Genomic DNA, 72,089 nt, shown 5'->3' with positions numbered 1-72,089 from the left:
AAATAAAACTCTATCAAAAAAAAAAGTGTTAAAACTATTTTAAATTACCAAATACAGTTAAGATCGCTTAAATTACAAATACTTCAAACATTATCAGCTAATTCATATTTAATGCAAAAACAAATAAATAAAACACTCTCTCAAGTTTTTCTGTGATACTTTATACGTATTACACTATTTATTGAGAGTGTTATATTTATTTGTTTTTGCATTAAATTACAAATCAATTAAAACTAAGTGAGAACTTATGGAAAAACAAACCTTGAAACAAGTGGTGGAAATCAGCTTTTCCTACTGTAGCACTGGTGTGGGATGATCTGATGAAAGTTATAATATTATAAACACAAGATCAAGATGACTTATAAATAAATAAAAAATTGTAAATTAGTTTAATGCATATCAAAAATTGTATCTAACAAGTTTTAACTAAGCAGTACTAATAAAACTAACCAGTTCATGATAGTATGGTGTTGTGACTTTAAATCGAGTGACCATCATGATTGTTGGTTCATGTATTATTTAACTATGTACTGTAGAATAATGTAAAAAATAAAAAAAATTATATGTGATCATATTATTATATTTCATTATTTTATGTTTGTCTTAAAGCTAAGATATAACTTTACACATTCTAAGCGTTCATAACAAAAAATGTATTTTGGGTTAAATATATATATAAATATATAATGTAATAATATATAATAATATATAATAATAATATAAATTATAATTAGTCCAGTATAGTTGAACACTATTCTAGATTTTAGGGACAAGTTAATCCTAACAGGCTTTTTACAAATTTCATCAGAGTTTTATCAAATGGCAAACTTTCTTGTCTCCTTTAACTTAAATACAATTAATAGTACTTTAAATATACTTGACAACAAAATAAATTATTTTGTATTGATATATTTATCAAATGTTACAACTATCTACAACCAAATCTTTATCTGAATTGACTAAGATTCTATGTTTTTACTCAAATTTAAGGGTTAACTTTGGTTTTAATTTCCTAAATCAAGTTTAAAAAGTGGGTCATGAGCTGCAAAGAAGCCATGTAGTGGGAGGAGGCAATAAGGGGCTTCTTGGGCCATATATTGAAATTGGACTTATGTTCGAATTCAATGTTTTCCTACATACAAGGTAATATATACATTACTAAGTTACTCAAAATTAAATAGACAGAGTACCACATAAAAATGTAATTGTAGACAAAAAAAACAATGTGAGCTATTGTTTATGCTTTTCCAGAAGCATTAGTTCAGATTCAACATACACCATATTGTAGGTTACCATAAAAAAAAGTAATGTACAGGACTATCTGATCAGGGCTTTAAGTTTTATTAGTAAAAAAATCTTACTTATGTAAGTATATAATATATATTAAATGTATTTATTGCAAATAAAGAAAATGTTTATTATTAAAAATAAAATTTTAAAAAACTTTTAATTATAAAGTATAAAAATGACTGAAAAACTGCAGTCTAATTTCACAACAATTTTTATTTATTTTCGTTAATTTTTACTGTTATTTAATTAATTTGTTTTCATTATTTCGTTCTTAACTAAAAGGTTCGTTTTTATTATTCCATTCCAGTTTAGATTACAAAAAAGAACTTATTGATTATTAAAATAAAATTGATGTTTTAACTCGAGGTTTAGATTTAATTTTTTTTTTTTTTGCTTTTTAAATAGACAAAAATATATATTCTCACAACCAAGAGTATATCTAAACTAAACATGTTTGAATAAGCTTTGGTAAAACCATAGTCCACTAAATATTTTTGTCATTACAACACCTATAGTTGTATTTTTTCAAAATATTTCTTGTGTAAAATATTTTGTTTACATTAAAACTTTGACTCAATAAAGCAGGTTTTGTCTCGACTATTAATTAGTAACTACTAAAATAATACAGTACATAAATCCTTATTATTTACAAGCAAAACTAAACTGTGGATTTAACATATTGTCGTTGTTGTTGTTTATTTTAGTTACACTCAAACGGTTAAAAATATTTTAAGTAAAAATAAATACTATAAAAGTCGCAATGCACAGAATAATTAAAATTAAATTTATCTGAAAGTTTTTCGAATCCATTTAAAATAATTATTTCTTCTAGCAAAATATATATTTAAGTTATATTGAATAACTTTGTGAACATTATAGTAAAGAGTAAGTCTAATTAGTTTAGAATCTTTTATAAAATATACAAGACATTTTTTTCATTTAAAATATGTGTATCAATTCTGCAGCCACTTTGCTGTATAAAGTAAAGTTTAGGTTTCTTACATTAATTTTTGTATTTATCACAATTTATATTTTATATAAGTCTAAAGTTTGCGAAATTGTATTGTTTTATAACTTAGCAATAAAATAACTTAATACTTTTGATACAAATGTCTTATCTTATATATAAAAATCTTTGTATAACCGTAGTACTATAGATGTAATGTAAGTAACTGAAAGTTTCCAACGAATATAGAAAATTTCTAGGATGTTAAGTAATAACACCTTATACTTCTTAGCTAATATAGTTGTGAAATAAAATCAGACTATTCAAGTCTAGTCAGATTTGTTATACACTATATTTATATTGTAATTTTATAACAAAAATATACTGTAACCGTCTTCACAATATAATAATTTTGGATGGTTGGGTTTTAGTAGGTTAAGCTGCTCTTAAAAAGATTACTATTAACGGTTATTTTAAAATTTAAAAAATTTTAGATAGAATGCAGGCTTAATTTAATATTCTAGTTTATACTACAAAAATAACGTTATCAGATTAGTTATTAGTGCACGGATTTTATATAGAAGATTAGTTAGTACAGTGAGAAGTAAGTAAGAATAAAATAAATTACAATAAAAGTGTTCAAAAAGACTGTTAAAAAGAGCCAAGTATGCACATTTACTAAATAATAGTGATCTACCGAATTGAAGATTCGGACTCGAATTTAGTTAAGTCCTAATTTCAAAATGAGCGTCGGATTCGGATTTGGCTGCATCCTAAATTTCAAAAATATACTCGGATTTGAACTCGGCCAAATCCTAATTTCAAAATAAGATTCGAATTCGGCTGAATTCCATATTTTGGATTCGGAAGACAGATTTATACTTTTTGCATTTTACTTAATTGCTTGTCAAAAATGAAATGTAAAACTAGTTAATGATTTCAAGCTTTAGTGGACGAAAAATGGTTATTCACACTTACAAAAACCTTATTAATTTTGATTTAGAGTTTTGCACACAGTATAAAAACTATGATGCCTCTAAAATGAAATTAAGTACATATCTAAGGCGTATAATCTCAGATTTTTGTTTAACCGCTTTTATTTATTCATCATATGTTTAGTTTATTATGTTTGTTTGTAATGAACTGCTGAACTATTTATACAAAGATAAAAAAATCAACTTAAATATGTATTTTTAAAGCAAGTGTATTTATATTTCTAGCTATATAATTTTTCTTAATTTTTTATTATTTATTTAATTGATAATTGTAATTTATGATTTATATGTTATAACTTTAAATAATTTTTTTCAAACAACGTTCCAAAGAAAAAATAAAACTTTTAAAAGTAAAATCTTATTTAATTTGTGATAAACTGTTTCAACTACTTGCATTATTCATTGTTGAACTCATAATATGAATAGGGTATTTAGAGCTTACTGCAGTTATGAGAAATAAGGCTTAAGTCTGAGGAAAAGTATTGGAAAAAAGGACAGGTTTATAACCTACTCACAAACAGTAAACCAATCCAAGATGAGACTTTATACAGCTTTATATAGTTTTTTCCATAGTTTACAAATTTTTATTAAATTTTTGTTTTATTCGATGTTTTATTTTTAAAGTGAAAGATTGTTATGAAAACAAAATCTTAGAACCTCGCAGTTATATCATTCTCCTTACTGGGTTTCTAAAATCCTGGAATTTGAAGTTTAGACTAAAACATCTGTAAAAAATCTAGAACTTGAGAAATTAATAAAACACTGGAAAAAACTGGAATTTTGAACGAAATTCACTAAAAAACCTAGAACTTTAAAAAAATTTTACATGTTGAGAGTAAAATTTTGATTTGACACAAAAAATCTAGCACAAAATTAAATAAAATTTTGCCATCATCACTTATTATTTTATTAACAAACTTTTATCAGTAGCTCCATTTTTTATAGCTACTTTGTATACAATTTAACACAGTTTTTAACCTTAAACTTAATTTTAAACCAAAAGTATACCCAAAAATGTGTGCTTTTAAATACCTAAAAGAATTTTTGAAAACTTGGAGTAAATTTGCTAAAATCATTTGGAAACCTTGACTTTAGCAATAAGTTGAGACTGGAGACCTTTATTTGTTATATATCATTAAATACAACAGCTTTAAATAAATGATTTCGCTAACTTTATAATGCTTTAGTGCGGAAGTATAGTTTACAAAAGTTAAACATTTTTAAATAATTTGTTTTTTAGCTTTTATTAATTACAGAAATTAAGGATTGCCTAACATTTAGGGTACTTAAGGAAACGAATGGTATTTTAAATTTTAGAAAAGCTAAAATTAAATGATAAAAAGTATATCTGTTTTGAGGCTAGTCAAGGTAGTTATTCTTTTATAATGCCACCAGAGAAACCAAAACCACAACACTCTGTAAATATTGATCCGAAAAAGGTTTCAGTATACTATTATTTTTTAAAATAAAACTAAAAACAGTATACTCAGGATGACAAACAACAGGATTCTATTTACGAAAGAACTAAAGCAGAAATAAAGTGCTTTTTGCTACAGAAAACTGGAATGCAGACACTGAAGAGGATGAAGTAATAAACTGGTGGAACTTAAACAAGACAATTTACCCATATCTTGCCAGTTTTGGAAAAAAATATGCACCATTAGTTTCTGTGAATTATGAAAGATTATTTTCTGAAGCTCGAAGTTCATACGAGCAAAAACGCAATCGATTGCTTCAGAAGAACGGCGAAAACTTTTATTTCTCCATTACAACTTGAGAAAACAGAAGTGTCTTTTGTAGTATAATAGAGACATCTTTTGCGATTGTAGTTCGTTTTATATTTAAGAAAAAGTTGCTTAGATTAATCTATAATTTTTTTCTTAAGGTAAAAGTGTAATCCTAAGTGTAACTTATAAATGCTTTATTACAATTATAATTCCCTTTTTAGGATTTATTTACAATTGGTGTTATATTTCAATTCGTTACCACTCCATGTTTTTTCGATTGCATTTTGTTTTATCCACATTAAAACTTTAAAAAGTTTATTTTCTAATTCGTTTACGGTAACAATAAAAACTAACTTAAACAAAACGTAAAAAGTTTTATTTTTTGTGATTTTTTTTACGCTATAATCATTTATTAAATTCTCTATAATTTAATTTTTATGTATAACAAAAGAACAACTTAATTTTAAATGTTGTACGAATGGACATCCAAATATTGAAACTAAGTTTTGTGTATGTAGCTTTATTTTTCAAGTATGAACTTTGTTTTTTTTTTTTTGCTTTTAATATAAATTATTCTAAAAAAATAATGTGTTCATTTATTAAACATTATAAATTTCTTTAAAATTTATTTTACGAAATAAGTGATAATATCGTCAACATGTCATTCTGTGCGTTGAAAATCGACTTGACGATGTAAGTTTCCTATCCTCGTTTAACTACGAAACGCCTTCAATACGCTTCATTCTCCTTGCCGGCTCCACTCGCCTCTGCGTCGCTGTGCCGTCTACCCTATCTCGCGTCTGCAAGTCAACTTGTAAACTTTTTTTTCTCACAATTAGTTCATGCTTATTTTTTCTAACTTTCTATTCTATATACGAATAGTGACGTCACATAAGGCTTTGAAATTCTCTCATTATGACTCATTTTACTGATTAAGTGAAACAAATTAGAAAGTTTTATGACTGGTTCTACAATCCTAATTTATATCCTAAAAAAAGAACTTTGAGGTGAAAAAAAAAAAAATATTAATTAAAGAAAAATGTATTATTTACTATTTAGTCTGCTTAATAAATAACAGAACTCTGTTTAAACAATCAATGTACTTTTATATATATACATAAATTGTGCTATTCTTTTAACTAAAGGAAAATGAAGTAGTTATAACTTACAACTTATTGTTTTTTAAACAAAAACAGACTTATTTTCGAATTAAATTAGGTAGCATATATTATCTTAAAATAACGTTCAAAGAACAAATTAAAACGTTAAAATTTGTTTTTGAAAAGTATGTTAGTTTATATCACTTAAAAAAAGCATAAATAATTTAAGGCTAGTAATTCGTAGTAGTAACAATTTGCTTACACAACTACTTTACGACTACTTTAGTACTTTTATTTTTAATAACAATGACTATGGTGGTTTATTGTTTACAAAAAAAAACATAATTATTATAGTATTTTAGTATATATTGATTACAAATATATAGTTTAAAGAAAAGCATTTTAAAACTTTCTATAACCATATTCAACAGCCATTAAGCTCTACAAACAAAAAAAAAAACAGATTACATGTTTTATATTATAAATGGTTTCAATTTAAAAAAAATAATGTAAGTTTGTAATATCTTGAACATTATTTCACTAACCTCTAAAATTAGTCTCTTAAAAGTAATAAAGGTTTTAAATTATACTTTTTACTCACATTTAATATCTTGAAATACATCAGTTAACAAAAACATAGCTAAATTTATATGTCTTTAGTCAAACTATTTAAAGTTTTGAGTTTATTATTTTACTTTTTTAGCCTTAATAATGTTTTTAGAAATAAAACAATGATTCTCGAAAAAAAAGTTTATGTACCATACAATAAAGATGATCATTTTAATATATAACAGTTGTTTAAATAACAATTTTCTAAAAAGTTTGTCTAACTAATTAAATAGTAATTTTTTAGTTTTGTATGTGACAGTGATTAAAACTTTTGATGAGTGATTCTTCATTACACCTATACATTTAACTATATAGCTTATAAAATTTAACTAGTAACTTAGAAGATAATATTTGATATTAGGTAGAAATTTGTTTTAAAGGATTAAATATACAATATGTGTATTGTTAACTTAACTTTTAATCGTCTAAATTTTGTAAATTTATATTTCATTTTAGGTCTTTTAACTACGACAACTTTGTCGAATCGCTTGTGTTGACGTAATTTTGGTAAAACTTGATAAATGTATAGAAGCAAATATAAAAACAAATTATACAGTAATCTTCCTTTATTCTACCAACATATGTTTCTGTGTGTCAACGAATCAACACACTTCAACTGGGTTCAGTAAAAAAATAATTACTGTAATGAGAGAATAGAAGCATAGAATAGAATATGTGTATACATGTTTTCATTAAAGTAAGATATTTTCTACAGATAACAGTTACTAATAGGTAAAATACTTAATATTAAATCCGACTGTTATAAAACTATATAATATTTATGATTATTAAGTCTAAAATAAGTAAAGTAAGCTTAATTAAACAACAAATTATAATATAAACAAACAACTCACGTTAATGGTAAAGATAACTGATTCAAAATTTATTGTCGTTAACTAATGAAAGTATATTCATTGCAACTAATAATTACGTCACAATGTAAACGAGGTTATTTAAACTATCTAATTTAGAAGCCAGTTAAAGTGTGTTGATTCGTTGACACACAGAAACATTCGTTGGTAGAATAAAGGAAGATTTTTTTGTAATTTTTTTTTTATTTATATTCTAGTGAAGTTACCTCACTAGGATCTTTTGTTAACAAACGATTAAAACTATATTTTGAACAGTTAGAAGCAAATATACTTTTTTATAACAGAAAGGAACTAACTTATTTTGTTTTTTTTTTGCTTGTGAGTAAAATAACTTGCTATATATTTATTTCATCACAAATAACCTTTTAATTTTTTTTACAGTATATAAGAAAAAAGAATATACAGTACCCTACGATTTACTTTTATATTACAACGTTTTGTTTTTAATGGTTTTACTTTTTAAAAGCATGTTTTGTATTATCATGATTAAGGATAGTAATTTATGTAATTTAGTTTAAACGCATTGAAGACTGGTAGTAAGATATGCCTTGTAATTTTACATAAACTTGTTAATGTCAACCTTAAAATTTTTTAAACATGTGTTTAATTTTTGCAAAAAATAGTTTTAGCAGCCATCAGACTGTAAAAACTAAAATTTAAGTCCGAGAATGTTATTATTAATTTTTTTTTTCATAATAAAATTAGTTATAATCTGTATTATTTACTATTTTTGTCACAAGTGATCTACCAAATCCAAAAATTTTGGATCCGGAAAGACCCAAATCCAAATTTATTTTTTAAATTAGGATTCGGCGATATCCAAATTTGAATCCGAGTCTGAGTTCTAACATTTTTATAACTGGATTCCTAAAAGTTTTAGTTGCTTGTAATGTAAATACAATAAAAGCTAATAAATAATATTTATGCAATATACTAACACTTACTTTCTAAAAAAGTTCGAACAATACTTTTATCGTGTTATTAAACAAATTCGTTTTATTGCGATGATAAGTTATTTAAAAAGCGAACTAAGAAGGAACGTCTTGCTAAAAGAGCAGCAAAATCAAGCTACATGCACTAGAGCTTAGTTTATAAAATTTTCTATACTTGCAAGCAACATTAACAATAAATAGTTTAACTTTATCTTTAAGTAACATGAAAAGATCTTTTCATTAGGAGAAGTAATAAAATTTTTTATTTCCTAAACAAAAAAAAAAAACATAATAATTAAACTAATAAGGTAGATTTTATTACTGCCTAACACGGTCCGTTTCTTAACCACTACGGTCCAGGGAACAACTTTTTTTAAGAAAACCTTTTGAATACAGCTTAGTTCTAATAATTATTTCATTATATTTATAACACTTATCTATAATTATTAAGATAGTACATACTTAATAAACAGTTTATTTAAAAAATATATAAACAGCTGAACTAAGTTTGTTTGAAAACAAACATTTTAACTTTGTACATTTGAGGAGAGGCAAACCTTTTTTTTGAACATTAGCCTGATGTTGTACTTTATTTAAAACTAATAATATCTTTTATTAACACAAACGATTTTCAACAAATGTATATAAGTGTGATACAATTAATGCAAAATAAATTAAAAATTAAAACTTTTGTAACCTTATAAATTTGTTAATCAAGAAAACAACATATTGTAACAATATGTTTTACCTGTTAAAAATTAAAGACATGTACATTTATTTAATATAGAAAAGCAAATATTTTTTGATTATTCATTATCCTTAATTGATTAATTAGTGCTCTCATGTTATATTTAATTTTGTTTAATAACAGTTCTAATTACTTTCTTGTTTTGTTTTTTTAAATATTAATTATAAGGCTATATAAGTTTTAAATACTCCTTATTTTCTAAAAATTTTATCAGACTGATAAAAGTTTGTTAAAATATGCTTGTGTTTATTAATACTTTAATTGTTTATAAAATATTTTTTGTCAATAATTTTTTAGTAATCAAGAAAACAAGAAATTATAACAATATGTTTTACCTGTTAAAAATTAAAGACATGTCATTTATTTAATATAGAAAAGCAAATATTTTTTGATTATTCATTATTCTTGTTTGATTAATTAGTGCTCTCATGTTATATTTAATTGTGTTTAATAACAGTTCTAATTACTTTCTTGTTTTGTTTTTTTTTTTGATTGATAAACTAAACTCTGATGTAATTATAAGGCTATATAAGTTTCAAATATTCTTTATTTTCTAAAAATTTTATAAGACTGATAAAAAATTGTTAAAATATGCTTGTGTATATTAAAAGACTTTAATTGTTTATTAACTATTTTTTGTCTATTACTTACATTAAAAGTTTTATCCAATGTTACAATAAAAGTCACGTTTTACTTAGGTGTTATCAGTTAGGCTTTTGTTATGAGATAGTTTTCATAACCTGTTTTTTTTTATCAATTAATCTACTGTAAGAAGTATAGTTTAAGTAGTTTTTTTTCATTTCAATGTTGAAAAAAAAACTAAGCTTTTAACTTTAAAGATCTATAAAAACATTTATATAATGTACTACATTAACTTTTATTAATGTATAATAACAATAGCTTATCTTATATTAATATCTAGATATTACAAGTCTATATTTTGTTTTACTAAAGTTAGATTTAATTTAGTTAATGTAATATTTAGAATACTATCAAAATATAAATTTAAAATAAACATTCATTTCACAAGTATATTTCCACAGCTAAAACTTAAACAAGAACAAAATGAATAGCCAGAACGGAATTTATTTACGAGGTGTTAAAGGTAGTAGAAAAAATAGGCTAGTAACCAGTTTGGTGCCTGACTGTGAAGAAAGAACTTCAATAATCCAGTATTACAATTTGTTGAACGTTTTACCAGAAGAAGATAAGTATCATGTTGAAGACGTGTACAAGATAACAAGCAATCAAGATACCCCTAATAATGAAGATGAAGACTTTCAGTATGGCTTTCATGGAACCCTACCCAGAAACTTAATTCCAATTCTAAATGATGGATTTAAAAGCAGTGGTAGTGGTTGCTGCGGATACGGCGGAGTATACATTGCGAGCGTCAGTTCCTTGGCAACAAAATATGGGCAATTCAAGAGCACTGCCGGCGAAGATTGCACCTGTGTTGTAGTCACGTGCTTAAGGCACAGCGAGTGTGTTCCGAAGCCATTCGGTGGAAATTCGTGCGAAGATAAACTGGTTGAGAGAAATGCAACAATTGAACTTCACCGAGGCCAAGTAAGCCTTGGAATGAAGCCATATAGAACTTTCAATGCAAACAACTTCCGAAAACATCTGAATAAAAAGAAGAATGTTAACACAAAGGATTGTTGGGCGTTTGACAAGTTTTTTGTCAACCCTGATATTATAAAACCAAAGTATGTGATTTTTGCAAAAAAAAGAGCTTGATTGAATTTTAATAAACCTTATTCCTAAAATAGACTTTTATTTGTTTAACATGTTTTAAGTATTAAAGTATAATTCTTAACTAAAGTGTTTTAGTTTTTAAAACTAACTGACAGGAAATGTAGTTTATTCAGCATGAAAGTTAAGAGAATCAAAACTAGTAAAATAATTACAAACACAAAAATATTTTTCTAACTCAGATATCAAAAAAATTTGCATAAGCAATTGTCTACATATTGAAAAGTTTAGATTGTAATTTTCAAAATGTTTTTCTCTAAGCTGTAATATTTTTAGTCAAAATTAATAAAATATTTAACTTTGAAATATACTGAAACCATTAAAGAAATGGTTAATTTAGTTTAATTTCAGTGTTATGTTCTCAGTAGCCTGTTTGTAAAGATATTTAAATTCTAACTTGGAATATACAACGGTATAAGAAAATAAATTTCAAAACATAAGCTTTCTTGGAATAGTTAAAATAAGTTTTAAAAAAATTTAAGTAATAAAAACTACAAAAAGTTAGCATTCACCTCTAGTATAAAACAAAAATATTTTTTTTCAACTAATCATTATTACAAGAGTATTTTAGATAAATATTTTAACTAAAAGCAGATTATTGTCACTAATGAAACTTAAACTTAAAATGAAACTACAAAGATATAAAGAATATTTTAACATTCAATTACCTTTTGTATCTGTTTCGAATATTTGAAGTTGCTTCCCTTTAAATTTTCAAAACATTTCAGTGAATCTGAAGGAAATGGTTCGTACCAAAACAAATTGTAGTTCAATGCTTCGTCGGCGTCTAATCTTTGTTGAGTTTTGTATAAGTTGTTTATTTTATCAATTTTATTTATATTACAATTCTTATAATAAGATTTTTTTTAAATTAAGTAAATAGGGTTTTGGTATAGAAACGTGATTCAGTACGAAATTTGCATCTAATGTCTATTAATTAGTTGTCAATAGACATATAAAGATTTATTTTAAGTTTACAAGGTTGCAACTCGTTTTTGAGAAGTTTCATCTAGGTTTTCTGAATTTCATCCAGGTTTTTAAAAGTAAACGTTTTTAGGTCTATTTTAGTTAACAGATAAGTTTAAGATTTAAATTGTCTTAAGTATTATAACAATATTGGAAATATACAATAAAGCATCTTTAAATGTGTTTTTTTAATTAAAAAACTTTGATTATGACAAAATATTTGTATCTATATGATAAATTTTTCGTTTTAAATCAAAATTTCACTACTTAAAATGTAAAACTGGTTTTAAGTTTCAGACTTATAATAATTGTTGTTCAAAATTCTAGGCGTTTTTTCAAAAATTTCTTAGATTCCAGTCGTTTCCAGGTTTGAAAAAGTCGAATTCAAGGTCTTTTCAGGATTCCAAGTTTTAAGGCAACCCTGGGTTCAGAACACATCAAATCATGTTCATATTCTTCTTCTGCGTATTTTTTACTAAAAGAAAATTTTAAGTGACACAAAAATTTTAATGTTTATGATGAATTCTTTTGACTTTGTGGAAATTTCGTTACTACCATGTAAAAATAATTTAAAAATCTAGGGTTTCCACGTAATTATTGACTTTTGTTTAAAATTTCTTTTTTTTTTCAGTTATTTTCAATGTTTTTAGGTTCAATTTTTGCCTAAATTGTCGAATTTCATGATTTTCTGCAACTCTGCATACATAATTTAACAAATCTTTTTATTTTACCAAATGAAAACTTATAGATATACTAACCTTTTAAATTTCTCCGAGTGAAAACGTTATATTTTTATTGCAGAGAAGACCTGCCAAATCGTGTTCGCAAAATTCCAACACCAAGTAAACGCTACCGAATCTGAAGGAAAATCGTATTGTTGATAGTAAAAATATAACAGTATAAGTAGTTTGTCACTAAAATTATTTTGTGTATTAGTAAACTCAAAACAGACACACATTTATTTGTAGTCAGTAAAAACATGTATATATATATATAAACATGTAAACATTTATTTATTTTGTGTATTAGTAAACTTAAAACATTTTTTATGACACACATTTATTTGTAAACAGTAGAAACATGTCTATATATAACTAAATATGTAAACAAATATTTTTGGCAAATTCCTTCTAGAATTTTTAATTTTTACTTCTTTGGGTCACATGTTATGTTAAATGTATATATTTAATGTTTAACGACATTAAATGGATAATAAAGCTTCTTTGAATGTGTTTTTAATAAAAGGAATTCTGATTATAACTTTTTTTTATCTTTACGATCGATTATATGTGTCAAATTGAAATTTAACTACTTAAAATTTAAAACTTTCTTATAATTCCAACTTTTTCCAGGTTTTAGTGACTTTTGTTCGGATTTCCAGGTTGTTAGTTTAAAATATTTTAATTTTATGTTTTTCTAGATTTTTTGAGCAAAAACTATCAATTCCAGGCTTTTCTAGGATTCTTTTTTTTTTTTTATTCATTCTTTAATATTTATTTTGGCTTATACTACACACTAATATGTAAATAATACACTAAATTTCTTAAATCGTTACATTTTAGGTTTAAACAAAATATGTTTTTTACAAATTTTGCAGAATCCAAATTTTTTTATATAAGTGACATAGGATAGCTGTCTAATTTGCACAAGCGTACAAAATTGCACAAGGTTACTAAATTGCACGAGGGTATAAAATTACATGAGGAAACAAAATTACACGAGTGCACAAAATTGGACGAAGACTAGTTTGCGTGGGGTACAAATTGCACGAAAATAAAATTTCATGAAGGAAAATCACTTTTGCACAAAAGGAATTTTTATGAAAACACTTTAGTAAGAGCAGACAATTTTGCACGAAGAAATTTTTTGCACGGTTTTTTTTTTCTTAGTTTCTGTATTAAGTTTAATTGTTTTTAGTTAATTTTTTATTCTTTTCTATCACTGTTACCCCTAACCCTCGGTCGTAAGTATTGCTGGTTATATGTGTTAGTTTTAAGGAAAAATATTTGTTTTAGTTGTTTTATGTGCACTACATAGGTGTTAGTAAATTTATATTATTATTTTTTATATCAGAAGAAATGAACTACTAACAGTTTTATACATTATAGGGACTGAGATTGGAGTAACACTATTAAACAAATTAAATTTAAATATCTTTGTTAATAACTGAAGGACAAAATTGAATTAAACTGATTATAAAACGTTTTTTAAGTATAAATAACTAGTTAAAGGTGAATCCATAACTGTATTTATTTTTATCTCTGTTGTTCGTATTAAATATTTTATTTACTTTAAAATTTTAACAGAAGGCCATAGCTATGAAAAATATAACTTTTGTTTAGTCAATTTGGACTGGTTTTTCTTAATTAAAACTACTTCAAAAAGTTTTTAAGTCATCTGCTCGAAATTTATTACTTTTGTGAATATTTTACTTACTTTTACAAACAATATAAATCTAAAATAAAACAAACTGATAAATTTTCTAATTTTACAGAATTTTTTGATTTATTACTTATTAATCATTATAACTGTTATAAAACAAAAATAACAAATATATATTTTTTGTATTTGTTGTATTTATTTGTACTTGCTTTCTCGATGTAAGAAGTTTTTTGAATAATTTCGTGTTTTCTTTTTCACAGATTTGTAGAATTTTCACAAAAAGTTAAAGAAATATCCAGAAAGCACTTTATTTAATTCAATTGATATTAAACATGTCTGATTGTAATAAATATACATAGAAGTTTTAATTAATTGTTTTTTAACTTTTTTATTAGTTTCCATTTTTTTATATAGTTTTAAATATTTAAAAATTGATAAAAAAAAATTCAAGTATTGGATTAGGGTTTAAAATAAACTATAATTTGATTTTTTAAAGTTATTATTACAGCTTTTAATATAAAACAATTAGCTGTTAACAATTTTCAGGTAAATAATAACAATAAACATTTAGCAAGTTGTTTTTAAATAAAATAACTAGTCTGAGTCAGATTTGTTTTTTTAAAAAAATTTAAGTGTAACAAGAACAAAATTCGAAAAAAATAACAGTTTAAAAAACTTCAACACTTACAATAACAACAGAAAAACCTAACAGAAATCAAGCACAGATTTAGGAAACACATCAGAAATTTCCTGAGCTTTGCAAAAAACTTAAAACAAGGCTGAGATGCTACTTAAAATACAGACTAGCCTGAATTAGGCAGTCTTTAAGGCTAATAGATTAATCATATATCAAGTTTTGAAAAGAAACTCTTTTTAATATAGTATCAAGATTTAGAATAAGTTTTTTTGGGGTTTTACTAGATGGCTGATTCAAAATTTAAAAACTATTCTGACGCTAACAACTTGAGTTTATTTTAAGTTTTATATCATAATTATTTTTCATAGCTATACCCTCCTAAAAGAGTAAACTTTATCAACCCTAAAGTTAGGCTGATGAGTATATATTTTAACCTAGGCAACCAAACCTACAATTTTAAAATCAATTTAAATTTATTTTTGTAGCTATAACCTTCTAGAAAATATGTGTTGAGGTATTAATAGTTTAAAATGAAACAAGCTACTCTGCAATATCTTATATTGCAAAATCGACTAATAATAACCTAGCTAATCCAAAATTAGCAAGTTTTATTGAGCCATGTTATGTAAAAATCATCTTATTTGTAAATAAACAACTAATTATAACCTAGCAAGGCCGAAAACAGAAAGTTTGAGCGTTCCGTCTTTTGTAGTTGCCAATAACTCATTTTTTATATTATTAATTTTTTCCTAACCTAGCTAATCAAAATCAGCAAGTTTGAGTGTTCCATCTTTTGTTATGAGAACGTTGGCTGCTTTCATATCTTGATGTATTATATTATTGCGGTGCATGGAGAATAATCCATCAAATAGTTGGTACATTATCTGTTTAAATAACAAAAACTATATGTTTATATCATTCTTTTACCTATAGTTGTTATAATGCAAGTAAAAAACTCCTTCTAGTAATTAGTACATTATTTGTTTATGTAAATTAATTAAGAAGTTTATCTGTATTAAACATTATTCAAATTATTTGTCAACAAGCAATTAGAATAGAATAATCCTTCTAATAGTTTTTACATTACTTGTTTATTTATAAAATAAGGGTTAAGTTTATGATTATTGTACATTTATCTATTAACAATAGAATACTATTATTTTATTTTATTAATCTATTATTTTAGAATACTTAGAATAAGAACTTTGTTACATTATTCATTTTACATATACAAATATTTGATAGTGAATATTATAATTTATTATTATAATACTTTTCTAGAGTTCCTTATTAAACTAGTTAGTTACAACTAAAGTTTTGTAGTGCCAGTAATAAGTGTGTCTACACAAGATATTCAACTAAAATTGATGTGAATTCCTAAATTATTAGCAAACTTGAAACAATTTTAAAAATAAAGTTTTGAACTACTTTATTCTTACTTATTTCTGTTGCTTTAAAAATAATTTTATAAGTCCAAGCTTATCACTGTCATTTTACAAGCTACTAGGTGTATATCAGTTAAAATTATTCATACAATTTATAATACATAATTTAGAAAACCAAATAATGCATGCTTTTTCACATGGGGTGCAAAAGGTTTTTTGATTTACTTACAAGTTTATAAAAAACAAGTTTTTGGTCCATTTTTCTTATAAAGTTATCTCAAGTTAAAAAAGTAGTCATAAATAGTATAACAGTATAGAAAAGATACTGTAAAGCTAATTAAAAGGTATTTTTTAATAAAGGAAAATTTTAAGTGACACAAAATTTTAATGTTTATGACAAATTATTTGAACTTTGTGAAAATTTCGTTACTTAACATGTAAAAATAGTTTAAAAACCTAGGGTTTACACGTATTTTATTGACTTTTGTTCAAAATTTCTTTTTTTTACAGTTATTTTCAATGTTTTTAGGTTCTTAGTTTTTTTAGGAATTTTTGCCTAAATTGTCAAATTTCATGATTTTCTGCAACACTACATACATAATTTAACAAATCTTTTTATTTTACCATATGAAAACTTGTAAATATACTAACCTTTTTAATTTCTCCGAGTGAAAACGTTATATTTTTATTGCAGAGAAGACCTGCCAAATCGTGTTGGCAAAATTCCAACACCAAATAAACGCTTCCGAATCTGAAGGAAAAACGTATTGTTGATGATAAAAATACAACAGTATAAGTAGTTTCTCACTAAAACTATTTTGTGTATTAGTAAACTCAAAACATTTTTTATGACACAAATTTATTTGTAGTCAGTGAAAACATGTATATATATAACTAGACATGTAAACAAATATTTTTGGCAAATTCCTTCTAGGATTTCTATATTTAACGTCTTTGGGTATATTTTTAGTTTAAGGCGAAAAACTATGTTAAATGTATATCTTTAATGCTAAACTACATTAAATGGATATCTTAAAGCTTCTTTAAATGTGTTTTTAATAAATAATTCTGATTATAACGTTTTTAAATCTTTACGATCGATTATATGTGTCAAATTGAAATTTAATTACTTAAAACTTAAAAGTTGCTTATAATTCCAACTTTTTACAGGTTTTAGTGAATTTTGTTCGAATTTCCAGGTTAGTAGTTTAAAATATTTTAATTTTATGTTTTTCTAGGTTTTTTGAGCAAAAACTAACAAATCCAGGTTTTTCTAGCTTTCCATGTTTTTATTTTGCACTATTTGATATTTATTGTGGTTTGTACTACACACAATTATATTAACACTACACTAAATTTCATAAAATCGTTACTTTTCAGGTTTTACAAAAATATTTGTAACAAATTTCGCAGAATCCAACATTTTTTATATAACTGACATAGGTTAGCTGTCTAACTTGCACAAGCATATAAAATTGCACAAAATTTACAAATGTTAACAATTTATTGAAAGTCAACAAAACTACATAAACATACTTGTTTAGGGTTGAAGGTTTAGATCTGACAACTTCAATCAAATCCACCACATTCTTATGATGGAGAGCTTGCAAGATTTTTATCTCCCTCAGAGCAGTAATTGGAAACTTTTGTGTAAAAAGTCATTAAAATATGATTTCTGTATTGATTTATATAAAAAACATAACAAGTTGCTCATTCTTAGAGAAAGATAGACAATTGCATGACATTGATCTTTCTCAGAGCAGTGATTTGGAACTGATAAACAAAAAAAAGTATATAAAATTGTATTTTCTGATATTTTAAACTTTAAGGTTTACTTATTTTTAAAAAGAAATACACTCTTGCAAGATTTAGATCGCTCTTAGCGGAATTATGGGAACTGTAAATTTGATAAAATAAAAGTAAAGTACTAATCTTAGTTGTGTAAATACTAGTTTAAAATCATCACAACATTTATTTACTTTTCATTATTAATAGTTAAATATTAAAATAACCTAATTTAAAATAAAAAAATAATGTATTCATATCAAGTAACAAAAATTATAAAGTTTAAAAGTGTTATGGTCAATTATAACTATTAAACGTTTTTAAACAGGGTCGCTAAATGTTTTTTAGAATTTTCTCTAGGGTTTTCTGAGCTTCTTCCAGGTTTTTAAAAGTACTTGTTTATGGTTCTGGTTTTAGTTTAAAGTTAGGTAAAATTCTGTGTTAAGCAGTATTACAAAATTTTAAAGACACTGTAAAGCTACTTCAAATGTGTTTTGAAAAAATTAAAATTGATGATGATAAAAATTTATTATCTACATGATAGATTTTTCGTGTCAAATCAAAGTTTTACTAATTGATATGTAAACATTGTTTAACGTTTCAAGTTTTATAAAAATTTTGTTAAAATACTAGGTTTTTAAGTGACTTTTGTTTAAAATTTCAGCTTTTTTAGTGATTTTGTTGATAATCCCAGCTTTTTTTTTCGAAATTTTTCAAATTCCAGGTTTTAAGAGGTGTCTTAGCCTAAATTGTTAAATTCAAGGTTTATCCAGGATTCCAAATTTTTTTGGCACCCCGGTTATAATTAAACTAAAACATTTCAACGCGGTTATAGAAACTGATAATTTGATAAATTTATAAAATAATGCTTACATACTTTACATAGCATTTTAACAAAAAGAAAATAAACTAAAACAGAATAGTTTTGACTCACTAACAGCTTTTGTAACTTAATATTATTTTTTTATAGAGTAAAATTAACATCTTTATTTTAATACAGGTGTATTTTTTAATAGAGTTGAATAATCTAAAGTTAGAACACTGACAGCTGAATTATTATATTTTTTTGCTACTTTTAAAGGTTATTTAAATCTAAACTCAAAATTAAAGTTTTCATTTTTTATAAGTAGAACAACATTATAAAACAAATAAAAAATACTTTAATCATTACGACAATACTAATCCTTACTATTTGTAAAAATAATTTTTGTTACCGAAGGTTTAAAGAAAATTTAATTAGTTAAAAACTAAAAACATTAAGCTTCCTACTCATAACTTGTTATTTTTTAACCTTTACTACTTTTTTTTTAATTAAATTTTAACTAAACAAATTATTTTTTATTATAATACCACCCCTTTTTTGTCCATTATATTTTATTTTCAAACTGAAACACTTATTAAAAAACTAAATAACATAAAAACATAAAATAAAATAAAAATAGAATAACATAAAATATAAAATTTAATTATAATACTTTTAAATATAGTAAACGTATTTTACACACAAACCCCTTATTTTTCATTTTCCAAGACAACTTTTTTCAACGCAACAACATTTTTAGTTGCTTTTTCCCTTGCTTTGAACACTACTCTGTTTATTCAAAATAACAAACGTAATTTTTGTTAAGCATATTGTTATTATTTGTTAATATATACTTTCTTTGCCTTGAACTTTTCTAATTCTCTATATATATATATATGTACAGGGTTGCAGAAGATTTTTTACAGTAAAATATTCCAGATTTATTAAAGAACAATTTTTTTAGTTTATTGTCAGTATATAATTATATTTAAGGTAAAAAAAATTTTTGCAAAGAAGCTACGAAGTTACTTTAAACGTGTTGAAAACAAAATTGTGATATTTTTGTTTCATAATAGAATTTTGTACATAAAGAAATGTCTACACTTTACATTTAAAAATTATCTAAAGTTTCTTGTGTTTCCAGGCTATTTTTAAAGTTTCTTAAGTCCAAGTTTCTTATGAAAGTTGTTAAGTTGGTTTGAATAATTTGTCAAAAAATATATATTCTGCTCTCATTAAAATGATCAAAAAATACCAAAAAACATGATGTTACTTTAAAACTGCAAACAAGAAAATCAATTGCAATTTCTAGTATGATATACAACCAGTGTAAAGAAACCCTGAAATTTGAAAAAAAAAACTTTAACTAACCCAAAAGTGCCTTGTCCGATCTTCTCAATTTTTCATAACTGTCCGCTGGTCTACATCTAAGCATTTTGTTTGTTTACTTTACAATGATAGCTGTAGATAATTAACAAGTTATTAGGTTTGTCAGTTTTTATTAAATTTGTTTGCTCGAATAACTGATATTTAATTGTTTAATGAGGTCTGTATGTAAGTAATGTAAGTAAAATATTAGATAATGGAACTTAAAAGTGCGTAAACTAATTATGAAAATAGCTAGTTATTGTGATTACTAAATTCAAAGAAAACATTTTATGAAGCCTTTCACTTTTATTTTTGTATTAAAACAAAATATAGTTGATATAATAATAATATATGCCTATAAGCTCCTAAAACGCCTAAAACCTCCAGGGGTACATTACAATTTATAAATATAACTACGGTCATTATTTTAAAATTTAGATGCTGTAGGACAATTTAAAAAATTTTATAATGTACTTTTGATATATGGTAAAGCGCAATAAAGATAACATATTATCACTAGAAAGATTAAATGTTTTAGTCAAAAATATCTAAATATAATTTATATAAAAAATATTAAATAATTATACTATTATTCAAATATATTTACATTACATTATTACAAATAATAATAGTACATTAAATACAGTTTTTAAGTTTAAGTATAAAAGCAGACATTTTATTTTTGCCTCAATACACTATAAGCTATAGATATTGGTTAATAACTTGTAATGGTTATACTAAGTTTTACAACCATACTAATAAGCAATAAAAAAATAATAATAATAAGTACATGATTACCAAATATTTTTTGCAAACTTTCACCAGGTTTTCAAAAGTTCCTCCAGGTTTTTAAAAGTACACTTTTGGATCTTTTTTTTTTAATTTAAAGTTAAGTTTAAGGTCAAAACCTGTGTTAAGTATTTAGAAAAAATTGAAAAGATACTGTAAAGCTACTTTAAATTTGTTTTTAAATAAAAAATTATTTTTATGACAAACAAAAATTATCTATAGGATATATTTTTTGAGTCATATCAAAATTTTACTACTTAACATGTTCATATTAATAAAATTTCCAGGTTGTTCAAGACTTTAAAGTGATTTTTTTCAAACTTCTAGAATTTTCCAGGTTTATTTTCAAAGTTTCTCAAATTCCAGGTTTTTCTAGATTTTTAGCCTAAGTTGCAGCATTCCAATTTTTCCTAGGTTTTCAGGTTGTTTGACAACCCTGTAAATAATACTTGTGGCTAAACTTTATAAACCTAGTTATGACAATGTATGAACATATTTTATATTAAAGAATAGTTGCAAATACTAACAAATATACAAAAAACACCACTTTAAGTGTAGTTAAAACTTTTACAAAAAAATTAAATTTAACAGGAATATATTTTAAGAGTATATAAATATTACTATATTTTTTAATTAATTAAAATTTTAATAAAAAAAACTGCTTGTAAGGAACAATGTTGTTTAAAATTATCTTTACAATAAACAACAAGAAATACAAAAGTCTTCATGTTAGCAGCAGCAAGGCTTGAAAGCTTGCACTGCCTAAACTCAATATACATAAGGAATATAGCTTAGGAAGTATTTCACAGATTGTTTTTTTATCCTAAATGTAATTTTGTTAAACATAATTAAGTAATAAACTAAATAAGTGTAACTGGTATCTCATTACAATTCTTACTTGGTGTAGGTGTTACTTAAATAATAAACCTACAGGGTTATTTAAATGATCACAATATATAACAAACTTACACCAAGTAACAAAGATATTAAGTGAACTTTTGTGGAAACATTAAAGCTCATCTTAAATTATGTAAAATGTGCTACTTAAAAAAATTCAAATTGTTAAAAATTTCAGGTTTTACAAATTTTTTTTAGTGATTTTGTATAAAACTTCAGGTTTTTCCTAATTTTTAGCCTAAATTTTCAAACTCTAGGTTTTTACAGGTTGTTCAAGGTTTTCAGGTTTTTTGGCATGTGTGGCTAATATTTATAAAACTAAGCATAATAATGACTGAACATATTTTATATTAAAGAACAGTTGCAAATACTATTTAATATACAAAAAACACCATACTTAGAAAGTACTTTAAATGTTGTCAAAACTTTTACACAAGAACTAAATATATCAGGAAATATTTAAAGAATATATAAAAGTATTTTACTTTTTAACTACTTAGAACTTGAAAAATAAACTACTTGTAAGGAATAACTAGGTTTAAAAATATCTTTACAATAGAAACAAGAAATACAAATGTCTTCATGTTAGCAGCAGCAAGGCTTGAAAGCTTGCACTGCCAAAACTCAATATACATAAGGCTTAAGAAATATTTCATCAGATTATTTTAAGTTTTTTCAAAATAATAAAGTATTCAACTAAATTAAGTGCAACTGGTGTTCCATTACACTTCTTACTTTGTGTAGGTGTTACTTAAATAATAAACTTACAAGGTCACTTGAATGTTTACAATATATAATTTACCTACACAAATAACCACAACTAAGTTTTAACTTAACCTATACTAAATGATGATATTAGGTGAATCTTTGTTGAAACATTAAGGCTTTGTTAAGTATCTAAACTATATTTTTTTAAATTAAAAGAAAACTAATGAAAACTGGTGAAAAATTTAAAGCAGGGGTCGGCAAACTGCGGCCCGCGGGCCAATTGCGGCCCTTGAAGGGTCAATCTGCGGCCCGCGAGTACAATTTTTTTTTGAATGGAATGCGGCCCGCGAAAGAAATTTATGCGGCCCGCGAGCATGTAAATGTGGCCCGCTGAGCAAAAAAAATATCTAAGTTAAATTTTTATGGTATAAATGTTGTAGTTTATTTTAATTTTATTAGTTTTATTTTAAGTCCTTGTATAACATTTTGATACTGTTAAAAGGCTTCACTGCTTTAGGCTAAAAATCTAAAAAATACAGATTAGCATTCGAGCTGTGTTTTTTTCTCTATTTTATAATAACTTACTTCTTACAATAACAAATTATAGTCTGAAAAAAAAAACAGTTTTAAATGTATTTAAAAGTTATTTATATAACACCTTTTAAGTAAATGAACAAAATGCAAATGTTTTCCCTTGTGTACAAATGTAATGCACAATAATTAATAAAAAAGTCATTTCTTTACAGTTTATATATTTAGTTTAGTATGTAATTACACCTAACATATTTTATCACTATATTTAAGCGTACACAAAATCATTAAAAGTATCAAAACATGGTTTGTTTTGTTTAGAATTGACACATTTTGAATGTTGTATAAGTTTTCTGTGCACTTTAATTTAAATCCTATGCATATCAATGTACAGAAATGTTCGTTCTTAGACCACTTTTAAAACCATATTTAAGTTAGATTAAGTTCAATTTAAGCATAATTTGCAATTATAATTGTTTTTACATACAATATCTAAGAGTATACAGACAGTATAAATTTTAATTTTACAAACAAAACTTTTTAAAAATTTAAGTTAATTTCTTTGCATTTCAATGCACACTTATAAACACAAGTGATCTTTTTTGGAAATACATATTTAATACAAACTAGATTTAGGGATGATAAATTTGTTGAGTCTGTGAGTTTCTAATCAAAATTGTTTAAATTTAAGCAAATAAACAATTTAACATTGTCACACACTCAGACTAAGTCAGGCTAGTTTATAAACCTTTCGAATATCAGACAAGTTTAGCAATTTTTCAGTTTTTGACTTAAACTGTTTTTTTATTCTAAAATGTAACGATAGTTTTTTGATCAGTCAGACAGGATTTTTTGCTTTGAAGAGTGGCAAAGTAAACTTATGATGTATGTTTCATTCATTAAACAGCTTTGGTTTTAATTATGATATATGTTAAGTTTTAAGTCTTGCAGCTGCTATAATTTAAGATATAATTTTTATTATTGTTTACATATAAATATGAACAATCATTGGTGCTAGAAAACCTTGAATTTTGAAAAAACTTGAAATTTGACAATTTAGGCTAAAGTATCTAAAACTTTAAGTTTATACAGTTTTTACATGTAAAGTAATGAATATTCGACTTTACACAAAAGATCTATCATATAATACGTTTTTTGTTCTCAACAATTTTATTTATTAAAAAACACATTTAAAATCGCCTTACAGTAACTTTTTAATTTGCTATACTAATTTAGACAGTTTTTTCACTCCAAACTTAATTTTATACTAAACATAGATTAAAAAATCTGCACTTTTAAAAACATGGGATATATTTAGAAAAAGTTTCTTAAAAACCTTTGTCAGCCCTAAAACTGTTTACATTCTTTCTAAGAGTTAAAAATAGCACAAATATTTTTTGTTTGACATAACTTTTTAACAAGTTTTCTGTGTATTTTAATTTTATTTCTATGCACATCAATATACAGAGTTGCTCATTTTAAACCATATTTTTAAATAATAGTTAAGTTAGTAAAAACACCTCAAATAAATATTTTCAGATGAGCAGCATTTTTTTTTGCTTTCATCTTAATAGATCGATTAAAGTCATAATTTGATTTATTTGACTTTGAAATATCAGAAATTGCCTAAAAAAGACTTTTTGTTGTTACTGAAGAAATTAACACAAAACTTTTACTACCACCAGCACAAGTTCTTTAAAAAAAATTTCAAATCTAAAAGGTGTCCCCTTTGGAGTATTTACGTTTGCTTCTTTATAACTTACCTTGACAAATTTTTCTGATAAGTTTGTAGTTACTAAATATAATAGTGTGCTTTGTTAAAATAGACTTATTAGATTTGTTTTTGTTCATTTCTCACAACAACTCCTAATAAACGTTTTGTGATTTTTATAAATCGTCTTCTATTTCTAATATACTCTTTTTTGTAAGCAATATTTTTATTGCAAATAAAGCAATAAATAATTGCTATAACTATATTCTATACTTCGTGAGTTTTATTTAAAACAGGGCTGCCAAACAAACAAACTACATAGTTGAAAAACTTACACTTGGTTAAACCTATTTAGACATTTTAGAAAACTTAGGTGTACGTGTGAAATTTTTATTTCAAACACTTTGAATAAATCTTTGAATTCTCAGAAATGTTTTTATGGCTGTAGTTAAGTTTTCTAATTATAATTTTTACTTTTCGTTTTAAATATTTTGTACTTTTTTATGATGATGCTTTAGTTAAGTATTAAAGCCTTTGTTTTTTCAAAGCAAGTTTTTGGCTTTTTTAACTTTTAATAAACTCAGGCTGGTTTTATGTAATTCAGACATTTTTGCTTTAAAAGTGGGAACCATGTAAAAGACTAATTAATTATTAATAAGGTATTTTGTATAATATTTAAGCATTAATTAATTAAAAAATTTCTTATATTTTTCTACATAACATATAGGTATTAAGTTTATTTAGTTAACTAGTTACTGAACTTTTTTAAAAGTGAGAATTATTTAAAACACAAAAACTGTTTTCAACAGTTAAAAAGTGGTTGACAATATAAAAAATATATAAAAGTGACTTATAGATGGTTTTAAAGCTTGGTTTTTATAGAGAGTTAGGTTGTAAGTAAAATTAAAAAAAAAACATTAAGTTAACCATGTTAACTTTTAAAAATAGTACATAGTTATCAAGTCTTGAGTATATTAGTTTGTGAAAATTTTACTCCATTGAATATGTATAACTTAGATAGGTTTTTTATATGTAGATAAAAGTCTTGAAAAATTATAATTTAACAAAAACATTTTTTTGTTATATCACTAAAACTAAAACTGCGGCCCGCGAAGATTTTGGAAACTTGAAATTTGGCCCGCGAGCACCAACTGCCTGCCGACCCCTGATTTAAAGTATACTATAACATAACTTTTAGAGTCATAAGGTGATCCAACACTTTTTTATATTTAAAGTTTGTTCTTATGAAAGCAATTAAGTTTATACTACTACTTTACGAACAAAAATAACAAATACCTCTACACAAGAATTTAAAAAAAAATATCCCATTCAACATATGAACTTAAAGTTTTTTATGACCAATTTTTTTTGAGTTCTGACAAGTTTATTAATATATACCTTCTTCATTAAAAAAATAAACTTAAAATTTTGTAATAAAAGAATTGTAGTTTTTAATAATACGTACAACTTACTTTATGATATTTTTTTTCTTATTCATTCTTTTTCATACTGTAATAAGTAAACTATGACAGATATGAGAATTTTGTAATTAAATAAAACAAAGTAATACAAACTCTAATAAACTTTAAAAATTCAAAAGTTAAATGGCACATAATTAGCTTTACCCACAATTTCCTAAACAGTCTTTAAATCTTATTAAACATTGCCACTGAGTTTAAGTTTTAGTTACTTTTTAGTTTTAACAAATCATTTTTTTATACACTATACATCAAGTCTATAACAGAATATCAGTTGCAACCATTCTAAGTGCTTCCACCACTTTCTGTGGTTAGATTATATACAGGGTTATAATTTTATTCTATGGTTTTATACAAACTTATTAGCTTATAACAGTTAATTAAGTACAAAGATGACAAATTAGGGACACATACTATTCACTATTTAGTTTTGAGAAACATATACTAAAGCAAACATGTTTGTAAAGTGCTCTTTAGTACTTCTGTTCTTATACTTTTAGATTTCCTTTTGTATGGATATTTTAAGTATGCATTGTATTTATACTCTAATAACAGGTGTTTACATAGTAAGTAAATAATTTTCATAATCAATTCTGTTTTAAATTTTACTTACTTGTTAACAACTTCCACTTTGTTCAACCTTTTGAACAAACCACTTACAAACATAAATTAACAGTAAGATTAAAAATAAATAAAACTTACTATTAAATATTGTTATTCAATTTGATTGCAGAACTTATAACAATGTGATAAAACTCTACTACTCATGTTTTACATAACTAATTATTATTTATTAATTTATCATTATTATTAGTTAATATGTACCAATTTGACAACTGTATTTTTTTAGTAAAGTTTAAAAATACTAAAGAATCAGATTTTAAAACATCTCACTTCTAGGTTAACATTTTTATAACCTCATTTATACATTTATTTTTCAAGTACTTGTTTAAAATGCCTATGATTGACTACAATTAAACCATTAAGTATGTCTACTTCTAAAAATTCTATAAAATAAAAATAAACTTTGATGCCAATATATTCTCCGTCCCATATAACAGGATTGTATTTGATTATAGTTTACATTTGATTGAAAGTTTTGAGCTATAACCACTGTTCATTCAAGCGTTTAAGAGAAAGCTCACAAGGTCATGTGATATACTGATGCAATATAATTACAGTCAAGATAAGGAGAAAAAAAAGAGTGAATACAAGAATTTACTAACATAATGTAGCATAAATTTAAGAACGGAGCTATATAAACTAACCACAGAAATTGGTAGAATATTCTAGCCATAGCCTGCTGCAGTAGACATGATATTCAAGAATAGACATCTATATTGTTTGGTTGTTTTGTATTAACTTTTAAGTTAACTATGTTTTTATCTAATAAACATGTTTTTAATCTTAGTTTTAAGCAGGTAATTCTCATAGTAATTTAAACATTCTCAATGTATAATTAACGTTAGATTTAACTCTTCTGTAAAAGTTTTGTCCGAATTTAAAGAATTTTTTAAACTTGACTTTTTTTTAATATTTGTTAGTGTTTGCAATTTTTCTTAAAAACAACAGTTCATCCATTGTCATGCCTAGTTTTTTATAGAGTAGCCCGAAGTATTATTTAATATCAGCATTAAGTATATGTTAAGTTTTTTATTTAAATTATATACATCCATAGACTACAATAGGTTACATAACACATTTATAATAAAATTAATATAAAGACCTTACCTTTAAAACAGCTTTTTTCCAAAGTTATCCAAAGAATACCATAAATTGAAACTCACACTAGGTATTCTAGAGCTGATAGTGAAGAGCAAAAAATAATAATTAGGGGTATTTTAAGAAATTTCACTACATATTTAGAACATGTTTTTAAAGTTTAAGGGGTCACATGCTGAAACAATAGAAAGCCACGAGGCCTTACTTTCAGTAGATGGTGAAAAAAGCAGAACAAAAGTTTTTGGTATATTTAAGAGAAGTTTTCAAGAATTCTTGTTGGAGGTGGCCATAGCTTTTTAGTTTTTTAAATGGGGGCCTTATGAAAAACAGTTTGGGAAGTCCTCATCTAATGTATGTAAATTTGTTAATTAAATTAAAAAACGATTTGTATAAGGATACTTTTTTGCAAATTAAATACTGAGAGAACTTCCTTCATAAAACGTGCTTCTATATTCAAAAAACTTCTGTAAACGGGGGTTTTCCTTTGAGCGAAAAACTAGACCAGGGATGTTTTGTTTGCTTCACAATTCGTACAACAACTCATGTGGAACATCACCGACAGCAATCAAAGTAACGGAAAATATTTTGCAAAAATTTAGTCAAAATTATGGAAGTTTAAATTTTACCCTGAAACAATTGAACTTATACAAAAACTTTTGTTAACAAAGGTATTAAATACAGTAACCTCTTGCATCTTTACGCACTCGTGAAAAAAAAAATCTTTTAAATTGCACAAATTAGGTTTATTGTATTTTTTAATTTAAAATATGTTTTCAAATGCTAACTTACCTTTTTATATATTTAGACTATTTGAAAAACATTTAGTTATATCTTAATATACCAGAAGTTTTGTTAATAATAAGAGATTAAATTAAAATTCTAAAAGAAAAATGACTGTGTTAAATGATGAAAGTATAATGAAATAATGAGAGTTAAAACCGGATAAATAATACAGCACTATTGTCCTATATATGAAAAAAATCTAAAAAAGAAATCTAATGAAACTTCCTAGCAAAAAATAGCAGTGATACTTAATAAATATAGAGCTTACAACTTAGCACAAATCTCAATTGTTTTTTTTTTTAGGAAACATATCACTAGTTAGAAGATTAGAATATGAATGTTAAGTACCAAATAAGTCATATATAAATAAAGATAAAGATGAAATTAACTTATCTAAATATCGTAAAAATTTTTTTCAAGTACTATTATTTTATATAAGTTTTTAATCTTTGTTTTTAATATTTGAATAGTTTTATCTTTTGTTTTCATATATATAAATAAAAAAAATAAATTGTTAAAAGTGGGGAAGTCTCCAGTCTGCTTTTAATTAGAAGCAATATAAAAAAAACAGCCATAATAGTAGGTATATTTGGTACCTCTCGTATCTTTACGCATTTTTCTGTGGACACAATGTGCGTTAATAAGCGAGAGGTTACTGTACAGTTAATTATTTATACAGATAGGTTACTGATATTTAGATAAGTTAATTTTATCTTTATCTTTATTTATAAATGACTCATTTGGTACTTAATATTTACATTCTATTTTTCTAACTAGCGATATGTTTGCTAAAAAAAAACAATTGAGATTTGTGTTAAGTGTAAAGTCTATATTTATTAAGTATCACTGCTAAATTTTGCTAGGAAGTTTCATTAGATTTCTTTTTTAGATTTTATTCATATATAGAACAAAAGTGCTGTAACATTTATTTATTTGTGTTTTAATTCTCATTATTTCATTATACTATAATCATTTAACACAGTCATATTTCTTTCAGAATTTTAATTTAATCTTTTATTGTTAACAAAACTTCTGGTATACTGAGATATAACTAAATGTTTATCAGTTAGTCTAAAGATATAGAAAGGTAAGTAAGCATATTAAAACATATTTTAAATTAAATAATACAATAAACCTAATTTGTGCAATTTAAGAGAAAGTATTTTTTTATTTTTTCTATTGTTTTAGAATTCTAAAATGCGTAACTAAACGAGAATGCGTAACGTCACGAGTGCGTAAAGATGCGAGAGGTTACTGTAATTAATATCTTTGTTAACAAAAAGTTTTTTTATAAGTTCAATTGTTTCAGGGTAAAACTTAAACATCCATCATTTTGACTAATTTTTTGCAAAATCTTTTCCGTTACTTTGATTGCTGTCGGTGATGTTCCACAAAAGTTGTTGTACGAATTGTGAAGCAAACAAAACATCCCTGGTCTAGTTTTTCGCTCAAAGGAAAACCCCCGTTTACAGAAGTTTTTTGAATATAGAAGCACGTTTTATGAAGGAAGTTCTTTTAGTATTTCATTTGCAAAAGAGTATCCTTATACAAATTGTTTTTTAATTTAATTAATTAACAAATATACACACAGTAGACGAGGGCTTCCAAAGCCTTTTTTTTATAAGGCCTGAATTAAAAAATAAAAACCTATGGCCACCTCCAACAAGATTTAATTAAAAAAAATTCCTTTAAATATACCTTAAACCTTTATTTTTTATTTTTCCATCATCTAGTGAAAGTAAGGCCTCATGGCTTAAAACTATTTTTTCATCTTGTGACACCTTAAACTTTAAAAAAAAATTCCAAAATATGTAGTGTAATTTTCTAAAATACTCTTAAATACCCCTAAATATTTTTTTTGCACTTCACTAACAACTCCAGAATATTTAGTGTGAGTTTCAATTTATGGTCCTCCTTTGGATAAGTTTGGAAAACACTGTTTTAAAGGTAAGGTGTTTATATTAATTTTATTAGAAATGTCGATATAACCTATTGAACCATCAATTGTAGTCTATGGATGTAGATAACTTAAATAATAAACTTAACATATACTTAATGCCGATATTTAATAATACTTCGGGCTACTCTATATAAAACTAGGCATGACAATGAATGAACTGTTGTCTTAAATAACAATTGCAAACACCAACAAATATATAAAAAAAAAATCAAGTTTAAAAAATTCTTTAAATTTGGTCAAAACTTTTACACAAGAGTTAAATCTAACGTTAATTATACATTGAGAATGTTTAAATTAAAATGAGAATTAACTGCCTGAAACTAAGATTATAAACATGTTTATTAGATAAAAACATTGTTAACTTAAAAGTTAATACAAAACATTCAAACAATTTAGATTTCTATTCTTGAATATCATGTCTACTGCAGCAGGCTATGGCTTGAATATTCTACCAATTTCTGTGGCTAGTTTATATAGCTACGTTCTTAAACTTATGCTACATTATGTTAGTAAATTCTTGTATTCACTCTTTTTTTCTCCTTATTTTGACTGTAATTATATTGTATCAGTATATCACTTGACCTTATGAGCTTTCTCTTAAACGCTTGAATGAACAGTGATTATAGCTCAAAACTTTTCATCAAATTTAAATAACAATCAAGTACAATCCTGTTATATGGGATGGAGAATATATTGACATCAAAGTTTATTTTTATTTTATATAACTTTTAGAAGTAGACATACTTAATGGTTTTTTTGTAGTCAATCATAGGAATTTTAAACAAGTACTTAAAAAATAAATGTATAAATGAGGTCATAAAAATGTTAACCTAGAAGTGATGTTTTTTAAAATCTGATTCTTTAGTTTTTTTAAACTTAAATTAAAAAAATTGCAGTTGTATAATTGGTACATATTAACTAATAATAATGATAAATTAATAAATAATAATTAGTTATGTAAAACATAAGTAGTAGAGTTTTATCACATTGTTATAAGTTCTGCAATGAAATTGAATAACAGTATTTAATAGTAAGTTTTATTTATTTTTAATCTTATTGTTAATTTATGTTTGTAGGTGGTTTGTTCAAAAGGTTGAACAAGGTGGAAGTTTTTATCAAGTAAGTAAAATTTAAAACAGAATTGACTATGAAAATTATTTACTTACTATATAAACACCTGTTATTAGAGTATAAATACAATGCATACTTAAAATATCCATACAAAAGGAAATCTAAAAGTATAAGAACAGAAGTACTAAAGACCACTTTACAAAAATGTTTGCTTTAGTATTAGTTTCTCAAAACTAAATAGTGACTAGTATGTGTCCCTAATTTATCATCTTTGTACTCAATTAACTGTTATAAGCTTATAAGTTTGTATAAAACCATAATATAAAATTATAACCCTGTATATAAACTAACCACAGAAAGTGGTGGAAGCACTTGGAATGGTTGCACCTGATATTCTGTTATAGACTTGATCTATAGTGTTTAACAAATTTGATTTGTTAAAACTAAAAAGTAACTAAAACTAAAACTCAGTGGCAATGTTTAATAAGATTTAAAGATTGTTTAGTAAATTGTGGGTAAAGCTAATTATGTGCCATTTAACTCGAAACTCTTTTTTTTTGAAGTTTCTTATAGTTTGTATTACTTGGTTTTATTTAATTACAAAAATCTCCTAACTTTCAGAGTTTGGTAAATAAAATAAACACTCAATGATAGTTTTGCTGCATAAACAGCACATTTTCTAAAGTAATTGGTTAATTTTTTTATTAAAAAATAAGAAAATTAAAACTTTATGAAATATAATTGAACAAGTTTAGAAAGTTTAAATAGTTTTTATAAGAAGCCCAAATAAAAAGGCTAAATGGTCTGTTTTTAAAATTTTATCTGTTCTTTCTGTTTTAGAGCTCATTGTATTAAAACTTGTTCCGTGTAGTAAGAATAAAATTTTTAACAATATGCAGGAAAAAGAATGAATAAAATAAACAAAAAATTTCATAAATTAAGTTTTAAAAAAATATATTTCTACAAACTGTTAGTATTATTTAAAAATACTTTTCTTTTATTACAAACTTTGAAGTTTATTTTTTTTAATGAAGAGCGTATATTTCTAATAAACTTTTCAGAACTCTATGAAAATTGGTCATAAAAAACTTTAATATCATATGGTTTAATGGAATATTAAATAAAAACATTTTGTGTTGAGGCAATTGTTTTTTTTTTTGTTCTAAAACAAGTAGTATATACTTACTTTAAGCTTTCATAAAAACAAGCTTTAGTTATAAACAAATTAGGATCACCCTATGACCCTTAAAGTTATGTTATAGTATACTTGAAGTTTTTTATCAGTTTTCATTATTTTTCTTCTTATTTAAAAAATATAGTGTTTATATACAAAAGATAAGCCTTAATGTTACCATAAAAGATCTTTTAATACCAACATTTAGTATAAATAAAACTTAATTTTGGTTTATTTTGTAGGTGTGATATACATTGTTACCATTCAAGTAACCTTGTAAGTTCATTATTTAAGTAACATCTACACCAAGTACTTGATTTTGTGGAACAAAGTTAAAGTTAGGATAAAATAAATCTAATGAAATATATCTTAATCTATAGCCTTATGTATATTGAGTTTTGGCAGTGCAAGCTTTCAAGCCTTGCTGCTGCTAACATGAAGACACTTGTATTTCTTGTTTCTATTGTGAACATATTTTTAATTTATTACTTTTATTTTGTTACTCATAAGTAGTTAGAAAGTATAATATTATTTTATATATTCTTAAAATATATTCCTGTTAGATTTAATTTTTGTGTAAAAGTTTTGACCACATTTAAAGTGGTGTTTTTTGTATGTTTGTTAGTATTTGCAACTGTATTTTAATATAAAATACGTTCATTCATTATTATGCCTAGTTTTATAAAGTTTAGCCACAAGTATTATTTACAAGGCTGTCAAAAACCTGAAAATTTGGGAAAAACTGGAATCTGACAATTTAGGCTAAAAATCTGGAAAACATTGAATTTGAGAAACTTTGAAAATAAAACTGAAAAATTCTGGAATTTGAAAAAAATCTTGAACAACTTGGAAATTGTAACAATTTAAACATGTTAAGTAGTATAATTTTGATATAACTCAAAAATCTATTCTAAGGATAAATTTTTTTGTCATCAACAAATATTTTTTTGTTTAAAAACAAATTTGAAGAAGCTTAGAGTATCTTTTCAATTTTTTCCTAAACTATTTAACACAGGTTTTTACCTTGAACTTAACTTTAAATTTAAAAAATGACCCAAAATTTTACGTTTAAAAACCTGAAGGAAATTTTGAAGACCTTGGGAAAGTTTGCAAAAAATATTTGGTAATCATGTATTTAATAACTATATTTTTAAAGGTGGTTTTTTGTGCTTATTAGTATGGTTGTCTAACATACAATAACCATTATATGTTATTAACCAATATCTATAGCTTATAGTGTATTGAGGTATATATCTTATAAATATAAATGTCTGATTTTATACTTAAATCCTAGCAAATGTATGTTATGTATTATTATTATTTATAGTAATGTAATGCCAATATATTTGAATATTAGTATATTTATTTAATAATTTTTTATATAAACTATCATCAGATATTTTTTTATTAAAACTTTTAAGCTTTCTAGTGATAATATGTTATCTTTGTTGCACATAACCATATATCAAAAGTACATTACAATGTTTTTTTAATTTGTTGTACAGCATCAAAATTTTGAAATAATGACCACAGTTATATTTATAAATTGTAATCTACCCCTTGAGGTTTTAGGCACTTTAGGAGCTTATAGTCATATATAATTATTATATAATTATTATATTAGTTATATTTTGTTTTAATACAATAAAAAGATGCCAGGCTGCATAAAATGTCTGCTTGAGTTTATTAGTCACAATAACTAGCTACGTGCATAATTAGTTTACATACTTTTAAGTAACATTATCTAATATTTTTATACTTACATACAGACCTCATTAAACAATTAAAGCACTTAATCGAGCAAACAAAAGTAATTAAAACTTACAAATCTAATATTTTGTAAATTATCTACAGCTATCATTGTAAAGTAAACAAACAAAATGCTTGGATGTAGACCAGCGGACTGTTATGAAAAAATTGAGAAGATCGGACAAGGCACTTTTGGGTTAGTTAAAGTTTTTTTTTCAAGTTTCAGACGTTTCTTTACACTGGTTGTTTATCATACTATAAATTGCAATTTATTTTCTTATTTGCAGTTTTAAAGTAACATCATATTTTTTTTGGTATTTTATGATCATTTCAATGAGAGCAGAGTATAATTTTGAAAAAATATTCAAACCAACTAAACAACTTTCATAAGAAACTTGAACTAAAGAAACTTTGAAAAAAGCCTGGAAAAACAAGAAACTTTAGATAATTTTAAAATGTAAAGTGTAGAAATTTCTTTATGTACAAAATTCTTTTATGAAACAAAAATATCACAATTTTGTTTTTAACACGTTTAAAGTAGCTTTGCAGCTTCTTTTCAAGAAATTTTTTTTAACTTAAATATAATTATATACTGACAATAAACTAAAAACATTGTTCTTAGATAAATCTGGAATGATTTATTGTAAAAAACCTTTGGCAACCCTATACATATATATAGAATTAGAAAAATTCAAGGCAAAGAAAGTATATATTAACAAATAATAACAATATGCTTAACAGAAATTACGTTTGTTATTTTAAATATACAGAGTAGTGTTCAAAGCAAGGGACAAAGCAACTAGAAATGTTGTAGCGTTGAAAAAAGTTGTCTTGGAAAATGAAAAAGAAGGGGTTTGTGTTAAAAATACATTTACTATATTTAATAGTATTATAATTAGTTATTTTATTTTATGTTGTTCTATATTTTCAATTGTTATATTTTAATTAGTGTTGTTGTAATATTTTTATATTTACTATTTTAGTTCTTTAATAAGTGTTTGCGTTTGAAAATAGAATATAATGAATAAAAAAAGGGGTGGTATTATTATTGAAAATAATTTTTTTAGTTAAAATTTAATTAAAAAATAAAAGTAGTAAAGATTAAAAAGTAATAAATTATGGTTAGGAAGCTTATTTTTTTTAGTTTTTAACTAATTAAATTTTTTTTAAATCTTTGGTAATAATTGTTTTTACAAAAAGTAAGGGTTAGTATTGTCCTAATGATTAAAGTATTTTCTATTTGTTTTATAATGTTATTTTACTATTGAAAAAATTTGAAAACTTTAATTTTGATTTTAGTTTTAAATTACATTTAAAAGTAACAAAGAGATATAATAATTCAGCAGTCAGTGTTCTAACTATAGATTATTTAACTCACTTACAAATTACATCTGTATTGAAATAAAGGTGTTAATTTTATTCTAAAAAAAGCATATTAAGTTACAAAAGCTATTAGTGATTCAAAACTATTTTATTTTAGTTAGTTTACTTTTTATTAAAATGGTAAGTAAAGTATGTAAGCATTTTTTATAAATTTATCAAATCATCAGTTTCTATAACTGCGTTAAAGGGTATTAGTTTAATTATAACAGGGGTGCCAAAAAAACTTGGAATCCTGGAAAAACCTGGAATTTAACAATTTAGGCTAAAACACCTCTTAAAACCTGGAATTGAAAAATTTCGAAAAGAAAACTTGAGTTTTGAACAAAATCACTAAAAAAGCTGAAATTTTAAACAAAAGTAACTTAAAAACCTGGAATTTTAAACAAAATTTCTATAAAACCTGAAACATTTAACAATTTTTACATATCAATTAGTAAAACTTTAATTTGACACGAAAAATCTATCATGTAGATAATAAATTTTTATCATCATCAATTTTAATTTTTTCAAAACACATTTGAAGTAGCTTTACAGTGTCTTTAAAATTTTTTTATACTGCTTAACACAGAATTTTATCTAACTTTAAACTAAAAACATTACCAACAACAAGTACTTTCAAAAACCTGGAAGAAGCTCAGAAAACCCTGAAGAAAATTCTAAAAAACATTTAGCGACCCTGTTTAAAAACGTTTAATAGTTATAACTAACCACAACAATTTTAAACTTTTTAATTTTTTTTACTTGCTATGAATACTTTATTTTTTATTTTAAATTAGTTTATTATAATATTTAACTACTAATAATGAAAAGTAAATGAGTGTTGTGATGATTTTAAACTAGTATTCACACAACTAAGATTAGTACTTTTTTTTTATTTTATCAAATTGACAGTTCCCATAATTCCGCTGAGAGTGATCAAAATCTTGTAAGAGTGTATTTCTTTTTAAAAATAAGTAAACCTTAAAGTTTTAAATATCAGAAAATATAATTTTATATCCTTTTTTTTCTTTATCAGTTCCAAATCACTGCTCTGAGAGAGATAAAAGTCATGCAATTGTCTATCTTTATCTAAGAATAAGCAACTTTTTATGTTTCTTATATGAATATATACAGAAAAGATAATTTAAGGATTTTTTTCACAACAGTTTCCAATTACTGCTCTGAGGGAGATAAAAATCTTGCAAGCTCTCCATCATAAGAATGTGGTGGATTTGATTGAAGTTGTCAGATCTAAACCTACAACCCTAAACAAGTATGTTTATTTAGTTTTGTTGACTTTCAATAAATTGATAACATATGTAAATGTAAAATTGATTACATTTTGACTTGCACCTACTAACATAGAATAACATGTCAGGAGAACGGGTTTAAATTGCACAAGGTTACTAAATTGCACGAGGGAACAAAATTGCAAGAAGACGATTTTGCACCAATGGTAAATTTTGCACAAGAGTGAAAAAAAAAAGACAAAAAAAATAAAAAAGAAATTTTTTAGAAAAAAATAGTATAAAAACTACCGACCGAGAATAGGGGTTACAGTGATAGTATAAATAATAAATAAAAATGTAGATTAATAATAAAAGCCCAAAAATAAAAAATATATATAAATTACCGACCGAGGATTAGGGTTAAAAGTGATAGTAAAGAATAAAAAAATAACTAAAAAAATAAAATTAATACAACAATTAAAAAAAAAACCCTGTGCAAAAATTTCTTCGTGCAAAATTGTCTGCTGTGACTAAAAAGTCTTCATAATAATCTCTTTCGTGCAAAAGTGATTTTACTCCGTGAAATTTTATTTTCCTGCAATTTTGTACACTTTAGCAATCTAGTCTTCGTCCAATTTTGTGCACTCGTGTAATTTTGTCTCCTCGTGCAATTTTGTACCCTCGTGCAATTTAGTAAACTTGTGCAATTTTATCTTCGTGCAATTTTGTGTCCTCTTGCAAATTAGTCGTCTTCGTGAAATTTTGTGCACTTGTTCAGTTCCGTTTCCTCATGTAATTTTGTACCCTCGTGCAATTTAGTAACCTTGTGCAATTTTGTAAGCTTGTGCAAATTAGACAGCTAACCTATATGTCGATATATATAAAATTTTGTATTCTGCGAAATTTGTTAATATTTTTTTTTGTATAAACCTAAAAAGTTACGATTTAATGAAAATTAGTGTAGTATTTATGTAGTAGTGGGTAGTAGAAGCCACAATAAATATTAAAGAGTGAAAAAATAAAAATGGAATCCTAGAAAAACCTGGAATTGATAGTTTTTCTCAAAAACTTAGAAAAACATAAAATTAAAAAATTTTAAACTAACAACCTGGAAATTCGAACAAAAGTCACTAAAACCTGAAAAAAGTTAAAATTATAAGCAACTTTTAAATTTTAAGTAGTTAAATTTCAATTTGACACATATAATCGATCGTAAGGATAAAAAAAAGAAATTAGAATCAGATTTTCTTTTATTAAAAACACATTTAATAAAGCTTTAAGATATCATTTAATGTCATTTAACATTAAAGATATACATTTAACATAGTTTTTTGCCTTAAACTAAAAATAGACCCAAAGACGTGAAATTTAAAAATCCTAGAAGAAATTTGCCAAAAATATTTGTTTACATGTTTTGTTAGATATATACATGTTTTTACTGACTACAAATAAATGTTTGTCATAAAAAATGTTTTGAGTTTACTAATACACAATAAATTTTAGTGACAAACTACTTATAGTGTTGTACTTTTATCATCAACAATACGTTTTTCCTTCAGATTCGGAAGCGTTTATTTGGTGTTGGAATTTTGCCAACACGATTTGGCAGGTCTTCTCTGCAATAAAAAAATAACGTTTTCACTCGGAGAAATTAAAAAGGTTAGTATATTTACAAGTTTTCACTTAGTAATATAAACAGATTTGTAAAATTATAAATTATGTATGTAGAGTTGCAGAAAATCATGAAATTCGACGATTTAAGCAAAAATACCTAAAAAAACTAAGAACCTAAAAACATTGAAAATAACTGAAAAAAAAAAGAATTTTAAACGAAAGTCAATAAAATATGTGGAAAACCCTATATTTTTAAACTATTTTTACATGTTAAGTAACGAAATTTCCACAAAATCAAAAGAATTCATCATAATCATTAAAATTTTTGTGTCACTTTAAACTTTCTTTTAGTAAACAATACCTTTTAAGTAACTTTACAGTATCCTTTCTATGCTGCTATACTATTTAAGACTACTTTTTTAACTAAAGATAACTTTATAAGAAAAATCGACCAAAAACTTGTTTTTTATAAACTTTGAAGAAAATCAAATAACCTTTTGCACCCCATGTGAAAAAGCATGCATTATTTGGCGTTCTAAACTATTTATTATAAATTGTATGAATAATTTTAACTGATATACACCTAGTAGCTTGTAAAATGACAGTGATAAACTTGGATTTATAAAATTATTTTTAAAGCAACAGAAATAAGTAAAAAAAAGTAGTTTAAAACTTTATTTTTAAAATTATTTCAAGTTTGCTAATAATTTAGGAATTCACATCAATTTTAGTTAAACATCTTGTGTAGACACACTAATTACTGGCACTACAAAACTTTAGTTGTAACTATTTAGTTTAATAAGGAACTCTAGAAAAGTATTATAATAATAAGTTGTAATATTTACTATCATATATTTGTATATGTAAAATGAATAATGTAACAAAGTTCTTATTCTAATTATTCTAAAATAATAGATTAATAACATAAAATAATAGTATTCTAATGTTGATAGATAAATTTACAGTAATCATAAACATAACTTTTATTTTATACATAAACAAGTAATGTACCAACTATTAGAAGGATTATTCTATTCTACATGCTTGTTGATAAATAATTTGAATAATATTAAATACAGATGAACTTCTTAATTAAATTACATAAACAAATAATGTACTAATTACTAGAAGGAGTTTTTTACTTGCATTATAACAATTATAGGTAAAAGAATGATATAAACATATAGTTTCTGTTGTTTAAACAGATAATGTTCCAACTATTTGAAGGATTATTTTACATGCATCGCAATAAAGTGATACATCGAGATATGAAAGCAGCCAACGTTCTCATTACAAAAGACGGAACACTCAAACTTGCTGATTTCGGATTAGCTAGGTTAGGAAAAAATTAATAATAAAAAAAATAAGTTATTGGTCATTACAAAAGACGGAATACTGAATCTCGCTGATTTTCTTAAGCTAGGTTAGGAAAAAATTAAAAAAAAAGTTATTGGTCATTACAATATAATGATTTTGGCCTTGCTAGGTTATAATTAGTTGTTTATTTATAAGTAAGATGATTTTTACAAACATGGCTCAATAAAACTTGCTAATTTCGGATTAGCTCGGTTATTATTAGTCGATTTTGTTTTGTTAGAATATTACAGAGTAGCTTGTTTACTTTTAAACTATTAATACCTCTACACATATTTTTAGAAGGTTATAGCTACGAAAATAAAATTAAATTGATTTTCAAATTGTAGGTTTGGTTGGCTAGGTTAATATTTATACTTATCAGCCTAACTTTAGAGTTGATAAAGTTTACTTTTTTAGGAGGGTATAGCTATAAAAATAATTATGATTAAACTTAAAATAAAGTTAAGTTGTTAGCATCAGATGAGTTTTTTGATTCAGCGATCTAGTTAAACCTCAAAAAAACTTATTTTGTAATCTTGATACCATTATTAAAAACTATTTCTTTTCAAAAATTGTTATATGGTTAATCAATTAGCCTTAAAGACTGCCTAATTCAGGCTAGTCTGAATTTTAAGTAGTATCTCAGCCTTGTTTTAAGTTTTTTGCAAAGCTCAGGAGATTTCTGGTGTGTTTTCTAAATCTGTGATTGATTTCTGTTAGGTTTTTTTTGTTATTATTGTTATATTGTAAGTGTTGAAGTTTTTGAAACTGTTATTTTTTCGAATTTTGTTCTTGTTACATTTAAAAACTTTTTTAAATAAACAAATCTGACTCAGACTAGTTATTTTACTTAAAAAACGACTTGCTAAATGTTTATTGTTATCTTTTACCTGAAAATTGTTAACAGCTAATTGTTTTATATTAAAAGTTGTAATAATAACTTTAAGATATCAAATTATAATTTATTTTAAACCCTAAACTAATACTTAAAATTTTTTTTATTAATTTTTAAACATTTAAAACTATAAAAAAATGGAAACTAATAAAAAAAGTTAAAAAACAATTAACTAAAATTTCTATGTACATTTTTTAAAATCAGACATGTTTAATATCAATTGAATTAAATAAAGTGCTTTTTGGATATTTCTTTAACTTTTTGTGAAAATTTTACAAATCTGTGAAAAAGAAAACACGAAAATATTTAAAAAACCTCTAACATCGAAAAAGCAAAAAGTAACAACATTGTCAATAATTACATAAAATGTATATTTGTTATTTTTGTTTTATAACAGTTATAATGATTAATAAGTAATGAGTTGAAAAAATTCTGTAAAAAAAAAAAAATAAGTTGTTCTATTTTAGATTTTTATTGTTTGTAAAAGTAGCTAAAATATACACAAAAGTGATAAATTTCGAGCAGATGACTTAAAATCTTTTTGTAGTAGTTTTAATTAATAAAAACCAGTACAAATTGACAAAAAAAATTTATATTTTTCATAGCTATGGCCTTCTGTTAAAATTTTAAAGTGAATAAAATATTTTATATGAACAGAGATAAAAATAAATACAGTTATGGATTCACCTTTAACTAGTTATTTAGACTTAAAAAAACGTTTTATAATCAGTTTAATTCAATTTTAACGCTAAGTTATTAACCAAGATATTAAAATTTATTTTCTTTTATAGTGTTACTCCAATCTCAGTACCTAAAATGTATAAAACTGTTACTAGTTCATTTCTTCTGTTCATTTAAAAAAAATAATATAAATTTACTAACACCTATGGAATGCACATAAAACAACTAGAACAAATATTTTTCACTAAAACTAACACATATAACCAGCAAAACTTAAGTTGTTAATATTAAGTAAGTGTTGTAATTACGACTATTTAGCAGAATTTGCAAATTAAACATACAAACTGATTATGATTAATAAATATTTTTTTTCTGAAATGACGTAGTGTTTTAAAAAAAAATTTTCAAATATTGTAGTTTAAAAGAGCTAACATTACCATTTAGACATTTATGTATTGTATTTATTAATATTAATATAACTTATAACAGCATAATACACAATTAAAAAAAGGAACAAAATAAGTAAAGTAAACAAGCATATTTGAAATTCGTATAAATAATTTTTATTTCAGAGCATTCACAGTTCGCAAGGAAGGAGAAAAGAACAAATATACAAACAGAGTGGTCACTTTGTGGTACAGACCCCCTGAATTATTACTTGGTGAGAATTTTTATAAATTTGAATATGAAGACAATTGTTGTTTTACATTTATATTTTATATCTGATGGTTGAATAGGTTAGGTAATTGCTTTTATTTAAGAAAGTTATCTTGTTTGTGTTTATGTCATATATACCTTAACTCTTACTTGGTGAGTAATTATATACTTTGTTTAAAACTCTTTAGTATTTTTGTTACATCTTAATTACTGTTTAAAAGTTAAAAAAATTACTTGTTTTTTGTCTAGAAATTATATTAATTGTAATTATAATTTAGCAATGTACATAAATAGTTCAGAAGTAATAAAAATTACTGTTCTTATTATTACACTGTTTTTTTTTTATTTACCTTAATTATTAAAAGGCGAAAGAAACTACGGACCACCAATTGATCTTTGGGGTGCCGGATGTATCATGAGTGAATTGTGGACCAGAGTGCCATTAATGCAGGTTTGTTTTTAGTCAATTTTATAGGTAAAAAGTAATTAGTGTTTTTTTTTTGCCTTAATGCAGGTTTGGTTAGTTTATTATTATTTTAGTTTTAATTACATTGTTAAGAATTAAAAGTGTTTGTATAGTTTTTTCTAGTTACGTTGAAAATAATATCAGGGTTGCAAAAAAACCTGGAATCCTGGAAAAACCTGGAACTTAAGAGGTTAAAAAGGACTTGAATTGTGAACAAATTCACTTAAAAACCTGGAATTTTTAACAACTTTTACATGTTAAGCAGCGAAATTTCGATTTGACACCAAAATTCTGTTATTTAGATAAATAATTTTTGTCATCCAAAGTTTTTTTATTAAAAAACACATTTAAACAGGTTTTATAATATCTTTTCAATGTCGTTTTACTATTTAACAAAGTTTTTTTACCTTAAACTTAACTTTAAACTAAAACTATCGAAACGTATACTTTTTAAAACACGGAAAAACTTCATATATTCTGGATAAAATTTCTTAATACAAGTGGAAACCCTGCCAATTTGACAAAATTTATAATTAATAGTAACCTAAATTACTAATTTGAGGTTATACTAAATACTAAATCTTTAACAGTTATATGTTTATATATCTATTACTATTTTAATTACTACTAAATATAATTATTACTTCCTCAGGGAAATATGGAAAAGAACCAACTTGATTTGATAACAAAGTTGTGCGGATCAATTACCCCAGATGTTTGGCCTGGAGTTGACAAATTACAACATTACCAACATTATATTGTGAATGATAAAAAACAACATAACAGGTTATTTATAAAAAATAAGAAGATTTATTTGGTGTTGAAAAATCACAATATTATCAACATTATATTGTGAATGATAAAAAACTAAATAACAGGTTATCTTTTTTAATGATAAAAACGTATTCTTTTTTCTGAAGAGCTACATCAATCTCCAGGCTATATTTTTAGAAATAGAAAAGTAGGTTGTTTTAAATTTTTTTATTGTTTGGAGTTGAAAGATTGCAACATCATTAAGATAAAGTTGTAGATAATAAAAAACAACATAACAGGTCATATAATACTTTATCTCAATATAGAGGTTCTTAAGGGTTATAGGGAATAATAAGTTATAGAAGATTAATACAACAAACTTATCTAACTAAATAATGAACTAAAAAATACATAGATACATTTTAACTGCATCACACTAAACTAAAACTACAGTTAAATAGAAATGATTATAAAATACTAATAAGTATCTTTGAACTTAAGTAGAGAGCATTATTACTTAAATATAATTGTTTAAAGCTCAACTTTAGCTTACCAATTACTTACAAATTAATGTACCGAATGCTCATAACTTTCAAAATATTGTTTACTTTTATTTATATCAAAAGAAAAGAAAACTTTTTTTTTTACGTATTCATTGAAAAAAAATTAACTCCCTCGAATAAACAATGTTGTTTTGAGAAACTGAGAAAATTATTTTAAGAAAGCTTATCGAACGTTTTTATTGTTACAAATAGTTCTATATACATTCATACGCTTTTAAATTATAAAATTAATTGTTTATTTCATTACAACATTTTAACAACTATTAGTAGGTAAATTTTGTTGAGAAGTTTTGTTGTTGAGAAATTTGATTAATTAAAATGATGAGTCTCAATGAAAAAAAGACATAAATGTTGTTTACTTTTAACAAGAGCTGTGAGCAGATAGATGCATGTATTTTTACTTAGCTTAAACAAGAAAAGACGACTAAAAAGGTCTTAATAAATGTTACAAAATAAGTTTTTGCTAGTATTTTTTTGCTTTCAATAGATATTTGCACTTTTATATACTAAACAAAACGGGCAATAATTAGAATGTGTTTAAGTGATTTATGCATGAAACCTTCTTTAGGGTCTATTTTCAACAACAAATACTTTGCTCTGATTTGCTTATTAAGTACACAGAGCTATGTTCTAACTTTGAAATAAAACAAAATGTCTTATAACTACCAACTCATATGTTTTTATCCAACTTCACTTATTTGTAGAAAATAAACCTGGTTTTTTCTTTACCAGTGTGACGTAATCAGTTTTCCTCACACATATTTTCTTTATTTTTTAATAACATTTATTTACTTTAAAACAGGAAAAGGGTACTGAAAGATAGACTGATGTATAAAATAAGAGATAGGGACGGATTTGATTTGATCGACAAATTGCTGTGTTTAAATCCTAAAAAGGTTATATATATATGTATAAAAAAATTACTAATAGTTCTAATCACAATATATTAATATGAAAAATCGAGCTCTTGCTTAAGTTTGTTAAACGAAATTCACATAGCTTCTTGTTTTCTGTTTGGTAGGTATCTTTTATGTTTAGTATATTAATTAAGTGAACTTGTTTTATTACTGATTTTTACAACGACATGTTTCTTGCGTTTAAAATATTTCAATGAACACTGTAATATATATAAAATTAGTAAAAATAAACAACTTATACAAAACTCAACAGAGGATTGACGCCGACAACGCGTTGAACCACAATTTTTTCTGGAAAGACCCTCTGCCTTCTTGTTCGCTGAAGTGTTTGGAAAATTTGAAGGAGAACAACTTCGAATTTACCAAACGTATGCAAAAGGTAATTGAATGTTAAGATATTTTTTTTTATCTTATAACAGTTTTGAACATCTGCCACAAAATCATCAGAAGCTAATGTATTTGTTGATAAAAACAAAAAAAAACGTTTCATTAAAAACTTGAGAATCTCCAGTGATTATAACGATATCTGATTAAATGTTTTATTGTAATAACTATTTTATTTAAACTTCAAACATCTGCAACAAAATCATCGAAAACGAAAGGTTCTAAGTTTTTAACTTAAATAAATGTTAGACAACATTTAAAATATCTGCTGCAAGTTAATTAAAAAACTTTTTTTTTTTTGTTTCTACATCAGCGTCGTGACAAACTTGAAAAAAAGTTCTACAAAGAAGCGGTATTTTGTTGTTTTGCATTATAAATAAATAAAATTAGTTTTTCTTGACAGTTTTGAATATGTGCAAAAAAAATTATCAGAAACAAATGGTTTTGAAAGACTTACATAAATTTATTTTTAATCAGTGTGTGTGTTTTTAACAAAAGGTGTAAGCGTATAATTTTTTTGTTAACAATTTCGAGTATCTGCGACAAAATCACCAGTAAAAAAGATAACTGTTTAATGATGTTCTATTTATAGTTTCTATTAGCGACGTGCAATTAATGGACCAAAGTCACCAAAAAAGACAGAAAAAAGTTGGTACTTTAATATATATATATGTTTTTAGTTGTATTGAGTTAGTTTTTGTTATTAAAATTTTGAAAACCTTTCGTTTATTTTCATCCAAATTTCGAAATATTGTTCTCGAGGAATGAAAAATATCTGAAGTTTCGCAAATTTCTTAATTCAAATTTTATATAACATAAGTATACCGAAAAAACTACCATGAAATAAATTTTCACTCACAATCAATGCTAATCTAACTACTTGTTATAAATTTTTCTGCCGCTTACATTTTTTATACGACTTAAACTAATATGTTTTAAATAACACGAATACAAATTTGTATTTTATTAATTTTGCTTTGCTATATATTCAAAAATTCACACGCACTTACGTTTACTTAATTTTTGGTTTGCTCTAATAAATTATTATTGTTCAACAGTAAAGAAAACACTCCTTGGTAGGTCCTAAATAAAAAAGTATGTAAAAAATTGCCTAAAATTAAATATCTACTCATAGTGTTTATTATAGCTTTCTATCATTATTGCTTCGCAAAGCCACATCAACGTGACAATATAACTCACCTTTAAACTATATTATTATTAAAAACATGTTATATAATTCTCAAACTAATTTACTACCACATATGCTACTTAGTGCGTAGTTTTTTTAATGTTATAATAACTGATAAGGCTGCAAAACAGTAACAGAAACCGTGCATATGACTAAATATTTTTGATATTTTAAGTAGTTAATTTTACATAATATTAGCTATCTTTTTTATTATTAACTAATTTCAGGCTGCGAAACAACACCAACACAACAACAGGCATCATCCTTACAACAATCATCATCACCAGAGAAATAATAATAAACAGAAAGAAAAATTTGCTTCAAAGCAGTATGTAGAGAGAACTTGGTAGAAATTTTACAAAAATACTTTCCAAATGTTAAACTTGTCTTAAAGCAAGAATTGTTTTTTTAAAGGTTCTTTATTTTCTATGCGTTTTAGATGGTCAAGTTTTTTTTTGTTTGACTTAAGTTTTTATGAGTTTTCATAGAAGTATCTATTTTATCATTTACTATACAAATATCTGGTAACTTTTATTTTGTGAATGTCCTAGATTAAGATTTAATTTTGTTAATATTTTGATTTTTTTCTCTATACGTTGTTGGGGCTTATACTGACTTTTGTGTATTTTAAGTAATTGTATGTTTTGAACTTATAAGATTAAATTGATTTTTTAAATTTTTTATTTCATTGATGGTAAAGTTGATTTTTAGGACGAATGATTTTTATTTTAATATTTAGCATCTGTGTATGTTAAATTTCGTTGAAGTTTTGTACAGTACACTTACTAGTTTAAATAGTATATATAGTAATATTTATTTTTAGATTTAATAAAAAATAAATATATATATTGAGGTCTTTTGTAACAAAAATTAAGTTATTAGTACTTAACTTGATTAAAAATTTTGTGTAGATTTGTTGTAAACTGCTTTTACTGTTATGTGTATTTTTAAATTAGTTTTTTGAAGTGATGTGTTTTTTAAAGTTATATAGATAAACAAAAAAAAAAGGAAGCTTAAATATTTGAAGTCCTTTGATTAATTTTAAAATATTTGGCGATGTTTAAGTTTCTATTAATGAATATAATTTTCAAAAAACAATAAATAATTCTGAAATTTGGTTTCTAGTTTTTCAATGCTGCTTTTGTTTATATGTGTTAGAAAATTTTGTTATTGTTATTTTCAAAAAATAGTAAAGAGAAAATTATAAATTTTGAAAGTTTATTGTTATAAACTATAACTACATGGATTAAAATTAAATAGTTTTAAAGTTCAAAAGTTGAAAATTAAATTATAATACTTAACTTAAGTAAAAATTTAAAATTAAATACTAAATTTATTTTTTAATGCTTTTTTGACTATGTGTTTTGTTAGGTTTGATGAAGTGCTTTTTTTTTTGAATCATTTGATACAAAAAAGTATGTGTAATTGTAAGGTAGAATTTTCGAAGTCCTATGTAATAACTTATATATGATTTGCAATCGTTATTGTTGTTTTAGGATAAATAGTTCATATTTTCTTACAACATTATGTCCTTTTAAATCAACAATAAATTATTTTGAGACTTAGTTTATTTTCAGTTTTTGATATGCTGCTTAATTTTCTTTGTATTTTTCATTTTTCGAGCTTAAAGACAAATTATTTTGTAAAACAAATTAAAAAAACTTAGTTTGAAAAAATAACTGCTAGAAGTAATAAGATTTAATATTTGTTCTATTGTGAAACATAGTGAGTTTTTAAAGTCCAGAAAACTAAATTGTTAATAAAATAATAACTTTTTGCTTATAAACAAGCATGATCTAAAAACTAACTAAGAAATAAGTTACTAGCTTGTTCAATTTGTTATAAATTCATAATGCTTTAAAAATTACTATATTTTAGCTACTTTTCGCTATTATAGAAAATGTTGAAATATTTCTCATATTATGATTAATGTAAACTTTGTTAATTTACAGTTTCAAATGTAGCAAAAACAGCTTAATAAGTTTGTTATGTCAATTATAGTTCTTTTGAATACAAGAGTAATCTAAGATACTGTTGTAGAAACAATAAACTATAAAAAAGTTTCGATTTTTTCTTGTATTAGAGATAGTGTAACTTTTTATAGTTTAACCTATTGTTTATCATTTAGTAATTTACGTTAGTTTTTTTTATATACCCCAACCAAATTTTTGTTTTGGATTTTTTTTTCTTGTTCCTAATTTAATGCAAATTTAAAATTTAGTAGCTTTATAAGAAAAGAACTAATAATAGTAAAAGTTTAAAAAGCAGTTAAACTTATTTACTGTTTTGTTTAATGATTCCTTTTTTTTTTAGTTTTTATTTTCAAAACATAACAGCTTCATATTTTTAAACACAGCTAATTAAGTATTTCGATAAGTAGTTAATTGCGAATACTTATTTCTAACTAAATTAGGGGTTATGTTTAAAAGTTTCCTTATCTTTGTGACTATTTACTAGTTTTGATTTGTTTATTTTCATTCTAAATAAATTTCGTATGCTGCCACTATTTTGTTTATTATATTTATAATATTATACTGTATTATTTCGTTGAACAAAATCAACAAATATTTAAAAAAAATGTTTTGGTTGGGAAAATCTCAATAACTAACAAATTTTTCTTTTTCATATAAATTCAAAGTTCTATACTCTGTACTTTTATTAGATATAACTAAATTAAAACTAAATTACAAGTATTATGTTTTTTTATTTTATAGTGCTCATTTTTTATTTTTAAAATTTTAGTTAGTACTTCAAAGCTGAATGCTGAAGTTAAATTTTACTTTTAAACAAACTTATTATTAAAAAATAGGTTTATAAGTTTATATAAATGACCTTGTATTAAACCTCGATAGTAGTTTTGTTATTTATTACAGTTTTGAATTAAATATTGCTAAAAGAAAACTGTTGCAAAAAATAAAAATTTAATTAAAAATAGTACCTTTAAGACCTGGTTTTGAAAGTTGATGTTTGGTAGTTTTGTTACTTAACTGATTATATAAATAGTATTTAATCCTAACAATCACTAAACACTTTTGTTTGTATAATTAATTTAAACAGCTTCTATGAGTCAAAAAATGTTTTCAAAATTGAAAAGACTCACTAAAAAATAAACCTTCTACAGTTAATTGAGTTTATATTTAAAGTTTTGTTCTATATCTTACAAAATAGCTTCAAAAATCCCTGTATAAAACTGTATTTTTTTTATCTTTAAAAGTTATCAAATTTAAGTGACGTAACAATTATCTTTAACCATAAAAATAATTAGGACAAAATAAAAATTGAAGTGTATGTCGGACATCTAAAGCCTTTCCTTATTATTCTTATATAGCATTGGAGATAGCTTGTATAACTTTTATCTTTAAAAAAAATTGTGCTCGTGTTATTAAAGCTATGTTAAGTTTGATATCAAGCAGTACAAATTCAATATATTTCGTAGTTTAAGTTTTCATTTCAGAACGAAATTTTTGAACTGATCTCGCTTACTATTAATCCAACAATATGTTATGCAAATTAATAGCGCAACGTATGTACACAACATTTTTCAACAAAAAATTATACAAAATTTAATAATTTTTAAGTTTGTAGTGACGTAGCGATCGTTTTAATAAGAAAAAGTTTTATCAACCAAAAACATAAACAAGAAATGTTTGGAAACAGACAATGCAACTGAAGTGCTTTAATTTGGAGCTGGTATAAACCAGCTTGAAATTAATAAAACTAGGGAAAGTTAATAAATGAGAACAGTTTGCGCTTTCATTGCTAATTCGTGGCATAGCCTTGAAAAATATAAAAATTATGTGTATTAGAAAAGTTCTAATTTAATAAAATCAAACCAAAAATATTGGTTATTTATTTAGCACAGTGCGTTTTTGTATATTTTTTGCAAATAATTTATTTACGATTGTAAAGAACAAGTTATTATTTAACTGAATTCTGTTATCCAACATTAGTAAATTTCCATTTTACTTCCAGGTATTGGTGAAACTACTAGGAGAAGCAAAAGTTACTTTTTGATGTATTAAGTATACTTAAAATGTAAACTAAAAATTAAGAATTTAAATCCATAAAACAAAAACTATTTTTTATTTTTTCCTTATCAAGTAAAAACACAAAAAAATTTTTAAAAGCTATTTGTTGCAATATGTTATTTTATGTTGAGCAAAGCATTAAAAAATTGTTTAAATAAAACAAGTTCAAAGTTTCTGAAGTACCGAGCATATCAATAGTGTTGCTAAAACAACTATGAAAAACTGTTTAAAATATAAAACCAACAAGAACTTATCAAACCTCATGTTATTAGTGACGTATCAATTTTTAAAAATAAAAACTTTATATAAAAATATGTAAAAAAAAGTAAACTTTCTGTATACGCTAACTTAAATGCATGCTTAGGGTATTTTAGACTGCTGTAAAACTAAACACATTTGAACACATTAAGGTAAACTATAAGTTTTTATCAATATTTTTTATTGTTAAAGTAACATCTAATTTTTGATACAATATGTGTATGTATGAGTTTTGTTCTTTAAATCAAATTTTTATAGTATTCTTAGGCTTAGTATAAGTCCTTGATTTTTATTAAAACTGCTTTTATTGTAAAAAAAAGTTAAAACAATGAAATTGTACTTATTTTGCTTCTTCCTTTCAAATTAAAGACCTATTAAAAAAAGATAAAAGCTTTCATTTTATGTTTCTTTTTCAAGTAAGTTTTATTAGCTTTTAAATTTGACAACAGTTTATGTTTTTTAGCTAGAATTTCTATGTTAATTTTAAAACTTTCTGTACTGATTTGCAAGTCTTATTGAATGATAATAAAAAATGTTTGTTTTTATTTTATAACATTTTGCTTTCCTACAAAGTTGTTTGAAGTAAAAATAAACTTAATATATTTTTTCTTGACTGTGTTTGAAATTAAAATTTCCATTTGTTTTAAAGAACCAGTTGACAATATTCAAAAATTTTATATGTTTATTTTTTGACCAAAAAGTTTTTAAAGCTTGGTATAAAGACTTGGAGTATAAAAAACTTTACTGTTATCGAGTCATTAATGTAAATAACAAGTTTTCGTCATAAATTATAAGATAACTTAAAATTGACGTATTAAACATTAAAACATATGTTTGAATAAATAAAATTAATTGTAAAGTTAAAATAATAAAATAGAAATAATTACATACAGTGCATTATACCATCTCTACATTTTTTAAATTATGAACTTGTACATTCTGGTTTATATTATACGATCCTGCCAGAAAAAGTCTTCCAGTAATATCAAAGTACGTTTTCTGTTTATGTACTTTGGTTAGTTCATATTTAATTAAACCATATTATCTTAAGGTACCTTTTTCTTGCGATAAAACTTAATTATGTCATTAGCTTTAGAAGATTAGAAAACTTATAAACATTAATTAATACTTTAAAAGCAAACTTAAAACTTGATTAGATTAAACTAGCACTGTTGATACTGTTGATTACTGAAAACTAAATTAACTGTGGCTATTTTGCGCAAATTATTTTTTAAAACAAGAGTCACAGTCAAGTATGCAACACATTAGTTCAATAAATATTAGCTATAATCAATATTCTTTTATAATAATGGAAAAAAAAGCTTTATTTTCATACAGTTTAATTAACAATAAAACTGTACACGACACTCTTCTTATACCTAAAGACAAAGCTAGATAATATAAGTTTTGATTTATTTTCTAGTTTTGAAATGATTTAAAATGCTTAATAAATTTTTTAAACAATATTTAAAATAAAGCCATCTACTTACTTTAATTTTATTTACATAAACTGATTTATGCTAATGATTATTGAACAAATCATAAAAGTACAAAATGTTTTACTAAAGCAGCTAGGAATATTTTTAAAAACAAGCTTAAGCTAGGGTAACATGTAAAAGTGTAAGTTAATAAAAGCAAATAACAAGTTTATATTGTGTTTAGATGTACAATTTCAGATGTAAATATCAGTTTTAGTATGTATAAAACACTTTTATTTAACTATATTTAGTATGTATGTTAATTATTGGATACTTTTTTTTATTGTCATTAGTAATTAAACTGCTATATGTTTTTATCAGTAATGTTAAGATAATTGAACCATTTGATGTTAATTAAATAAAATAATTATAAAATATGTAATTTAGTTTAGTATTAAAACTAAAAACAAAACTTAAACTGAGATATTGAACGAAAAAACTTTCAAGAGATCACTTTCAGTTTTTTAGAGTGATGTGGTTAGATATACAATAGAAATCTAAAAAGTAACTATACTTTTAGTAAAAAATAATGATATATTTTAAGATCAAATATTAAGAGAACTCAATTATAAAAGTTTACAACTCAATTTAACATTTCATTTTTGCATTAAACGCTTTAATTTGTTTTTAACTGCATTTATTTTTAACTAGTCAACACACAATTTTAATTTTATCCGCAAATTTATTTAGTTTACTAATTTTATACATACCAATTAACTGGTATATGAGTTTAAACTTGAAGAAAACAGCAGTTTCTAGTTTTATTACTAAGCCTATTTGTTTTAAACATCTTTACTAGAGTTAGATTATAAATTATGGTTTGGCGACGTAAGATTTTTACAAAAACTTTTCACGTGCCAAAGTTTTTTTATCGTTAAAGTATCTCGTATGATTTTATTAATTTTGAGCTTTAGATAATGATAACACTTATATTTGTACTTTTCGTTTAATTTTTTTTACAAATTGGCACTTATTTTACTGTTTGTCCATTACAAACTTGCTTTTAATGAGTTTCTACAAATTTTTGTATTAAAATTTACAAAATTAAGTGACCTGTAGCTTTTTTTAAAACTCCACTATGCGAAAGATTTCTTCTAATAGTTTCCCTACCCTCAAAGTATTGCCTATCACTGTTATAATTTTTTTTGAACATCAGCAAGCTAAATCATAGTAACATAATATGTTATTAATATTATGAAGGTAGTAAGTACAAAGGTTATGTTACATGTAGATTTACACTAATTGTGTGTTAGCTTAAAGAAAAAATTAATATAAAACATACAAACTAGTCAAATAAATTATAAAAAAACTGTGTAAAGAAATGTTGAAAACAGTTCATGGTTGAGTTACTAAACATCTTTTTTTGTGTAAAAAATTTTAAGCCTTACACATAAAATAGCCTACAAACATTTTAGATCTTTAAAATTCATACTCTCACAGCAAAAATTGTAAAGTTCACTAAATATTAATCTTTATCAAACTAAAACAACTAAGGTAAAAATGAAAGAAAGTTGTTCATTAATATATTGTTTTAATCAGCATAGCACCTAAATCGTTATAACTAATTAGAGGTTCTCAATAACTTCAATGTTTAGTCACTAGCTTTAAGAGTACACAAATAGAGTATAAAAAATAAATTTAAGTCCAAGAGCCTTTGGAAATAATTCAGTTGTATAACTATTTCATCCTTTAAATTAAATGCTTTATTTTTTAACTATTTTTTTAAAAATAAATTATTTTGAGTTCATAATACATTATCACTAAAGTTAGTTCAGGTAACTTCGCAACTTTGATCATTACGGTTGAAGAAAATTTAGAAAAATACTACAGAATATAAATGACAAACATTCATAATTCAGATACTCAAAAAAGAAAAAATGCTACAAAGATATAACAAATAGTTCGGTTTTGTAGATGTAGGAATTAAATTGTAATATTTTATACAAATCAGATGAATCGCTTGCGATTTGCTAATACTTTTCTAATAACTATTATAAAATGTAAATTTCTAAATAAAGTTATATTGCAATAAGTTTTACTATTTTATTATAAAGAAGTTTACTTCCTCAAACTTATTTAATCTAACACTCTTAATCTTAAGTATGTTCAGAATTTGTACATAATCTATGAAATTACATAATTTAATTTTGTTTAATATGATTTTATACAGCTACATACAAATATTTTTATTTTTGTTTACTTTGTTCTTTGATTTTGAATCTTAACAAAAAAATTTAAAATTTGCCTCAAATTTATTCTTAAATTTTAATTCAACTTGTTTTGTTTTTAGGTAAAGTTTGTTTTAACTATACGTTTTTATATAAAGCTTTTGGGCGGGATTTCAAACTTTGATATTTATTACAAGCACAAGATTGTTAAAATTTTCAATAGTTACGTCATAATTAAAATAAGCTACCTTAAAATGCACCTCATTTTTTAGCTTTACTTTATTAACTACATTTTTGCTAAGCAATGTTTACATTGAAAATTAAGTAGATGAAAAATTAAAGCTACATACAGCCTTAATTAATATTATTGTTGTTATATTGATTTTAAAACTTAACTAAAGTTTTACTTTGAGCAAAAATTAGTTTTTATTTTAATTTAATTGTTTAAATGTTATTTTCCATGACTGTCACATATATTTTTTGATTTATTTAAGCACTGACGAGGTCTTTGACAGAAACTTAAGTTGTAAAAAAAATTCTCGAAAGAATAAATTCATACTTTTGTCTAGTTTAAACTTAAAATTGTTAATAATTTACAATTTTAAATCCGTTATAAAAAAACAAAAATTTGTAAATAGCTAACTTTATTTCTTTACTGTGATATGCTTTAAAGTTCTCTAAAAAATTAAAAATATAGAGTAAAATTTTTAAAACAACAAAATGTTTAGAATTTGTTGTTTTAAGACTAGAATAAACTGTTCTAAGAAAATAAGTTAAAAAAGCTAGTTATTTATTTTTAGCTGTACCATATGTTGGAAATTTAAATAACACTAATGGAAGTGCAAAAACTGTTGAAGGTTTAGTAATTCAATATTTAAAATATCTGAAATTATTTAAGAAATGATGTGTTTAAAAATATATAAAATATAGTCTGAGCTTTATAAACTATTAAAACTTTATTTACAATCAGTTAACCTTCAACAATTAGTCCTGCTTGTACAAAACAGTAATTTTTCTACTCCTTATAACCTTCATGCTTCATATTTTTAATTACGTCATCAACACCCTCAATCGACTTTCTCTCAAGCTTTCTTTTCCTACCAGAAGGTTGCTTGAAAGGTGGAGTAACCTGATGCTTTTTAGGAGTTTTGGTTGCATCAGCTTGTTCATCTTTATTGATTTCATCATCATTTTCTTCACTTGCTTCATCAAAGTAGAGCCTCTTTTTTACGTCGTCAAGAGAATTCCTATCATACTTTTGCGTTCTGATGGCTGATTTTCTTGTTGATGATTTAGTGGTTCGAGCCATCTTTGGAGTAGTGAACAGATCTACCGGCATGTCTTTGCTCTCTCCACTGACAGCTTCGGTTTTCTCAGTGTTTCCTGGAGTAGAGAGCTTTTATGCTTGATTTTGTGAAGTTGAGTCTGCAGAATTGATAGCATTTTTGTTTAATTTTTTGTTATTATTCTGCTGAGCCAAATGCACTTTTTTACTAGGAGCCTCTTCATCAGGTTGTTGAGCGGTTTCGTCTGCTTTTTTAACAACTGCACCAAGTGAAACTTCATTATCTTGAAAAACTGATTTTTCAACTGAAGTAGTCTCAACAGTTTCTTCCGATCTGTTAACTGTATCAGTTTGGGGACTCTTGTCAGAACTAGCTGAAGACATGATTTTGAGCTTTGCTAACAGTATTTTATATATGCTGAAAAAATTTACTTGATAGTATAGTTTATGCTTTTCAGTAGCTTAAAAGTTAATGCTTATAAAGTAAGTGACCAACTATAAATAAGATTAAAACTTATCATCCAATATAAACTTTGAGCTACAAATTAATTTTCTTTTTAAAGTCTGTTCATCAAGCATGGTACTCAAGTATACGCTAAGAAAAAAATAAACAATTAAAAAATTAAGTTTGGAGACAAATATTTTTTTAGAGCATTACTATTTACAAGAAGTTTTAGTTATTGTGTTATAGATAACGGTTTAAAAAGCGAGGTTAAAAAAACTTATAGTATACTTAAGTACTTACTTTAAATAAGTAATTATTTTTTCTCTGAATCTCGAGTTTTAAATTTTCACAATATCTAAGCTCAAACACAAGCTACATAACCGTCTGTAATTTTTTATTAACTTTCTGATTAAATATATTTTATATAAACTAGAATTGTTAAAGAGGAAAAAGTACTTGAATAATAAATCCTACTACATCTTAGAACAGTTTAACACCAATCATTATCATAAGTTTTGGAAACTAACATCTACTGAGAAATATAAAGTAATAGTTTATATTAAATTAGTGTTAAAACTTAGATTAAAAACCTTGCGAAAACATGCTTTACTGTACTAAACTTAACTTTTTGACACTTAGCCTAAAGTTAATTACTATAAGTTTCAAAAACTTGCAACAAAAAATAATATATCGTTTAATAAACGTTTGAAACTACTGACAAGAAAAGAAAAAACATAAATTTACTTAAACACTTTTTTTTACTTCCGTTAGCTATTTAAGTATCAAAAAAAGAGATTAGTTTTGATTTTATCTAAACTTTATAAGTTTTCTTTTTTTTTATAATTGTTTTGCATTTATTTGAATAACAATCAAATTTAATTAGTAAAACTTGATTTTAAAGATGTTTTTTCTTTTTTACTAAAACATATACCAATATAAAATCAACACAGAAAACAAAGTATTTTTAATTTCAAAGCGCTATTTCAAAATTTTGGTGCAAATAAAAAAAGTTTACACAACTAGTTTTATATTTTTGACCAAAGTAAGTATAAAACTTAAAAAAAACCTATAAAAAAGGCTTTGTATAGATGATTTTCAGATTAATAAAAATATCAAAATAAACACATAAATATTATTGATAACAAAATAACATGTGACACTAGAAAGCACTAAAAGAAACTCAAATAAAACAGTATAGTACTTTGTATATAAAAGAACATGAAGCTACTTACAAAAAATAAACAGAAAAAATGTACGATTCTTAAAATATTTTAAGTAAATTATTTCACTAATTGTGAAAAGCTAAACAGCTAAATTTTAAAACTGTATTATTTTCAAAAATAAATTTTAAACATAAAAATTTAAAATTCATCTTAAAAAACCTAGAAAAACAATTTCTATAGCTTTTATTATAAAAGAGGTAAGTTTAGCTAATCACCTGTTAAAAAATAAAAATCTTTTTTAAAGAATTCAAATTCTACTGTGCTTATTTTAAGTTTTAAAACTAGAAATTGCTATTTTTTTCAATAAGCTGTAGTGTAGCCTATAAAAAAACAACTTAACATGTTAATACGTTTTTATATAAAATAAAATTGTGTAATATAAACTGTTATACAGTTCGTTTATTACCGTAAACGGTTTTTATTGCATTTAAATAAGTAAGCTTGTAGCATAAACTCTCTTTATTTATAAGCGTGCTATTTTATTGTGTTGTTCTTATACAAAGATTTATATTTAAAACAAGCAACTAGTTTATAGATTATTAATCAAGCATAAATAAAACTTAAACTCTAAGTTAAACTGATTTTAATTAGATTGATATATGTTTGCTGAAACTCTAAATTAGTAACAGTTTTTAAGTTCTTAAAAAAGTTTCAAATATTTTTGATTTTAGAATTTTATCGACTTGAAAATAAGTAACAACTCTCTGCATGTCTAATATTAATTAAATTTAACATGTATTTTGTTAACTACCACATAAAGCTACACATCAGAAATGGTTTATAAGAAAAAAAGATTTGTTAATTGAAGTAATATTAGTCTCATCAATTTCTACACTGACCGATCTGGCAACCGTATCAGTTTGGGGACTTTTCTCAGAATTGTTTGTAGACATGAGTTAGAGGTTTGCTAACAAGTTCATATACTTTATTATGCTGAAAAAAGTATTAATTGCTCAATATATAATTTAAATGAGATAAAAGTTCAAAGTTATCAAAACTGGCAACGGTCAAAACTGCACGAAGACAAAATTGCACGAGTGTACAAAATTGTACGAAGATAGTTTTGTATGAAGATAAAGTTGAACGAAGGGACAAAATTGCACGAAGATATTTTGCACCAAGGGTTAATTTTGCATGAGTAAAAATTTTTCGGAGTGTGGTTTTTGCACGAAAGTTAAAAAAAAACGGAAAAAAGTATATTCAAAAAAACTAAAAGATAAAAAGATAAAAAAAAAGTTACTGACCGAGGGTAAGGGTAATAGTCATTGTAACATAAAAATAAAAAACAAACTAACAAAAAATTATTATATAAAAAAATGAACAAATAAAAATAAGCTACTGACAAAGTTTAAAGGTTAGGGGTAACAGTGACACTAAAAAAAGAAGATAATAATAATAAAAAAAACTATTAAAAAAAAATTGCAAAATTGTCTGCTCGTGCAATAGTGTCTCTGTACAATTTTGTACGCTCCTGCAAATTTGACAGCTACCCATTTAAACCGGTTGACAAAGACTAAATTATATTTGAGTTAAGTCAGCCAAAAAAGAAACAGTTAAAGATTTATAAAATTTTTGTTAATTATTAATCAAGCATAATATTCAACTTTGCGTCAAGTAGAAATTAAAATAGAAACATAGATTTATTAACATATAAGTTTCTATAAAATGTATTTAATTTGTTTTTTTAAATGTAATATACAATCAAAATAAAAACCATAGTTAAATGTGAACTTATTTATACTAAAACTTGATATTTAATAATACCTAGGGCTACTCTATAGAAAACTATGCATGAGAATGAATAAACATGTTGTGTTAAAGAACAATTGCAAACACTTAAAATATATTTAGAAAATACTTTAGATTTGATTAAAACTTTTAAACAAGAATTAAATTTAGTAGTAACTATACTTTGGGAATTTTTAAATAAAAATGAGAAGTAACTGCTTGAAACTAAAATTATAAAAATATTTAAAAAAAGATAACACTGTTAAATAAAAACTTAAGACAAAACCATCAAACAATATAAATGTCTACTTTAGAATAACATGTATACTGCAGCAAGCCCACCACTCTCTGTGGCTGATTTATATAGCAATGTTCTTAACTTGATTCAACATTTCATCCGGAATTTCTTAGCTACCCTCTATTTTTTCATTATCTTTAGTTGCATCAGTTTAACACTTGATCTTGCGAGCTTTCTTTTAAACGCTCAGATGAATAAGGAAATTAGTTCAAAACTTTCCACTTAAATTAAACAGTTATCAAGTGCACTTTTATATCCTGTTACAATAACTTAACTATTGTGTCGTTTTTGTTTTACCGACGCAATAAAAAAGCATGATTGCGAAATACATATGTATAAATTTAAATAAATATCAATAACAAAGAACAAACTAACAAGGAAAATAAACTTTTATAAATTGAAACAATAGACTTCTAAGCTGGTTGTAAATTAAAGTAATTTAGTTAAATAAGCCATATTAAACCTCAATCTTTAAACAAATAAAAAAGTGAACAGTATTTTATGCTTACTTATAAAATTTTTGATTAAATAGATAAACACATTTATAGTTCATTTTACATAAGCACTTATATTGTTTTTTATGTTTTTAACTGGATTTTTAAAGTAATTTAATATTTTATGTATTCTTTTTTATTGTCTTATAATACGCTCCTAATGTAAGTTAAACTGTAAATATTGTAAGAAAAACTGTTTTTTTTATTCAACTTATACTAGGTGCTCCATAACTTACTAAAAACAAGTAGTTTGCATATAATTTATCATCCGTAAATTATTTGAACTTATTAAATGAATAAAAGCTTTTACACCACCGCTCTTCTATATCCAAATCTAATATATAACTGTTTAGCAACATTTTTTAACTTCTAATAGGTGTTAAATTTTTCGGAGTTTACTGAATAAAATATGAAAAGTTGTTTAATAAAATTTACAAGCTTTCGTCATTAGACTTTTATACTGTAAAGTTTTTCTAATTTTTTTAAATGATAAGTTTTAAGAAGTACAGTCAATTTTTTTAAGTTGACTTTTATTTAGTTACTACCTACTCAAAGTCTACATACTTTTCAGTTCTCATTAAACTTAAAATTCAGTTTTCATATTGTTTTATATAACTAAAAAAACTCAGCTAGTCTTACAAATACCGGTTATTTTAAATCAATAAGTTTATAACTTTGATTTACATTTCAGTAAATAAAAAGAGAACCGTTCGAAATTAAACATCAAATAAAATCTTATTTCATTAACAAAATACATTACATTATACGTTTATATGGTCTTTGTAATCTTTTAATTTTTCTACAACTTTTAATATTAATCAGAAAGTTTAACAAAAAATATGTTGTACCTAAGCTGACAACACTTAAACTATGCAAAATATATTTTAGTATTCTTATAGATTGAACCAGTTATTTATACTTATAGACATAACAAAGCAATCAGTATTTTAGCTTAAATCTTCAGGTAAACATAAAAACTATTTTTGCTGGTAATGGACATAACACTTAAATCTAATATATACAACTTAATAAAATATTGGTGATTGGTTAAAATTTTTACAAAATATATTACTTTTAAATAAATTTAGTTTGAACTACTTTTTTGTTTTATGTTAAGCAAAGAATTATTAAGTGGTTTAAGTAAAACAAGTTCAACAGTTTTAAACTTGTTAATGCTATTAGGTTATATTGAGTGAAAAACTAAAAATAAAAAGTAAGACGTTAAACAATGTTTACAAGTAAAGTCCGAGTACAATAAATTAAGCTAGCACTATTGATAATTTAAAACTAAAACAACTGTGGTTGTTTTGCACGACTTGGTTTTAATAAGTGTTTTACAAAATGTTTTTTGTACAACTGTTCCCTAGACAAAACTTTTTAAGCGCTTTTTTATCGTTCAATAAACAACGTTTAGTCTAATCGGATTCAGTTAAATTATTTAGTTTACAATTAAACTGTGTATGATGCTAATTCTTAATCTTAAAGTATGTTTGGATGATAAACGATTTGTTTTACTTCCTAGGTTCAATATAGCATATTCTAATGCTGATTTAAGTGTTTAAACAGTTTTTAAAAAAATACATTAAAATGTTTTATGTTATTGTTTTATAAATATTGTGTATCGTAAATATGCTGTGAACAAACCGAAAAGATACATTTAAACAAGCGTTTTGTTAGGGAGTTTTTTATAAAAAGTGTAAACTAGACTCTAGCTATAATAACTGCTATAAAAATGTTAAACAACAATATAAAAGTTATGTTTAAAATTTATAATATAGTATCATTAGTTTGTTTACATTTATATACTTTTAATAAAATATATTAGAAGACTTTGCTTACAATTTAATAATTATTTTTTATGTTTTGAGATTTTGTAGTTGTTATTTTTATGTTAGTATTGTATAAAAACCATTATATACCATTAAAATACTACTACGATAAATCTATCATTAAATTTATTTATTATCACAGCTAAGTATAAAAATTAAACAAAACTTTTGTGCTAAATAAATAAATAATTCCTCTAAAGGTTTGGCTCATACTTTGCAATGAATGCTGTAATTGTATTTGTTTTATTTCTATTAAGAACTATAAAATTAAAAAACAATTTCAAATAAAAAAAAGATATGTTCTATCAGTTCTAAGCTTCAGACAAGCTAATTGTAAAACTATATACTTAAATACACTATTCAAAGGTTGCTTTAAAAAAAGTTTTGATAATTTTTAACTAACACTTTCGTTTACTTTATCAGCATAAATATTTTTATTTTGTTCGCAAGTTTACTAAACTTTTTTTGATAAAGATTCACTAGCAGAATAGTTAAAATTTATAAAAAAGAGCAATTTTTGGTAATAAGTCTGTAGTTGCTCTTAAAAATTACTAGAAAAAGTAAATTATAAATCAGGGTTAGCCAACTAAATCCCCCTTAACAATAACTTTTAAATTATTATTTTTTTTTATCATTAAAGTACATTTACCTTTGGCTATTTTACACACTTTTTCTTCACAGCAAAAGTGTGTAACTGAACGTAAGAACGCAACTAAACGACAAGTAGTAAACAAACCTAGTGATATTGGCTGCTTTCTAACTTAAGTTATGATCATATCATAACTATCATATCTTATCATAATTTAATATAACAAAAAATATTTAACCAATGATCTGGTGTTTGAATAAATAATATGAGCTTTTTAAATTATTTAACTTTATTTAAAATCAATTAACCTTCAACAATTAATTTTACTTGAGCAAAAAATTAATTTTCTACTTCTTATCATCTTCATGATATATATTTATTATAATTACGTCATCAACATCCATGATTCTTTTCCTACCAGAAGGTTCCTTAATAGGTGAAAAAACTATTTCAGTAGTTTTGGGAGCACTAGGTAGCATTTCTTTTTCATTAAACTCTGCACTTGCTTCCTCAAAAATTAGTTTTTTTCTTACGTCATCAACAGGTTTCCTGTCGATCTCCTTCTTCCTGTTCGCTGACTTTGTGCTTATTCGAGCCATCTTTGATTTTTTAAATCAGCTTTATTAGTTGTCTCTGTATAATTATTTTCAGCATCATTTCCTGAGTTGTGACAGGAGTTTTGTCAATAATTTCTGTGAACTTGGATCCATATAACTTAAAAATTAAATCTGCTGTATTAGTAAAACTTTTATCCAACTTTTATTCACTAATTTTGCTGAGACAAATGCACCTTTTTACATGGGATCTCTATATCAGGTTGTTGAGGGTTTTGTCTGCATCTTTTGCAACAAAATCTACAAAACCTACAGTTAGTGATACTTAGTTATCCTCAAATACTGACTTTTTTAATTGAAGTAGTGCTAGTAACATGAATTACTGCACTGCCAACTACATCAGTTCGTTGGCTTTATAGCTGGTTGATGAGTACATGATTTAGAGCATTGCTAACATATTAAAGTAACTTTTCATGCTGTATAAAAAATTTGTTTAATGTTATAGTTTATAGTTTTCTCAGTAGATTAAATTTTAAAGCTATTACAATTAGATTAACAAAATTGTTTTTAATTAAGAAAAGTAAGTAAAGTAAAAGGAATTAGTTACAGACTTACAAGGTATACTTGGTATATAATCAAGCTTAATATTAAAATATAAGAGAAAATAAACAACTAAGATATAAGTTTGAAAATTAATTCTGAACTCGGTGTAAAACGTGTTTAAGTATTTACATGAAATCTCCTGTTTTATATAAGCTTGTTTTTAAAAAGCAAGGTTGAAAAATATTTATACTATGTTTAAGTACAAACTTCAAATGAGTACTTTTTTTACTGTATGGTATCAAGTTTCAAATTTTATTTCTTTACTTAAACTGCATTATCCTATGTAGTTTTTTTATTAAGTTACTGATTTAGTATATTTTTTAAATACTGAAAACAAAAGAAAAAATATTTGAATAGATGGTTCTACTACTTTAAACTACAGTTTACACTAAGCCTTTTGTGAATAAAAAAAAGTAACTATTATAAATAGTTTTTGTTTTTTGTTTTAAACTTCTACGATCGTTATATTAGCTTACTTATTTTCAGTAGTATACTAAAACTTTTTTATAAGCCAAAAAGTCTTTGAAGTTTAAGTTATTAAGTTACTCATTGTGTGAAAAAAAATCAGGTAAAAGTTTAGTGATTTTATTTTTGTCAGTAAAAACACCAATTATTTTCAATAACAAAGTGTACAAAGAAAAATAAAATTAAATTAAACTGTACTTTAGTAAACAAAAAAATCTATTTTATAATAGACTTTATTACATTTTTGATATTCATATTATATTAAACTTTAAAAACATTATTCAACCACAAAACTATATTCAGACAATAATATTAACTATACTAGATAACTTATATAATTTAAAAAATAAGTACATAAAGTTTTAAAACATATATTTTCTTTTACTTTTTTTAAGTATAAAAGCTAAGCTTTGGTTAATATTTTGATTGTTAGCCGCTTATAAACGACTTATAAAATTTAGAAAAGCATTTTTTGTGCGAAAAATGTAATTAACATGTAATTTAGCTTATAAATATACTTATAACAAATTTTTCATAGCCCTCTTAATACGATTTACACGTCACTAGGGGCATTAAAACAAATAAAAATAAGTTTAAAACTAATACTAAAATTAGGAATAAAAAATGTTTATAGCCTTTTTACATTTATTTCCAAGTACCACATTTAAGTACTATCAATTTATTAATTCAAAACATATATATAATTTTTGTTTAGAATACCAACTAATTGTCTTATGTTCGTATGGAATATATTTTAAATAAAGTAAAAAAAAACTTTAATTCTAATATCAACCTAAAACTTTTTTTATATAACACATTAATACTTAACATCAACTCATTTTTTAGCTTGTATTATAATAAATAAAATTGTTAACCATAAGAAGAAAAAAGCTTAATTTAGTTTTAAAGCTTTATAAACGATGTTTGAATATTAAAAAAAAATTTGTGGTAAATGCGATAATATTTTATTTAGGTTGTTTATTTAATTACTTGTAAGATTTTTAAAAGGTCACTTAATCTAATGTTCGCGGCACTAGGAATTTTTGTAGCAAAAAAATATTAGCTTAAAACTAAAACTTTATATAAAAATAAAAATTGTTGAGAGCTTTTATACATTTTTTCTTAATGATATTTAAATTATAATCAATATGATTTTATAAACTTTGTATAATTTTTCTTTAAATTTAAACTAATTGTGTTGTGTTTGTAAAAAATATATTTAAAAACAAAGTAAAAAACAAAAATATAAAGTTCCATATATTGATCTTAAATATTTTTAACAATTTGAATACAAGGTTACTAAACATCAAATTATCTTTTAGCTCGTAGTAAAATATGATCAGATACGAACATATATAAGAAAATGAATAAAATTTAATAATGGCATTTAATATTATAACTTAAATAGTCAGCAGTTATATAAAGACAGTCAAATTGAATAAAATCATTATTTGACTAAATTTCAAGTAACATAAAAGCTGGCTAAAACTAAAATGTGTATATGATGACTATAATGAGAACACATAACTTTACTAAAAGAAAAAAATCAGTAGCAGAAAAATTTCACTCATACAAGTTAGCATTAATTTTCAGCAAACTAAGCTCTAAAGTTTACTTTAAGAGAAAAAAAAAAGAAATATTGGTGTTTATTTACCATAATTTTCTCATATAGTTTAAAATAAAATAAAAGGATTTCATAAAAACTTAACAAAATTATGATAATACTGTTTACTGTAAATGTGTTTATTTATGACAAAAAATTAGTTATAGTATTTATGTAGGCAAAAGTTTAGTCTTTTAAATCACCTTAAAGCAAATGCTTTTGATAGAATTATTTTGAATAAGTTACAATATTAATAAATATGTAGATTGTTTAAAGGTTTAATATAATGTACTTTTTTACAAAACTATACACTTCTATAACTAAAAAATATAGTATTTATAAAAATTATATGCACTTAATAACCTTAAGTTAAACTTTTAACTAAGACAACAAAGCTTGCAATATGTTTTTGTTAAATGTTTTTCAAAAAACTCTACTGTTTTAAGAAATTTATAGAAGGCTTTTTTTATAGTACATAGGACTAAAACTTGTTATTTCAATTTGTTGAATTGTGTAATTTCAAATATATATCTTATTATCAAAAGCATTTTAGCCTTTAAAATAGCATACGACGTAAAGTTTATTTTCAACAAAAGTAAACATTTTATAGTGATAAAAGTTTTAATAGCTTGTAAAACAAACACTATTAAAGTCTATTAACAAATAATATATTATAAAATTGTTGATAAAACAAATGAAGCAACAAAATAAGTAAAAAAAAAAAAACGTTAACCATCAAAGCAAAACTATAAATCCTTAACCAGCTAATACAAACCCTGTTGTTGTTAAATTAGTTAGTTTAGTATAGTTAGAATAAAAAATTGTTTTAACAATCAAGAACCTTACCTGATCTAAATTTATATAGTTATAGTATAAAACCAAAAGCTAGTCTTTATAATCGCTACAAACCGAAAAAATCATATTTTTCCAATTTTATAGTATAGTTTATACCAGTCTATGCCAGTTAAAATTTCGAAGGGAAAATTTTACGTATTTGTTAGTTAAGATCACTTTGTTTTATTTTTAATTTTTTATAAAATATCAGTTAATAATATTAATTACGTCACTGCAAGTTTTATATACATTTTGAGAAAACTTTTTATTATTTAAAGTTCTTCTATACTAGTTGAACACAATATACCTTTTTTGTATAAAAATATATATTCAACGGAAACGACATCTTTTATAATATTTAAGTCTAGTTATTAATTAAAGATATAAATTTCATTGATGCCTTATGTTTACGAATATTTTAACTAAGAATAAATTTAATAATATACTAAAAAAAGAATTCTAACTTCGCCTTATAAAAAGTTAATTTTTCAGAGAGTTTATTTAATAACAAAAATTTTATTTGTTTCTATAAAAACTTTGCAAATATTACTTTAATTAGACGATGGTACAGGTTTAATTATATTTGAGAATAGTTTTAAAATAAACTTCCTAGTATCTCGCTAATAACTTTTTCTTAAAGTTACATTTCAAAGAATTTTGATTGTCCGATCAAAATCAAGTTAATTATTTACTACAGCTGCTGTGAGATTAGCATTAATTTATGTTTAAATGTGTTTTACAACTTTTATATTAAAATTACGTTTTATAAACTAAAACATACGAGTTACTTAAACAACAATATACTTTCATGTGATAGATAATTAAATAAAACATTTTCTTTGATTAAAGTACATAGTGTTTTTTCAAAAGTTCAAAATAAAAATGTTATATTGTAGTTATTTTGATATCAAAAATCCTTCAATTTATTTTATTATATGTTAAAATTCTACCTTCTAAAAATCGTTGCGTTACTTCATACTTTAGCTGTAGAAATTTTTAAAGTCAATTATTATAGTCAAAACTCTACATTATTTATATTATCTTAATTAATTTATTTTAGAAAACTACCATTACTCTAACTCTAGCATCTGTATGAGCGAATAACCTATAACTTTTTTGTTTTATAGAACTAAATTTATAGAATCTAAGCTTTTAATTTCATTTAATAATAAGTGTCATGATATTTAGTTTACTTGTTTAGAAAGTTAATGTTTAAATTATCAGTTTTATTTTTTCGAATTAAGATTTAAACAGTTTAATCAAACAAATTTTTTTGACAGGCTTATTTGACAACCTTTATGTAGCTTAAAACGCTTTCTACAAAAATATAGTTCTTCTGTTAGAAAATTATAAATTATTAATAAACGGGAACTTAACTTAGTTAAGTAAATTTACAAACATATTCTAAAGTAAACTGTCAAAGGGCATTAATGTTATTTTATAGTTGTCATAACATAATTTTACATTATTCTTCTTAAGTATAAACTTTAAAGCTGCACTCGCTATGACTTATTTAGTACTTTACATTTACAACGCTACTAACAGCTGGGTTAAAAAAAAGATTGTATATTAATATTTTTTGTTAGAATTAAATAAAATAATTATATCACAAACTTCAATGCATATTGGTAATACAAACCGAAATTGTAAGTTATTTAATTTTTTTACAGCAAATGTAATCAAAGCATCCTGAGACTTAATTATATTTTAAATTTTTGTACTGACCTTACATCAGTTTAAATTAAACACTATCCAAATGTGATATTAAGAGTTGAAACAGCTATAAATTTATTTCTGTTTTATAAGAATTTTCTACCTTTTGTTAATCGTTACGTCACCACAAACTTTAGGTGTAAAAAGTTTTTATTAGAATTTTTATAAAAATGTAGTTGTAAATATTTAGCAAGATATTTGCATTAATTTATATTAGCTAAACTAATCACTAAAATTAAATTTTAACCCAAACTCTTTTTTAAGCTGCATTTGAAATAATGATTGAACTATATTATATTTTTATTAAAACTTGGAGTTCATTTAATTAAAAGACAAAATTAAATCGAATGCCATAGTACAAACTTGCCTTAATAAAATTATAATTTTTTTTTTTTTAAGACTACAATAGTCGGGTTAAACTAAAGATTTTTTATTAAAACGTTTAAAACAGCAATTTTTTGCAAAAGAAACAATAAGTTGTTATTTTTGAGCACAAATTTTAAAACTACCTTGTTTGCAAAAGACTATTTAAAGTCGTCAATTATTTTAAAAATTTGTTGAAGGTTGAAGTAATAGGTCATTATCATCATTTGATATAACTCGAAATTATTTTACCTTTAGTATTTTAACAATTTCAAAATAATTTGTATAACAAATCTAAAAACATTACGATTTATATAAGAAAAATTTTAAATTTAGTGTTGTAACAAATGAATAGAAAAAACCTGTATAACAAATTTAAAGACATTACGATTTAAATAAGAAATGTTTTATCTATAGTGTTTTAAATACATCTTAACAACTTTACAAAAGTAGGTGTCTATAACATGACTGAAAATCTATTATAGATTTAGAGTTTAGGATATACAGTTTTTTCTAAACAGTTTAACTATCAAAGCAATAAGTTTAATATTTAAATAATTGTCACATCAACGAAAACTTTAAAATGTATAAATTTTTAAGCAAAGTTTTGATCAATTGTAACTTAATTTCTCAATACTAAATATGCAGAAACTTACCGTAGGGAAATAAACTGTAAGAATAAAACACTCATTAGAATAAAACTGTAAGACTGAATAAACGGAAACTATCTTAAATAATTCTGGTTAGTTATATAAATATTGCAATCAAATAATATTTTTTCATTTTTTCTATATTAATGACTAAACGTTAAACCTATCAATAGCTGAAAATAGCGGGCTTTTATTTAAATGTTAAAATTCAAATAATAGTTGTTTAAATACTTAAAAACATTATCTAATTAAAGTTTTAACGATTAAAAATGTGTCTTTTTACAAATTTTATCTTTATAAACATATTATTATATACAAATTACGTACATTATACTAACAAATAAATATGCTTATTTTACCTTTATAGTATAGTTAATACTGGTTAATTCTAGTTAAAGTTTCAATATAATATGAAAAAAACTCTTTTAAAACTTTCCTTTTTTAATGCTTTTGTATAGCAATTGAACAATTTTTTTTTGTTTTACAAAAACATTATTTCAAAGTTAACAACAGCTTTTAGTAATGTTTTAATTATTTATTGCTGTTTTCAAACTAAAATTTGATCTCTGCCTCAAAAAACAAATGTTTTATCATGAAATACTTATTGAAATTTAGATAAAAAAGAAAGTATCTTTATATCGCATGGTATCAAACTAACTTTCTACTGGGTTAGTTTTTCTAATTGAAACATAGTTTATTTATAAAGATAAGAAAAACTAAACGAAACAAGTTACTCAAACATCAATTAAATCGCATAAACAACAAACAAAAAAAAATTTACATCATATGTACAATACAACTTTTAACGCAATTAGAAGTAACATTAAATATAAATGTATTTTACTTTAATAAAATTGTACATGCTGACAACACGTTGATACTACAAAAAACATAATTATAATTTGTAGTTTAAAATAAACTTTAAAATGTGAAAACTTAATTGGCTTCCAAATTTGTAGAAAAAAATTGTTTGACTTGTTTTTATAATATGAAAAAATTACTTTTTAAAACGAGTTACGACACTATAAACTTAGATTTATGGTTTGCAATATTTTTGATTAGAAATCACTGTAACAATATTATAATATTTAACTTTCTCAAACTGTCCAAATATATATCAAATATTATAGTATTAAACTTTCTCAAACTGTCCAGAAATATGTTTAATACTATATGATTGGAAATTAACGTAAATTATTGCGAAAAATTTTATTAGTTTAATAATTCTTGTAAGTAATAATTATAAAAATGATTAAAAAAAACTTCTACTTTAAAACAAAAAAAGCTTTAATTAAAATGCTGGTTTTCTTTTAACCTGCTTTGCTCATAAAGCTCTAACATAAATAACTCAGATTCTATAAAACTTGTAAATCACTAATAAACTATAAATATATTTGTTTACTTGTTATGTAAGTTTCGTTTAAAATATTATCTTTTAAACAATAATACAAAACTTTGCGTTTAGAAGTACATAAGATTAAATTTTGTCATTTTCATTAGTTCTACTAATATTATTTAACACAGGATGTCTCTAAAACTTCTGAATTTAAAAAACTATGTAATTTTTAATGTATACCTTATTATAAAAATCACTTAAGCTCTTGAAAGTTATTTTTAGAATATCATACAACATATATTTCAAAATAAGTTGTTAACAAAAGTTTTTGACTTAATTACAATAACAATTTTAAAAATAAACTTCACAAAAAAAGCTCTTAACTTATTAATATGCATTAAATCAAAAGTTAGCTCATTAAAACATTTCTTGTTACGTTTTTTATTTTTAACTATACGATTTTTGAATTTTTTTTTTTAAACTTCTGTAATAAATCAAACGAAATCTATTTTATACATTTCTAATTAGTGTTGTACACTTTTTAATTAAATATATTTTTTGTATAATTTTTTTTTAATTTTACCCTATCACGAGCTATAACAGAGTTAGAATGTAAAAAATAGAAATATATCTTTAGCAATCTAGAATCTTACCTAATAAAATTTTAAAAGTTAAGGTGTAAAATAGTAAATTAATCTTTTGAACTGTTATAATTACCGTTTACATGGATTGTTTTTGAGTTATATAATTTATACTGGTTTACACCAGTCAAAATTTAGCTTTAAAGATAGTATCATTTATTTGCAGAACTGCTTTAATTTATTCTTAGTTTATAAGATAATTTAACTTATTATTATAAGTTACGTCACTGCAAACTTAAGATGAATAAAATTTAGAGATTTTATTTGTTTTTTCGAACTTTTGTATACCAATTTAACACAACATGCTTGATTATTAAAAAAAAAATAATAAATGTTTAATGCAAACGATTGTTTTTAACAAGTTTTAACTTTCAATTGTTATTAAAAGTCTGATTTTTGCCTAAAAACGCTAACATGGCTTAACAAAAATTTAAAGTAAAGTTAACGTATAACAAGTCACTTCTTTTTTTATTTATTTCAAGTTAAATTTGAACTTGGTTAAAGTTTTTTTATCTAATTTATTTCTATAAAAACATACAAAAACGCAGTAAAATGTGTAAACAGTT

The 72,089-nt window shown here is 23.9% G+C and overlaps 1 protein-coding gene across 1 annotated transcript; it reads left to right on the top strand.

Moving 5' to 3' along the window:
• Positions 1–35,003: 35,003 nt before the first annotated feature.
• LOC145829092 (cyclin-dependent kinase 9-like) lies at positions 35,004–47,288 on the top strand. The gene is made up of 11 exons (XM_082936821.1): positions 35,004–35,068; positions 35,643–35,724; positions 37,401–37,507; positions 39,023–39,122; positions 40,283–40,413; positions 42,582–42,670; positions 43,032–43,117; positions 43,785–43,918; positions 45,251–45,344; positions 45,619–45,744; positions 47,166–47,288. The coding sequence occupies exons 1-11, from the start codon at positions 35,004–35,006 to the stop codon at positions 47,286–47,288; spliced, it is 1,137 nt and encodes a 378-aa protein (XP_082792947.1).
• The last annotated feature ends 24,801 nt before the right edge of the window (positions 47,289–72,089 follow it).

This window comes from Thalia democratica, chromosome 2 (assembly GCF_965202585.1).
Source record: "Thalia democratica chromosome 2, ktThaDemo2.hap1.1, whole genome shotgun sequence".
NCBI lineage: Eukaryota > Metazoa > Chordata > Thaliacea > Salpida > Salpidae > Thalia > Thalia democratica.
Note: the sequence above shows the minus strand (reverse complement) of the source record. Positions and strands in the feature narration are given on the sequence as shown.

Bases quoted from the DNA above. Each gene is read 5' to 3' on its own strand.
- LOC145829092 (XM_082936821.1), top strand. From the start codon at position 35,004: ATGCTTGGATGTAGACCAGCGGACTGTTATGAAAAAATTGAGAAGATC. The intron at 42,671-43,031 runs GTGAGAATTTTT...AATTATTAAAAG, and splicing joins ACCCCCTGAATTATTACTTG to GCGAAAGAAACTACGGACCA. The intron at 43,118-43,784 runs GTTTGTTTTTAG...TTACTTCCTCAG, and splicing joins CCAGAGTGCCATTAATGCAG to GGAAATATGGAAAAGAACCA.